This window comes from Anoplopoma fimbria, chromosome 14 (assembly GCF_027596085.1).
Source record: "Anoplopoma fimbria isolate UVic2021 breed Golden Eagle Sablefish chromosome 14, Afim_UVic_2022, whole genome shotgun sequence".
In the NCBI taxonomy this organism is placed as follows: domain Eukaryota; kingdom Metazoa; phylum Chordata; class Actinopteri; order Perciformes; family Anoplopomatidae; genus Anoplopoma; species Anoplopoma fimbria.
The window spans coordinates 20,145,102-20,217,190 of NC_072462.1; the positions used below are offsets into that span (position 1 = coordinate 20,145,102).

A 72,089-nucleotide genomic window follows, 5' to 3' on the forward strand; every position below is an offset into this window, starting at 1 on the left:
TTTGGACACACCTTCTCATTCAACTACTTTGAAGAATCTAAACTATAAAACATATTCTGGTTTGTTGAGCATTTGTTTGTTTACCACATAATTCCATATGTGTTCCTTCATAGTTTGGATGTCTTCAATATTAATCTCCAATGTAGAAAAAAAGAAAGAAAGAAAGAAAGAAAGAAAAACCATTGAATGAGAAGGTGTGTCCAAACTTTTGACTGGTACTGTACATTACAAAATAATAACAACATGGCAATTAAATGTTTGCTTTCAATACAAAACGTCGACGCCTCTTTTTTTTTTATATAAGCATTCAAAATAAATAAAAACTTCCTTAAGAGGGTTTTCATCCAAATAAATTATTGATAGAATAAAGAAAAAACATTTAATGAGAAGGTGTGTCCAAACTTTTGACTGGTACTGTATATGTGTCTAAGAAAAAGAAAGAACACTGATTACTATAATGTAAGAAAAAACAAATTATATTACTAAGATCAATGTATTGTACTTTTCCAGCAATTCACAAAGCTTTTCCAAGCCATATGATATTCAATACAGATCCTTATCATTAATGGATACACAAAATAAATGGGATCATTTTACTCACAAATATTGCAATCAGTTGAAAATTGACATATCAGCCTCATTAAAGGGTGAAATGTTGTTCCCTCTGAAATGGTGTAGTAAGATTTCTATCAAGTGAATCCGTACTGAATATGTCCACTAGAGAGCAGGGAAGAGCTTCGCTGTGAGTAAAATAAAGCTACATATTAATGAGGGCCCAGTTTCCTTTATTTGATATTTCATTCTAAAAGGACACTTTCTGTAATAATGCAAGCCTAATTGCAAGATAATGTGTGTTTGTTTACATGCAACGACTGGCTTTCTGCTTGTGTGACTGAATCTTTTATTATTTGTATCCATTCTTTGTAATATTTTCTACTCGCATCCCTCACTCTTTGCGTTTGTGTGTTTGTTCACCACTAAAGGACATCTATTTGCACAACCCGAATGTGCGGCGGGAGGAAATTGGCCTGGAAAACACCAAGCGATTAGTCAAAGGGGCCGTCATCCATCCCATTAAGGTGCAACCGCTGCCTGGGCACGCTGGTATTTCAACACCGGTCGCCCAGCTTCGATTCTGAATACATCTCCTTTAAAAGGGCTTAAAGAGAAGGAGGGCAGAGGGGTCAGGCCAGTCTGTTAGGCTGACATTAAATCTATATCTGGGATAATATGGTAACACACACATACACAGATGAATAGAAAGACAGAGGAAGGGATGATATATATCATAACACACAGGCTACTAGCAGTATGCAGGTGTGCTATGACATGTGGAACAAGCATGCACATTCACACACGCTCACACACAAAAGCAGACACAGGCAAACATACGCCCCCATGAAATGCACACCCTTCTATCATCATCACCACCTAGACCTCTCTCATGGATATGACGACAACAAATCAGGTTGTCTGCATCCTCTTGACATTTACAGCCGGAGATGAGGACTGATGTGTCTATCCTTTATTCTGCTGGCCTTTTTTATTGAATACCACCATCTGTTTACGCAGCATCCCTCTACCTACCCACACTCCCCAACCTCATCTCTATTTCTTATCAAATCTCTGGAGTATATAAGGTCAGTGTTGTGGTTTCACTCAGCTTGTGTTTACCACCCAAAATTACCTGATTTTTATTGGTTTTGAAGGACAAAGGCACCCGTGATGGATAATTAAGGACAGCTGAGTTCTTCGAGGTTGATCTTGATTTAATATGCATGTATTAATAAGTAAGAAAACAGGCTTGTATAATATTCTTTCAAAAACATTTATTTTCTCTGTCAGTTTTTATCATTAAAGTAAATTGCACATCCGCTCATCAACATTTGTGGTACAGCAATAATTCTTTTTTGTTTCACCATCCCTCCATGAGACCACATTGCCACTGCTGTAATTAAATCAAAAAACTTGAGAGTTTGGGTAGTTATGCAATAAAATGAAGACTCCCGCTGAACCCTATATGACCCTTGATGGATTCAGGCATCAGTCTGAAAATAAGACTTTCATCTGAAAAGGTACAAACGGGGAGATAGTGGACTCAGCAGCAGTGATTTGCTTGTAGAGTTAAATTTCCAAATGAAGTAAATAAATATTATTTCCAATAGGCTTTGATTTTCAGCCATTTCTTCTCTTAGCATTATATAACAATGTGGATTGTAGAGGATGAGGCCTATGGATACTCTTATGTTTTCCCTATTGGGTTAGTGCAAAGATTCAGAAAATGAACTGAGGCTGAGGGCACTAAAGCCAAGAATCCTTACTTGGTCAGAGCGCAATATTATTCAAGTTTACCTCTACAGTTACATTTTCAAAATGATTGTGCCAAGTCTATGTAAGCTCATAGAACATTGACATATTTCATGTATCTCTTGGTGTTTAACAGCACCATTGTGTACAATATGTGGTGTCAATTTTCCACTTTACAGTTTTAAAAAAACTGTCACTGGACATTATAGATAACCCTCAAAGGAGAAATGTGAAAATTACAATCTGTGACTGCATAGTAGCTCAGATGTAGTTAAGAACACACCATTACAGTGTCTATAATCATTCAAAAACTGGGAGCTTTCATGAACCTGACTATGACTCCTACTGATTGATCCATAACACGGGACATTGCAAACACATCATCCAGGCAGTTTTCTCCACCATATCCCATCAGGATTTCATTTTTTCTTTTTAAACTATATAGTATAAAGAGATCATGGACTGTGAATGAGGAACTGGGAGACAAAGTTCAAGAGTGTTTTGGACTTTGGAGCAAACATGCTTCTTGACATTGTTTTTTGTGACTGGCTTGATGTACTGAGAATCCAATGCATAAATATGTGAAATGGTTATTTACTAAGAAAATAACGTGCTTTGGCTTTGCATTATATATTTTTACAAGCTAAATCAAGAATTGCATATTTGTTTTAAAAGTGATTTCTTGGTCCCCAAATTTGTTTTTTAATCACTGCTTGAGCATTTTATAATCCGTACTTATTAGTGATGGGTTGCTCAAAAGCATGCTTACAAATACGGTCTCATTATTCCCAGAAGAAAAATCTTAGATTTGGCAAACTACCTGTGAAAAAGGTTTTTGGGGGTCTATTCTTTAAGCCAGATCTTTAAAAAACAATTTAAGACCTTACCAACAACAGAGGCAGTTTAAGCTATCAGAGGAATGCTTACTGTGGAGACTAAAGTGTTGAGAAAATATTGCACTGTTGTTGATGCTGTCTGATTTCATAGGTTGAAGGGAAAGGGACTTAATCATTTTATTTTGGATATCCTTAATGAGGGGCAAGAACTTCAATGTATTACTGTACTGATGCTATTTTGGCTTGTCTACAATTCCAGGAAAAAATATTTGATCTTGATTGTTCAAGCCCAGATTTTTTCCCCATGCTAGATGCAAGTGTTCAGGGACAAAACTGTGTGATGACAAGGCGAACCTCTGATGTAATTGTCCTTGTGCGGGCGTCCAAGCCTCGATGGTGCCTCAGAAAACTCCGGCCTCTGTAAGTAGTGTACCAGCCTCAAGCAGCAGACCCTTGACATAGACACGCATGGTATAGAACATTGTGAGGAAGTCCTGGGTGCTGAACAAGGTGTCAGCCAGAGCAAATCCCAGTGTGGAGGGGATGAAACCTCTGCCGTACTCCACCATCCACGTCCCGGTGCTCCACTGGACCGACGTGGCCTCGCCTACACTGTGTACGATGGTGTCACCTGTGGAGAAAGAGATTTGGAAGTATGGGAAGAGAAACAAACAAAGAAACAAAAAAACACTACCTATTTCCCCATTCAGATGTAATATGTTTACACCATTAATTTAGGATAGACAGAAAACCATTCATATTAAAATGTAAAGTTGTAGATTAAAATGTGTTATAGTATTACCAGGGTAGTATATTTCACTCTTTGTTGTCCCCTCCTTCCACTGTCTGAAGGTGCCGGATATGATGGTGTCAGAAATCTCAGCCCAGTAACGACCTGACCAATACGAGAGAAGACATGAGTCAAACTTCCATTGTTTCCTATACTGATCGAAAACACAGTCCTGAAAAACGAATACAAAGATCAGTGTAACTGACAAGTACCAAAAAGATTTTGAAACTGTACTGAATATTAAGTTATTATTTTTGAACAGCTCACCTCAGTTTGCACCTTACAAAAGGCAAGAGTGCAGGGATTACTTTATGAATTAGTATAAAGACGGCAAAAGTGAAGTCTGTGTTTGTTGACCTCCTCTAGATTATTTATTTTAGAAACACTTTATAATTTATAAATTCAGTATTACCATGGCAAAGTTCAACAACTCAGTTATTATCACTGTTGAGACAAACTTTCAGTCTACTTCTTTCCTCACCTGAGTGTCCTCCTGTGTCTACTGCAGTCCCGAACAGCAGCAGGTACTCTGTGAGCGAGGCGTGCAGAAGACACATTGAGCCCATCCAACCACCGGCGTTGACAAACACCCACTGCAGGTCCTCATCTGGCAGGATGTGGCCAGGATACCTAGTTTGGTCAAACTTTATTATTATTATTTTTTTTTTTTTTAAAACATGCAACACAATTTAAAACCCTTGTTTAGTGAATTTAATAACATGTATTCACACCATGAAGGTTACTGAAAACTGCCTAAGGAAGAGTGATGGATGATTATTCAACTCATGCTTCCTCGTAGCACTTATTGCACTCGTATTAGTTGTTGCACTTACTGTATTCGTATCAGTTCGCTGCACTTATTGAATTTGTATTTGTTTACTGCACTTATCCTATTCGTAGTAGTTTGTAGCACTTACTATATTCGGATTAGTCTGTTGCAATTATTGTTTTCGTAGTAATTTGCCTCTGCACTATACCTTTGCTCTGGTTTATGCTTTAAGATGCTTGTTTAAGAAAGGAGATGCACTTATGACTTCTGGTGACTAGTAGTTCTCTTGAATACCTATGTTGAATACACTTCCTGTAAGTCGCTTTGGATAAAAGCGTCTGCTAAATGACTGTAATGTAATGTAATGTAATGTAATCATCATTCCAATATGCATTAGAGGCAGTCCTACATGCAAGGCAGCAAGTTTTTTTTATGTTTTATTTTTTTAAATACAAGGGTCAATCGTGATTTTGATCACTGCTTCAACACTTGAAATGTGCATTACATAGCAGCTAATAGTGTGTGTCTGGGTGTTTACCTCTTCCTGAGCTCCACCACCACTTTCGAGAAGGCCTGTTCATGGTCCTGTCCTGAATAACGACATGTACATTATGGAAGGTACTTACAGTCCTTTCAAGTCAGTGAACTGAATATTGGTATTGATTTGAGTTAGTTATAAAAGTCTTCATGACTACACTGACTCACCTGCGTACTGTTTGGCCAGTCTGGCGACGTCTTCCTTATTGAAAACGTACTGCTTGGTGGCCATCCAGTGTCGCAGCAGCAGCACGGCCAGGACGGTGACAGCACCGAACAGGAACAGTTTTAAACTAGTTTTGATTACAGACATGGTTGAAACGAAACGGACAGAGCTACAGCAGCAGGTCTGCCTACACGTGTACACAGAGGTAGACAGGTTGCTCCAAACACGCCATTGAAGATAGAGGAGTGTAACTGGAGTCCAAGCTGCTACTTCCTGGTCAGGTGGGAGGGGGAGTCGCTCCTCAGCCAATCAGAGGACGAGTCAGTCGTGTGGGCGGAGCGACTTCTGGGTTGCCAGCAATGTTGCAAAACCCTCTTAAGGAAGTTTTTATTTATTTTGAATGCTTATATAAAAACAAATTTACATTTTAAGAGTTTTGTATTGAATGCAAACATTTAATTGCCATGTTGTTATTATTTTGTAATGTAAAGTACCAGTCAAAAGTTTGGACACACCTTCTCATTCACTGTTTTTTCTTTCTTTCTTTTTATTTTTTTCTACATTGTAGATTAATATTGAAGACATCCAAACTATGAAGGAACACATATGGAATTATGTGGTAAACAAACAAATGCTCAACAAACCAGAATATGTTTTATAGTTTAGATTCTTCAAAGTAGTTGAATATGTATGTATATATATATATATATATATATATATATATATATATATATATATATATATATATATATATATATATATATATATACAACATACATATACACAGTACCAGTCAAAAGTTTGGACACACCTTCTCATTCACTGTTTTTTTCTTTCTTTATTTTTGGACATTTTTTTTTTTCTACATTGTAGATTAATATTGAAGACATCCAAACTATGAAGGAACACATATGGAATTATGTGGTAAACAAACAAATGCTCAACAAACCAGAATATGTTTTATAGTTTAGATTCTTCAAAGTAGTTGAATGAGAAGGTGTGTCCTAAGTTTTGACTGGTACTGTATGTTTAGAAGATGAGGTAAGAAAGGCACAAGTTAATAAGGAAACTGTGGCAAGGACTTTTTGATAAAAATGCATGGGCATCAAGGGAAAACTGTTTAATTGGATAGTGGACTTTTTTAATAAGAGAACTATCGAGGTAAAGGTAGGAGCTGAAATGTCAAGGGAATATGAGGTAGAAAATGGGACTCCACAAGGGAGTGTGGTCAGTCCTATACCATTCTCTATTGCAATAAATGACCTCTTTGGAATGGTGTCACCAGATCTGGGAAGGTCATAATTTGCGGATGATGGGGCCTTATGGAAAAAAGGAACATGTAGTTCAAAAACTACAAGAATGGATTAAACAATTTGAAATGTGGGGGAAGAAATGGGGATTTAAATTCTCATCTGACAAAACAAAAGTAATGTTCTTTACGAGAAAGAGAACCAGAGGAAACTTTCAGCTGTATGGTAACAAGTTGGAAATAGTAGAGACATTTCGATTTTTAGGAGTGCACTTTGACAGCAAATTAACATAGAACCACGTTAAAAATGTTATTGATAAGTGTAAAAAAGTTATACATTTGATGTGATGTCTGGTAGGGTTAGACTGGGGAGCAGACATAGCATCCTTAATACACATTTACGTAGTTCTAATTTAATCCAGATTAGATTATGGTAGTATAGCATATGGTTCAGCATCAGAAACCACACTTATGCAACTAGATGTTATCCAGACCAGGGCCCTAAGAGTTTGTATAGGTGCAGTAAGAACATCACCTGTGTGCGCCCTCCAAGTAGAGACAGGAGAAATGCCATTGTGTCTCCGCAGAAAACAACTGTTGGTTAATTATTGGATACATTTGAGAGGTCATGAAGATAATAACCCAACCAAAAAAGTATTACAGAAATGCTGGGAAAGACATAGAGCACCAAAGACAAGTTTTGGCTGGATAGGAGAAGCAACAGCAAGAAGCCTTGGACATGGAATTGCTGCAAATAAAGGCAAGACATAAAAATGCAGTTTTAGTAAGTGAGTTCTACGGGTATACAGAACAAAAATACTCAGATCACGTGCATGTTTTCACCGATGGATCAAAAGACCCAACTACAGACTCTGCTGTTTCCGTTCCTAGTCACAAAATTGAAATATCTAAACGCACTTCGAATTTTTTAAGCAGTGTATACGGTTGAATTGTATGCAATTTGTGTGGCACTAGAGTCGGTTGAACAACACAGACCAGGCAAAATCCTTATTTACAGTGATTCCATGTCTGCACTCCCCAGTTTGAAGTCAGGTGTGTCCAATACTCGACAATAACTGTTGTTCCAAATATTATCAATTCACTCAAGCACAATAGAGCAGGGCACTGAGGTTAAATTGATATGGATTCCGGCTCATATCGGTATCAGAGGAAATGAAAAAGTGGACAAACTAACCAAACAAACGCTAAAGAAAAACAAGGTAGACATCTGTATCAAGTTATCCAAACCAGAGGGAAAGGGCATCATAAAGAAAAATATCATCACTTGCAAAATATATATTTCAGAAAGAAGGTCCATGCTGGAGGAAATGGAAAGACTAGGGATGAGAGGAAGAGAGCTAAACAATATACTGGAGTGGGGCTCAAGTAATTTATAGTTAGTAGTATAGTAGTTTACAGTGGTGTACAGTAACGAAGTAGAAATACTTCGTTACTGTACTTAAGTCGTTTTTTTGGATATCTGTACTTTACTTTACTATTTATATTTCTGTTGACTTTCACTTTTACTTCACTACATTTTGCAAAGAAAACTGATACTTTGACTCCGATACATTTCCCCTGAAACCTTCATTATTCGCTACAAAATCAAAGAGAGACAGGTGTCTGATCTTCTAGTTTAACTATACATGGTGTATGTTAGGCTGCTGTCTCTGTTTGTACCTCCTTGTCCTTGGTCATGGTGGCCACAGCACTTAAAATAATAAACTTCATAATTCTCAAAATTCTAACCCTTTGCTTTTTTATTAACAGCATTTACTTGCACTTTTACTTTCAATACTTAAGTACCATTAATATCAGAAAATTACTTTTGATACTTAAGTACAGCAAATATCAGATACTTTAAGACTTTTACTCAAGTAGTATTCTAATAGGTGACTTTCACTTTTACTGGAGTCATTTTCCAGTAAGGTATCTTTACTTTTACTCAAGTATGGCTTTTGGGTACTTTATACACCACTGGTAGTTTATGGCCAGTAACTGGACTGATGGGGAAAGTTTAGTGGCAGAGACACTACAGGAGCTGACTGAAACCAGCAGATGGCAGTAATGCAACTACTAGGATGCAAGTTAAACACCACAGAAGAAGATGAGTTTCTTGGTAGCTAACCTGAAGTTCAGAAGGAGTTGATGGTTCAGTGACAGCTCTCAAAACACCACCGACCGACATGAGCGGAGGAAAAGGAGTCAGTTTTGATCCTAAAGGTAACAACCATTCATCCAGGACATTGGTAACTGAATACGTCTGTGCAGAGACATCATTTAAAGCTCCATTATAACAGTTTTTACACATCAGTAGGATAAACAATCTAACTTTGCATGGACTTCATTACACTAGTATCGATATTGTCACGCTTGCAATCTCAAAAGACGAATTATTAACACAAATATATTCAACCAAAGTGATATGTATATGAGAATAATCTATTATTATTAATAATATATATATATTCTACCCGGAAGCATGTTTTTTGGTTTTTTTTTTTGAGGATGCATCACATTAATGGCAACATTTTCATTGGAGTTAGGTCATATTAAATATGCATTTAAAATCAAATGCACAGGATTGCATATATATGTTGAACCCAACCCAGTTAGTTGGGCCGGTCTTCCTGCATTGAGAGAGTTTATTGCTTCACAGTACAAACAGCTGTGTAGTCTCATGACTTGAGTTCCTGCTGCAAATTGCATGCAACAGCAAAAAAAAAAAAAGTAATCCACATAATCTGCACAGCTATATTTGATGTGTTGTGTATGTGTAATATCTATATCACAATTTATTTCGACAAAATACAGAAGAAAGTATTTGTTATTTAAATAAAGGAGCAATTCGTTGATAATGAAAAATAATTATTAAGTGTTGCTATGCTTGACATTACATTACATTACATTACAGTCATTTAGCAGACGCTTTTATCCAAAGCGACTTACAGGAAGTGTATTCAACATAGGTATTCAAGAGAACTACTAGTCACCAGAAGTCATAAGTGCATCTCCTTTCTTAAACAAGCATCTTAAAGCATAAACCAGAGCAAAAGTATAGTGCAGAGGCAAGTTACTACGACAGCATTCAACAAGACACATCAGCAATTTCCTCTACTACGCACAGTGGAATGTAATCATGTGCATGTGAAATCAATCTGATCAACTAGTCACTCCATGAACATTGTATCCCCTTTAGCCTGTCATGTTTTGGCTCTCAAAAGAACCTGCTCTCTCTGTTATTTATTCCCTTTTTTTGTTTTTGGTCTTATGTCTCCCTCAGAGCACCAACACCTGCGTTACAACCCTCTACGTGACACCTGGGTCCTTGTGTCGGCCCACCGCATGAAGAGACCCTGGGCAGGCCAGGTAGAGAAACCTCCCGAGGAACACATACCCAGACATGACCCCCGTAACCCACTCTGTCCCGGGAACACTCGTGCAAATGGAGAGGTAAGAACAGGTTTAAACACTGATTCGATCTATGTATACAAAGGCCTCAAATAATGTACGAGCGCATCAGCAAGCAGCGTGCCCAAACTCCAGGCTTTAAATATCCCTTTAAAATCATGTAGTTAATGTCACAGATCATCCATGCTTCTCTGCAGTCAAGGGGTTGCAGTTAGTCACTATTTATTCTGTAATACACCATTTCATGGTATAATTCACCAATAATATTTAATTATTCATACATATCTGGACACCTTCAGCTACACCAAGTAAAGACAAATTATAAATTACATTTGCTCTGGACAACAAAACTTTTTTTTTTTTTTTTATTTCAATTTCTCTCCAGGTAAATCCCGACTATGAAAGCACTTTTCTTTTTGAAAATGACTTCCCCGCTCTTCAGCCAGATGCACCAGATCCTGGTAAGGGGCAATTCTGATGCTGTAAAAACAGTACAACAAGTAATTGCATTACATATTAGAAACTATTTAATCCGCTGGTTGAAATATCAGTGCTGAAACATTTCTTTGTAAGTTGTGTTTTTTTTTGTTCCATTTTTAATATACTTATTTAGTTGTCCTGTGAAATGCAAAGTATACTCAAATAGAATGCTGTTATTTTATCTACATCTTAGGCACAAAACATTAGATTTTCAAGATGAATTCATTTCTGCAGTTCAATCAATGTACTTGCAATTTTAAAGCAAATTAATTGTTAAAAGTATAATACAACATTACATGTTAAAACAACTTACATTTGCTGCTGTTCTCTTCAGGTTCAGATCAGAATCCATTGTTCCAGTCTAAAGCTGCCAGGGGTGTCTGGTAAGAACAAAGCATCATGTTACACATTGCAGGAAAAATCAATAGGTTAATGCTGTCTTCCTGTTTGAAGCTTTTTTGAATTGCGTTCAAAGGATGTGTAAATGATGGACTGTAAAACTAAAACTGTTACTGCAAACGACAACATTTATGTTTCATATTGTGCCTGGTCCTTTACCAATAAATTAAAGTGTTACACTGAGATGAATAATAAACAAATGCATACTCTAAGTCAGCATGTGGTTACAATTTAGTCAAGGATGCATCTTAATCAATGTTCCTTTTTGCAAATTATGATACATTCAAATTTATGACTGATTAAATCTGAACTGATGAGTGCAATCAGAGCAGTCATGCTGAGGCAACGTTCATACGTTGTTGTGATTATCATCAGCATAATTAGCTATTAGGAGAAGGTAATTTTGTTAATCAACACACTGCATGCCACTGGTTTTCAGGACATCTTGAACTATGAAAAATAAATTACAAATCTTCACTCTCAATACATTTATTAGGATGTGTGTAATCCTCTGTGGCACCACCTGATGGGGATGTTTTCTCACTCCATTTTGATGACCTAGATGCTTGAATGTTCTGATGACATGGATTTCAGTCCAGTGATATTTACCTCAGACCCTGTCAGTAAACATAAAGAATAAGAGCTCTTCTTGGAGTCTCAAGTCATCTTATTCCTGGGAGTATGTTGTATTCTGTCATGCAATAGTTTGAACCAGCTTTCTGATCTACCAGCATTGACTGTTGGCTTTATTCCCTGTCAAATTCTATATATGGTCTGGGAACCCTAACATGTGAGTTAATACTTAGTCAGTGATCACTCACATACACAATACACTGTAGTGTATAATTAGATCTACAGATAGCTAATACAACAAAACCGTTGTATCTCTTGAAACTTGTCCTCACATAGCTCGTACTGTACCATAGACCAGAAAGTGAAGCTTCAAACACATATAGAACCCTCTCACATTTCACATCATATCAAAGACATGTGGTTGTCAGTCTATCACAGTTTTGTAACTTTAAAATGATTCCCGAACAATCTCACATTTCGGGAATACTTTTGGTGATTCTGCCTGACAGCAGAGTTAGACGACAACTGAATAATAGATGAAATTAAAACACCGTACTGCATGCGCTGGTTAAAAAACAAACTTTCTGTTTAAATCCCATGTGTTGGCAGGTGTAGAGGCTGTCGGTTATTTCTTGCCACATGCACTCACAGAGTAATGAAGCAGAGAAACAGCACTGTTTGTCGTGTTGCTCTGTCTTCAAATTGATTGATTGTTATGTTTCAGGGTATTTCTCCTACCTCGCAGATTCAGTTTGTGTGGGTTTGTGTGCGCGTGTGTTTTTTTTAATATTTTTTTGGTCTTTTCCTAATGCAGTGGTTGTATAGTAGGTGTTAGTTTGGTAGAGATTTTTCTTGTTTGTGGTACGCTCAGTCCACACAGACTTGTGACCATGTCAAAGTAAGGGGAGCTTGGAAGCTGGACTAGTGTGTTCTGCCCTGCAGAAACATTCAGAGAGCCAATTAGAGGGAAAACAAAATCGGAAATGGGATTTTGGGGATGTGGGTCATGGGAGACAAAAGAGAGATGGTGTGAAGGAAGAGAACCTTCTAATGACTTATTGCATCACCCCTTCTAGGTCATACAGTCCCTGTCAGCAGAATGATCCTTAATCCTTTGTAAAACAATGTGATAATACTACTTTATTGATTCCTTAATTTTACAGGTCTAATAGTTTCCTTATAATTTCCTAGTAAGGAACTGTTATGTATCTTCATTTCTTAGGAAGTTTCCATTAATTACAATTGTTTTCTAGCATATACTTGTATTAGCCATTGAGACATTATTCCACCCACACTGACAAAACTAATACAACACGGCTCAAAAAGCCATAGAAAAAAAAAAGCATTCTAACTTCAGCATTAACCAGCAAACAATTTCCTTTTCTTGCTCAGAGATCTGCTAGCAAGTCCAATCACACACATAAACACAGACATATATACACACACACACACAGTAGTATATGCAGTACACAGTCATGTTCAATTATTGATAATGTACTAGCTGCTCTGGCCCTAAGAGGAGACTGTCTGCTAGAGAGAAATTCTTTTTTTCTGACTTTGACAGTCCACTGGGCAACAATGCTAAGGCTGAAAAAACATGATGATGTGGATTAAAATACACACACTTATAAACTCCGTACAAAGTGGTTAAAACATATAATCACAAAGTTGTGTTTTTAATTTTTTCAATCAGTCATGCTCTCTTTTTGTTTTTAACAGAATTCAGCACTGTCTTAGGAAAGCTCTGACCATATAAACCGGAGGCTCTGGCTTTAAATCTGACTCCAGACGAGTGTCACATGTTCTCAAATCGACAAGTCAGACCCGGTCATTTCTGTCTATTATCATAGTTCCAATCTATCTAAAAAAAAACTAAGTGTTAACAGTGGAGTTTGGTCATAATTGGTTATGATTGAATTTAAAAAAGTTCAACCATTTATTAATTGATCTGAAGAACACCACCAACAAGATCTTCAACAGAATATTTAAAGTAAAACATGTCAAAATAGAATTGTAGCTGTTTTTGTGGTCTCTGGGAAGTACAGAGCAGTAATTTCCTATTACTCAGCGCTGTACACCATAAACAATGACTCAGTCCCTATCACATTAGATCAAGACTCTTTTTAAAATTATGTTTTATGGCAAGACAGCAGCAGAAAATGTATCACTTAATAACCACATCCAGAACAACAACAAAGAACATCTTAATAAAGAAATCTCTCTTTTCTTCACTTTTGTCAGTAAGGTAATGTGTTTCCATCCCTGGTCAGACGTCACCCTACCTCTCATGAAAAAACAAGAGGTTGTCAAGGTGATTGACAAATGGGCGGAGCTTGTAGGAGAACTAGGCACCACTTATCCCTGGGTTCAGGTATGGAATGCACACACACACACACACACACACACACACACACACACACACACACACACACACACACACACACACACACACACACACACTCACTCACTCACACACACACACACTCACTCACTCACTCACTCACTGCTATCAACGTTCACAATTTATTGATCTAATTTCTCCACGGGCTGGATACCTGGAAAATGTAAATGCAGTCAAATCGTCCGTCACTGATAATTCTGGATCATTGGATGGAAATGTAATAATGCTCAGGGCAACTTGCAAATTTAAACAGCAGCAGCAGAGAGAGAATGATGTGGATAAGAGAAAATTACAAATATTATACAACTAGCCATTTCATTTTTCCTTTATAAAATGCTTTTTGTTATATTTAGAGGTCAGAAGCTGATGTAACACTGATTATGATAAATTATTAGATATACAGATTGATCCGTAACTGAATCCGTAAAAATCACATTATGTTATTATTTGGTTGTTCAGTGTGTTAAATGGACCCATATACAGTACAGTACACATGACTCCCATAAGCCTTTATTGTGGAAAATACATAAGCTTGAGCTGTAAAATGATAAGCAAAGCATGATGGACAGCTGAAGTGATCAAAAATCCCTAACTGAATTGATTCATATTACTCTAAATAGCTTTAGGTTAAGCTCCATAGCTCAGCATCTAACTTCTGAAGTGCAGCAAGTGATTGGTGATTCCCAAACAAAATGCTCTTTAGGACTTCAGTTCAATGTTTTATTTTTTTGTTCACACAATTTTTTTTTTGTAAGATAGCTATTATGTCAACACGCTCAAATGGCCAGTCATGTGTCATTAGCTTCCTCAGGAACACTGGCCTCCCAGTAAATGTTATTTCTCTGGTCTGCACAGAGACACAACTAGTGTGTACAATAAAACATATCAACACTCTTAGATTTTATTTACAGATCAACCCAGTTATGGGAAAAAGCCCTAGATTTAGCTAATAATCTGCATTTCTGAACCCTCCACATTCTGTTTACCTGCATCGTTTTCCTGTAGATGTTCGTAGCTTATGATATTGGCAAGTAACAATAACATATAATATTTTCAAGTGTCCAAGAGCAAGGCACTTTTATGATCCCTTAATATTCTCACTAAACAGACAAATGAATTGAAACAGTATTTACAACTAAATATCAGCACCAAGGACAGCATCATTTCCCCACCATTTGACTTTTGACACCTGAAGAAAAAATAATTTCCTTCAGGTGCTGACATCTGAGGTACCACCAAAGGGCTTTTATCTTCTTCCTCTGGACTATAGGCTACACATTGTAACTGTAAAAAAGGTAAACTAAACTCTGGATAAAATTTTCCTCTTTATTTTCTGTTTTTAGATTTTCGAGAACAAAGGAGCTATGATGGGCTGCTCGAATCCACATCCTCACTGTCAGGTAGGAAATGCACATATGCATAAACACACAAGGTAATCATTTAACTCAATTTCAACTACATGAACTACTTACCTGTCTTTGAAGTGAAAATATAAAGTTCTGGAACACATGCATGGATTCAAACACATACACCAGCCACTTCTTTCAATACGAGTACTTTCAAGATGCAGCAATAACATAAAATCAAATGCTTTTATCACATGATCACAATACAAATTCGTGTCAATTGTCCAATTTGCACATCTATGATGCTATGATGATCAGATGCACAATGACAAATTACGTTTGCATGTGTTAAGAAATCCTCACTGGTTTTGAGCCGGACGAGTTTCAACATAGAGGCTGTTAATTGACTCTTTATTCACAAACCACCAATGACTGTGATCTGTTGTCACATTTTGTGTTTGTCTGGAATTTCTGTCTTCTCTGTTTTTGTTTTTTTAAATGCACAATAACATCTATATTACTGTTGGGGCTGTTTTCTTGTCTTTTCATGTTTGCCTATTCAGTAAGGTGATTTAGACAAAATCAACAACTCAGAGAGACAGCGGCATCGCCTGTCAAACTGTCACTTCACAGTGTTATGTTGAGAACGAGCACAATCAGGATATGTTGAATTCTAAACAGCAATACTGTTGTCAAAATGGTCAATTTAATATGTCAGCTTTCCAGACGGGCCCATCAGAGACAAAAATCCCAGTTATCAGCCTGAGAATAATACATGCTGGAAGATGTATTTTGCTGTAGCACTGAAAAATCTGTTTTATAGCTTCATTCACCCCCAATGAGGAACTTTGTCTTCACCCTGCCCAATATATATGAGATTACCTTCTCAATTGGTCAGGGAAGCTGCTCTCTGAGTGAACCATTATGTCAAGTAATCACAATCAAGTAAACAGGGAAAATATAACATGGAAACAGATCAAACATTTCAGGTTTAAGACGCAGGGAGCGTCTCATTTATTCTAAATGCAGCACATTGACAAATATGATAGTTTTTAGGGCTGCATCAAATGTCTTTTTTTCCCCAATATCTAAGGATTAAAGCAGAATATTTTGTTAGATTAAAACATGTGATATTTTAAAGAGAGAAGGAAGTTAAGAGGAGGTGGACTATAGGCTACACATTGTAACTGTAAATGATTAATTATGATAATAAATATTTAAATGTTAACTTTATGAATGAAGCCTTGAAGCTTCATACTGTTCGTATTGGAAAAGAAAGAAAGCGAAAAGAAAACAAAAACTGCCTCCCAACACCTCTAAAGTTCACAAATTAACATGTTATACCTCATTCCCAAAATGTTGCCGTATTGCTTTCAGAATAGTCTTAATCATTCACTCCTGTCCACAAATAAAGCAGCATTTTTGCATAAAAGAGACTAAGCTATTGTTAGTAACAAAACAGAAAAAAATTAAAAAGAGGGTTGTAAAAGTTATCTGAGGTCGGGGGCTCTTAATATTGTGATTGTAACTTAAAAGTCCTGCAGATATTTTTAATTGATGAGTTCCTGCTCCCCGGTTGATCAATGACATTTCAAATCATCATGTTTTTGGAGTAAAAGGAATATTTAACTGCCTTCTTTACTTGAATCTTTGCTGTAATATACATATTAACAGCAGAGGGCAGTATGTGACCTCAGAATAACATTAACACAATGAATCATTAGGTACCTTAGAAAGTTGCTTTAAAAAAGTAAAGGAAGATACTTTACCACTGTAATGGGAGAACGTTTCTGATTAAGTTGGTATTGAAAACCTTATAATATATTCTTAAAGCGGCGTCAAAGTCTTGTTTGCATTTTTATTAATATTACAAGATCAAAAAATATGTGTTTTTTCAAAAAGTGGTCCACTCTGGAAGAGTTTAAGAGACAAAATCAAACCTGGATCCAGTCTTTGATGAATCTTTTTAGAAGTTGTATCAGTTTTGTTACTTTTCTGTTTCTTTTTCCTGCAGTCCAGATTTTCCTTTCCTAAGACATCAAAGTCCAAGAAAAGAGAGTAAATGTGTGAGTGTACAGCCAGGCAACCCCTCCAGGCCACAACTCAAGAAGCGTAGATCTAAAACTTTGAAGAATAACGAACAGAAAATGCTAATCATTTTCTGCAGGCATCGTTGCTTCTGATAACTTTGGTCTCACAGGGACAGAGCTGTACTGTATGTATTTTTATGTGAGTGGTGGGAGGAAAAACTTATACCCCTGGAATAGTAATTGGACTTTTACACGTGACTAATTCCAATGTAAGGTGATCATAGTTTGTTTGAAAACTTTTATGACTCAGAAGGAGACAGTTATTGAGTTACTATTTACTCCCTTTTCACTTGTGGTATTATCTTTACTTTTTTTTTACCTTTTCTCTGAGATTCAACAGTCTGCTTGATAGATGAGGGATCAGTGTATACAAAAAACACAGGTGTATAAAATAGAGCCACACAAGCACAGATGTTGGCAGGCGTGCAAATATATATATCCACACAGACATGATTACACATGCCTGGAGGCATGCAGATGTACAGTATTTATACATATAGTTCACACATTTACCATGTCTGTCCCTTTCTATCCTTCTCTGATCATGATCATAAACACGGTGCAGCCTTTAGCTAATATTAAAAAGTCATTAATAAAAACATCATGCTAGGATGATTTCTGCTGCCATTGCAGTAATTGTGTTCTTACCAAGGGCAAAAATGCCAAGAAACTTGAATAATACCCAGTTTTCTGCAGAATATTTTTATTGCATTTGCTTTACTAAGTATGAGTCATGAATCTAAACTCCAAACAATACAGATATATAGAGGCAAGGCCAGCAGGACACTCATAAATAACTAAAAAATTAAAAAGAAATAACAAAGCTCCTTGATCATCAAAAGGACCCTTTTTACCGTTCTCCCCATGAAGTTGATACACTATTTTTTGATCTGTTGTGATTTCTACACTGCATTCTGGGTGAAACGTGTTTAATCAGAAAACAATTTGCCATGCAGCCTGAAGCAGTGCTCCTAAAAGTGGCACAGAATGCCTCTGATCATTACCCTGTTCATGCACTGGAATATTATAATTGGAAAACCTACTCCTGGTGACACAAATATGTTACTTTCAGTAAAAATCTACTTTAAAAGGCCTCAAAGCTCCAAAATAATAAAGAGTAACCAAAACTAGAGGCCAAAAGAAAGACCACTGTCCATTAGAAACACACACACACACTGCTTTGCTCCTCAGTGCAGCAATAACTAATCAATATTCAGCTGAAGGTCTCACTGATCAGAGAAAGAATATGTATATTTAGATTTGCATTCCTGCATATACTTGTGTCCATTAGTTTGGATGTTAATTACAACAAACATACCATATGTTGAATACCTCCTTTTCAAAACCCCAGCCACTGTCATCTCAGGTACGGATTTATCACGCAGCAGTGAGTCAGTTTGTTACACGCTAGAGTCATTTGGCTCTCCTTAAAATACCATTAAGTGCAAACATAAATAACCCCAATGTCTGTCGTGATGTTCACTGTTATCCATAAAGAGCTTTCTGGAATGCAGTAGAAGTACATTACAAAGCTAAATCGGCAGCCTCGAAGCGTTTCCTCCAAAGCGTGATTGAAAATGAACATATATAGTGCTGTAACGTAGATGAATGTTTTCCTCGAATGAAATGACCTGCAGCATCTCATCTGTTTTAGAGCGTCAAACTGTCTGTTTTCTCTAGGGATGTTTACTGTTTCAATCAAAGTGAATAGCAGCATCTCATTGAGGGAGAATACCGTCTCACAGAGAATGCCAGTTGGTGGCTGATGAGAGGAAAGTCTCAACATCAAAATAGCTGCTTTGAACTTGTAACCCTTTTTATTTTTTATTTTTTTAAAAAGGTGTTGTTAATCACAGACAGGAAGCTTATTTGGTCAGTGAGTGTGTTTCTGTCTCTATGGACACATTGAAGGGTGTTGTGTTGGTTAGTTAAAATGTTTGACACCGCTGTAATTAAGTGTGACCTTAGCATTATGCATGGCAGTATTTATATTTGTAGTGTATTGTATGTGTTTATCTGCAAGTGAAGAAAAGAGTTCCAATGTACAGTAAATCCCCCCCAAATCTGCCGATACATGTATCTATGTATAGGGCAATACAAGATCATAACAGTGTTTTTTCCTATTTCAACCCGTTAACTAAAAATTACATATTCTTAATATGACTTCTCACAATTTCCAAATCTATTTTTTATTTTTTTTAATTCCATCGTATCAACACTGTCAACTACATTACTATGCAACAGTGCCATGACACCGTAGAAGCAGACAATTCAGGTATTGGGCAACAGGGATGAGGCCCAAAAAGGGCACGTTTGGTTGACTCAATGGCACAACACCCACTTCGACAATGGGTGTGCAGGCGTCAGTGTAGGCCAATACGTCCAAAAGAGCTGGTATAAATGCTGGGAATTTTTGAGGGACAGCTGTATAGGGAGGAACAGGATCAGGTTCTTGCAATGGGTGGGAAACTCTGAGGGCATTTGGTGAGTTGTGACAAATTCCAGAACAATGCAGGGAGGCTACGGAGGAACGGAAAAGTTGTGAGGATGTAGAGGAAGAGATGGAGGACTGGGCAGGTGTCACTGTGGAATACATTGGTCATAAAACAACATTATTACCCATCAATGTGCATCTAAGTCCCTGAAATCATTATCTTCTCTTTATTGTTTAATACCCTTAAATATTATTAGTTTAACTTTCAAAAACTCAGCTAATCTGCTTCATCAGGACTTTGTGGGTGTGGTTTAGTCCGATTTGATTGACAGTGACCAGGCATCATAGCAAACAACTCGACAACTGTCATCACATTTTGATTCAAATATTGCTAAAACATGATTGATGCACAGAAATGCCTGACATCACCTTTTTACCAACTGAGAGCCCCGCCCACTCCAGACTAGTGACACAAGCACGGACAAAGAAGAATACGGAAAACGTGTCCTAAAATAACCACAGCTGTTCCAACTGATGAACATTTTGTGTTCATGTACTTTAAGACCCTTACGCTCTCAGTGAGAAGCTGATTGAGAAAATATGATTTCAGGGCCTGTGCATGGAACCACGCTGTTCACTGTGATGAAGGACCTATCTCAATTACGTTTTAGTGTCTGCAAGTTGATTTTCACACTGTATTGAAATAAATGAAAGCCAGTGGCTGCAGGGGAGCACACATTTATCAATCTAAAAAGCGTGACTTTTGAAACCAAAAAAATATGTACCTGTGAAACATTAATTTACTGAATGGTATTGATGAATTACCCTTTTTAAAATGAATGAGGTGATTTGGAATTAGAGCAGCAGGGGAAAAAAGTGGGCATATTGCTTATTACTCCTTTAATTTTCTAAACAGAGGGTAGAACACACACACACACATAGTTACCTCTAAGGTTTTACATTTCTGTTATGTGTCATCCTCATCATCTTCCTCCATCTTCTTCCCTCCTGTTATATTATAGGTGTGGGCCAGCAACTTCCTTCCTAATGAGCCGGCTCTGTCAGACCGCTGTCAGAGAGCCTACCATCAGAAACACGGAGAACCAATGCTGCTGCAGTACGCCAAACAAGAGGCTGAGAAAAAGGTACACCTATACACATACATACACCAATGCAAATAATGTCTATTAAGAATATTGAAAGCTACATTTGACCTCAAAGGCTTGTAATGCACTGTCCCTTGGTCTCAAGCTTGTTATACTTTAATTTTGGTTGTGTACATTTTTGAGAATAACTTTCAACAGTCATACAGAGTAGGCAGTTATTAGTTTTTTTTCATTTACATGGAAATTTGACTAACAGAAAACACACAATGAGAGGCGTGAGGTCTGCAGTTTATAATTAGTTTTAGGGATTTTAAGTGTTGAAAATTGAAAGTGGCTACATGGTTGCATTTTCTTAAATAAACAGTGTGTAGCTTTCATTAATAGTTAATACAACTTAATACAAAAGCAGCTTTAAACATTTAGTCTTAAAATTAATGTTAAATAGTCCAGGTAATATCTTCTCTAAGAAATGTTTCATGGGAAGACATGCATCGAATCTGGCATCCCAGGCTATAGAGGTCGATCACATTAAATCAAGCAATAATACATGACTTAAAAGGCATGTTTGATTAAATTAAGTGCTTATTTTGAACGGCCTAATTGATTATTCACTAATATTTGGATTTGATGACCATGACAAATATCATTAAATGATGATGGAGCAGGCATTTTAGCTGACTGTGTGATAATGGTAAATAATAAACATCAGAGGAATGCTTTAAAAAAGTCTTTAAACATGAGATTAATGAAAAATGTTGACATCATATTTTGCTCACCATGACAATCCTCAATGCCTCTCCCTTAATCCTTCCACTGCCACCCTTTCCCGACATGCTTCTCTCTCTTTCACTTACTTCATCTCTCTCTTTTTTTCTCCATTCGGAATACTCGTCCTGTCTTTCAGTCAGTGAAGCGCGTCATTGGACAGCAGAGATGCTCATTAGCATAATGCTGCGGCATCAATCTCTAACCTGTGTGAAGATTAAGGAAACTGTATGTGTGTATTTGAGTGATTTTCCAGTCATGTGTGTGGAGCATCAGCAGCAGTAACCATCGATGAAATGGTCTAACGCAGCCTTGAGTGCATTTAACGTGTTTTTATGATTTTATGATTAGTAAGCAGAGATTTGGTTTGATCCGTGAAGGAACTCTCTACAGCAGATTAAACTTGACAGAGCCATGACTTCTTAACTTCGCTACCTGGAGCTGTAGAAGGAGATCTTGCTTATGCTACTTTGTTATTCACTGCAGTTAATCTTGGGTTACATTCAAAGCTAAAAGCCTTCTTGTAACTGCGTTCCCTTGTGTCTATCCAGTGATAAGCCAATCTAATGTGCTGCAGGTTTATCTTGTCCTAATGCGATTACCTTGCAGCACTTTATCACTTTACCTTTTAGACTTCCAACCCTAAATCGTCCTTCGAGTTTAAGTAGTAATGAACAGATTGCACGTTTTTGTTATTCAGGTTTAGGAGGATTATTTGATGTCAATGTATCACCTTTCTTCCCATGTTGATTGTGCTGTGTGTTCAGTGTTATCCAAGGGTTTCCTTGTGTGTCTGTATGGTACATCTGTTTCAGACTGAATGGAAAGCCTCCATGCCATTACTTTTCCACATTTCACTGGAATTATGTTTACAGAGGGTTATTGTTATTTAACAGAGGGTTATTGTTATTTAAAAACATTCATTAAAACAGAAACTGAAAACAATGATATGAAGTCATTAGGAACACATTGATGGACAAAGTCATGAACAATTTAAATGAAAGAATAAAGCACCTGTGAGATATAAAAACAAAAACAGTTGGAAGGATGAGGGTTCAAGGAATAGTTCAATATTTTGGGGAAATATGGTTATTAGCCTTCTTAGTGAGGATTAGGTGAGATAATCAATATCACTCTCATGTCCATACCATAAATACTTACCTGGAGCCAGCAGCCGTTACCTTAAATTGGCTTGTGTGCTGGACTTTTTATTGGCCAGATTCCAGGAAGTTACTTGTCAGATATTGGCTTTAGGCTAATCAATATATGAAACATAATTTCAACTTCACTTCACACCATATATGCAGCTATTGAGTTTTGCGTTCACACTAGACAATATAACCACGACAGAATGATTTTCTTAACAGTGAATCAATTTTCATGGTTTTTTTTTTTCTGAATTTTTCACTTTCCTACAACAAATCACAGCCATTCTTTTTTTTTTTTTTGCTGATTAGCCACTCTCCACACAAGACTGAAATCCACTTGGGGTCTGTCTCAAGAGTAGGGTCTTTCTTTTCCTGTTCTTCACTTGAATTAAAGCTGGTTCTTTTGAGTAACTAAAAAGAAAAGCATTACATTCCTCTTCAAGAATAGTTGCAGAGGGAGAATGGGCTTGATGATGAGGAGACAAAAGAGTGGAAGGAGACGAGTAAGGACAGAAACCGAGACACAAAGTCGCACAGAGAGATGTGGCGGGAAGACGGGAAAGAGAAATCAGACAGCCACTGATTCATTCAGGGAATGAGCTGATACCTGCATGGTCTACTGGGAGTGTGTGTGTGTGTGTGTGTGTGTGTGTGTGTGTGTGTGTGTGTGTGTGTGTGTGTGTGTGTGTGTGTGTGTGTGTGTGTGTGTGTGTGTGTGTGTGTGTGTGTGTGTGTGTGTGTGTGTGTGTGTGTGTGTGTGTGTGTGTGTGTGAGGGGGGATAGCATTAAAGTTTCGAGAAGGGTAGAGTAGATGCTTGAATCTCCTAGACAGCTGCTCATGGGGACTGACCTTTATAAAATCAGAGTGGAAGCATGTGTGTGTGTGTGTGTGTGTGTGTGTGTGTGTGTGTGTGTGTGTGTGTGTGTGTGTGTATGTGTCTCCTTTTGCTCCTGTCTCTCTGACCCGAGGTTAGGACCGTAAATTGGCACACTGCAGTGTTTGGAGGAGTTTGAATTGGGGTTCGGCTCCCTGGTGACACTCTTGACTTTGAAACCAAAACTTTCTAAGCTAATTGAATAAAACTCTTTTGGATTTGCAGTCTGTGAGGTGTCTGTTTTAGGACATCCTCCACTTCCTCCCTCTCTCTTTATCTTCTCTCAGCCCCTCCTCCTCCTCCTCCTCCTCCTCAATCTTCCCTCTCCATCGTGGTTCTCTCTTGTTTTTCTATCGCCATTCTGCTCCCTTATAATCCTGTTAAAGGCAGCAGAGGTCGGTTATGCTGGAAAAAGAGTGTGAGGAAGATTAAGAATGAAGTGGAGAAAGCTGTATAAAATTTTAGGAAGGAATTATAATATGGTGAGTCAATGTTTTGAATAACAACATAAAATACTGTTTATAATGGTGTCACTTATAACTTTAGAGACAGATATACCATTAATACCATTAATCCTTCTTTTCATCCCCTCCTCATTTTCTTACTTTGAAAATATTCATTGAAACGGGAGCTATAGTCAAAGTGTTATTGCACCAGGCACTAAGTAGAATCCTATACTGCAAGGAAAGTTCATTAGGATTCAGTTAGATTACTCTCAGTTTTAAACAACACAGCATTCCCAGTAGATGCCTTAATTATGCACTAATGCCTGGACAAGTTTGTTCAAACCTCTGGGAGATTTATGGCCAGGGATGCCCAAACACTCTCTCTTTCCTTTGGTGTCTGGTTACTGCTAACTATGTTTTTTCTTTCGTTTTAATTTGTTTTGATACTATTCACACAGAATGGCATTAATATTTTTCCCTGACATACTATATAAATGCAATATAAGGAAAAATAACTAAAAATCATGACACGGAAAGAAAAAATCAACAAAAAAAACAATCGGCCCAAATCCATATTTCTGAAATGAGTTTGTGAAAAAAGGAAGCCCACTGTTTAATTTATATATATATATATATATATAAAAAAAAATATGTGCAGGTTTCATCGAATGAGACAACGTTTCTTAGCTACAACCAAGCCAGAAAAAAGCAATGTGTGCCTTCTGTGTGCCACAAGGTTGAGTTGTGATCCCCGGACTCAAGTACTGTGGGACGAAAATGGTAAATACTGAGTCACCTTTCTGCCCAAAACATGTTCAGGCCATAAACCTCTGGCCCTGCACTCATTCCGGCCGATTATGCCTCTGCTCAGGTTGAGTCGGGGAGAGTAGTGAGGCTCCTGGACATCCTGTACCAGATGGTAGAATCATACAGGTTTGATTTTACTTGTTTTACACAGTTAAAATGATACAGTTTGTATCATGAACATTTTTACCTATATAGGAACAAAATCCTAGCTAGCTAGCTTGATGGTTTGATGAGTGCTCTACAACTCTAATGTGTTATGGGACATATTGATATGAATTTGCTACATGAATGTGAAGGGCTAAGCTAAACATCCTATCTCGGGCATGTCTCTTATAAACTGCCGATGTTACACACTGGCAATTATCATTGCTTTGGTTTCATGGCCCGTTTACTGTACAGTTCAGTCTCACCACTCTCTGTTTTCACTAGCAGCAGGCAGCTCTTTTCAGCAAATTAATAAATGAATCCACTGTCCAACAATAAACTGTCCAACAATAAACCTCAAACAAACAAAGTTATCAACTAGCCAGTGAACATGACTAAGCATGTAGCAGCTAAAGAACCACTTTATTCTCTCAGGAGTTGGTGAAGACCAAAAGGAATGTGAAAATTTGACTTGCAATCATCTGGTAGTCAAAAGCACATGAATGCCAAGGTTGCTTTCCATTTGCTGTCTGTGTAAACAGGCAGTTGTTTGCTTAACAACTTTATAAAGGTGATTTATCTGTCAGGATGTCATGTTTTTCAGCTTGTTTTGAAGTTCTTCTGCCCCCAAGTGGCCCAAAACAAATCAATCAATACAGCTTTAAGAACGGCACCCTTCGGTCGATCAACCCTGCTGCAAATTGTTGTTTATGCTCCAAGGCCCCTGCACACCAACCTTTCCATTTCAGTTCGTTATCAGACTGAGGCATATAGGGAATTGTTTTGGGAAATATATGTTAACATGCGGTTACTGGAAATCCAATGCAAAGTAAAACAACAGAGGAGAGATAGATTTTGGGATTATGAAGCTGACTTTCACAAGATTCTTACTTCTGCTGTTTAGCATGCATGCAAGTACACAGACACACACACACACACACACACACACACACACACACACACACACACACACACACACACACACACACACACATACACTGAGCTAATCTATTTCTGATGAATTGTAATACCAAGGTCAGGTCGTGTTTGTGCCCACTCATCAGCTTGTTAAATCTCAGCTTCTGACACATTCTGCATTTAAACAGTTTATGGTAATAAGGCTGCATGCTGCGAACAGCCACTGACCTGTTTTATAACCATTTTGAACTCCGTTTGTTGTAAAGTAAGAGCGTGCCCATTCAACCTTTACACCGTTTTTTTTATACTTAATAGACCGTTTTTATTCATGTCCTTCTGGTCTGAATACATGTTGTGAGGATACTTATTAAGCCAAAGCGGTCTGAACAAGTCTGTGTGTGTACTGTCTCTGTATATGTATGTGTGTTCATTATAACTAATGACAGTAAATGTTCGTAAAGTATTGTCGTTTCAGCTTTGAAATCATTTAAGGTAATTACCCAAAAGACTGTCAGAAAAAGAGCAGACATGAAAAGAGAAGGTTACAAGAAAAAAACAGGAGAAGCAAAATCATGAAACGAGGAAAGGTTGTTCAACAAGTCAAGTAGTAGCAGATGGTTCTGAGACTAGCAGTCCTCTCGTATGTGGAATATAAGGTTTGATAAATTGACTGCTAAGATGACTAACTGTTTTTGAAGAACTTTGATTCACTGAAGAGGAGGGTTCAAGGAGCTTAGCCAGCTGAATGATGTTTATTATAGATGCTCAGATTGTATACACTGATTTCTGATTTTCAGGTCAGATTCACTGGTTCCAATAGGTTTTAACAATTCCGAAATAAGTTTAGAAACAGCGTTTAACTCAACAATATTTTAGCGCATTGCATTGCGTTGTAGATCTTCTGAGTGATAATGTGCTAAAAACCACAAATATCAACTGCATGGTGGCACTATAAAGGAAAGACAATAGATCACAGAAGTCACTTGGATTCATCCTCCGGGAACCATGAATGTCTTTAAAAAAAAAATTGGCAAACCATCCAATAGTTGTTGGGATATTTCAGTCTGCACCAATAGAACGGCATTTCCATTCCTAGAACCATGGTACTAGCGTGGCTAAAAACTGTTGTTTGGTCCTTCCTGTACATTCTCAACTTTGTCAACCTGTTGACCATTAACCAGCTATGACTTTGGTCTTACATTGAAATTTTAGAACTTTTTATTTTTTTAAATGTACCATCCTTGTTGAGGAAATATAGCAAACCACACAATGTACTGTTGTTTCAGGTTAAGGTACAATGATGGATTTTGAGTAGTTTGCATCATTAAACATTTTGAGTTATGTTCGCCTTTAATTCTGGAACAGAACCAAGCTTTCTATTAGTGTTTTTGACTTTGCTAGAATAAAAAAATCAGTTTAGCATCAAATCTAAAAAGAAAAAAAAATTGTGTCTCTTTTCTAGGAGCGTGTGGTGGTGGAGACTTCTGATTGGCTGGCTGTGGTTCCATATTGGGCAACGTGGCCCTACCAAACGCTGTTGTTACCGCGACGACATGTCCTCAGGATCAATGACCTGACCACAGAGGAGAGGGAGGGTAAGTGTGAAGATATTGACAGTGAGTGACTGAGAGAGAGCTGAGGTAATTAAGATTAGTTTAAAGGGGACGCAGCAACTCCATGGGGAACCTGCAGGTTTGGTTCCTGGCTAAGGGGCCTAATGTGTGTATGTATATGTCTGTGTGTGTGTGTGTGTGTGTGTGTGTGTGTGTGTGTGTGTGTGTGTGTGTGTGTGTGTGTGTGTTGTGTTATCATCTTCCATTCACAGCACATTCAAGCAACTTTAAGATCATGGAGTTCAAATCAGCTCAATGAGATAAGAAACTTAATCCAAACCTTCTTGCAGTTTGGGCCAATGTTAAATTATTGGATGCTAATTATGAATGGATGAAGCATGTCTCGACAGCTAACATTATGCTTATTAAATGTGGTACATTGTAGATTATGGTGGTCGCATGTATTTGTTGCATGTCAGCCCTCCCACTATTACATAGTTTATAAGGCAACGAAATGCTTTGCTAATGGTTAAATAAATTCGTTTTTTCGTGTTGTTCACTTCCCTCTCTCCCTATCATTATGGTGTTTAGATGACTCAAGCAGATGTTGTTGTTGTTGTTGCCTGAGAACTAATTCTCTTCAGGCTGAGGAGATCTTTTGAGATTACATACCGTTCCCTCTCAAGGACGCACACCAATGCATCTGTGAATCAGCTACTGGCTCATTTTGAAGACTTCTTGTTGACAGCTGAGAGTCTGTTTGGCTGATTGACTTTTTGTGTCGTGAAGGTGTGAAGACGAAGGTACCAAGATAAAAACGGTCTTCTGAGACACAGTGCATTACAGCTGTTTCACACTGAACATGGGGAAGAATCGACACAGACTGACAGTCAGAAGTGCCTACAGCCATTTTAAACAACAGGTGGATCTGTTGAGGCGAGTGACTGGTGTAGGGATGTTAATGGTTATTTAATCAACTAATCACCAATAAGAATTCGATTAATCAAGCGTGTATCAACCAAATATGGTCAAAGTTGTCTCAACAATGTTCTTTTACCACAAGAGTTTGGGACATAAGTATTTTCATCTGTTTTTAACGTGACAGAAATAGCACTGTGAAAGGTGTCATGTTGGAAGTTTAAATATAGCTTTACATCTAACTTGACTGCTTTTGTTTTTTTTCCATTCATCCCTGGAAAAGGATATATCCATTAAAAAAGCACAAACGAAGCTGCATGTCATTCTCCTATTCTCTTTCCCTGCATTCCCAGCTTCTCACCACTGTTGCTATCAAATAAAGGCATATAATGCCCAGAACATTTTAATAAGAAAGAAGAAGCCTATATGTAGACAATTTGTACATAGATGTTCTTATTGTCTTAAATATAATTCAGATCAGAGTTTCTCAAGAATGGGTTGAATTTTGTTCTAAGTGCTCTGCATATATGGTCTGCAATAAACCTTTGAAATAGTACAGAATCATTATGTTAAATCAAGTGTATTCTGAATTAGTTTGGCCCATTTGTTGAAAAATCAGAATGTTGACATTTTTTTTGTAACAATTGTGATCATGTTATTGATATTTCAAATACTCAGTACTGTAAATACCAAATTGAATTTGGTTGAGCTTTTAATGGCATGTGTCAGTTCAATCAGGTGAGACAAGTCCGATGAGGAAAAGATAATTGTTTGTTATTAACAGATGATATGTGATGATACAGTCTTGAGTCTTTGGCGCTTGGACTCTACAGGGAGATTTGTACTCGAGGGGTGTCTGCCCTGAGCAGCAGCAAGATAAATCCCCGTGGAGTCCAGACACTGGTGGTGGCTGATGAGGCTGATAGAATGATGAGTTGATGAAGCTGATGAATCTGCGAAGATTGGGCAGAGACAGGGAATTGGAAGGGCGCCTAGCAGCAACATGAACGTACTGAAGGTAGAGAGACAATCATATTTAAAAGGAGACAGCAGCAGGTTGATAGGCTAACGATGTAATTGTGTCGCTGTGCTATTGGATTGAGGAGACCCGCTGATCTAAACAACTGATATCATGATTGACAGCCCCGAACAATGACAGCGAGGAAATCATGAGTGAGCATACGTGAGGAGAGAATGGCAGATGTATGAGAAATAAACTACAAGACTCATTTGTTAATAAAGATTTTGTGTAATAAAACATGCTTTTTATAATGTATAAGCTTGTTACAGGTGATCAATTAAGTAGCATGCTTCAAATTACAAACCCTAATTTGATCACTACCCTACTCACTAACAAATGTCATCTTTCTCTTCCCTCTGTGCTCCTGTTTTCTATTCTGTTTATCAGGTCTGGCTGACATTATGAAGCGACTGCTGACCAAGTATGACAATATGTTTGAAATCTCGTTCCCCTACTCCATGGGCTGGCACGGTAAGTCAAAAGAGTGGGAGGGTTAAAAAGAAAAAGTTTCAATATCCTATTTAAAGTTTCTTTTGTAGAGTGACAGAAGGAGAGAGGGACAGCTGGTGGCAAAGATTAAAAGATAATTTTAATCTAAATACATGAAATCTGTGGATGGATTGATGGATTGGAACACAAATACTGCTACAAACTGGAGGCTGTTCACATATCAGACCAGCCGTTAACAAATTAACTTTGTCAGTTTGCCATGTTTATGAGCTTCATTCACATTATCTGCAAAAGTCATAAAATATGTGAAGTTGAGTCAGTCAGGATTTCAAAAGACTTAGTGTAGTGTTGAATATTGATTAGCTTGTCCAATGCCATTGGAAAAATGTATGTTAATTAAGATGCAGCGTGTTTTCCCGACAGATAAGATAACTCTTGTTGCGTTTCAATCATCTCTGCTGTAATACATTGACAAATGAGAATTCTTCGGTTTTGATGTCACCTACTTATTAACACTTTAATACTCAGACACATCACCATATTTCATGTTTTGTCTCGTACATCACCATGAATAAAAGCGCACATTCTCACAGGTTAAGATAATTAATGGTGTTATTCCAGGTTTTATCCATCAGTTAAAGTAGCATCGGGAAACAGAAAAACTGTTGTCTTGTGTGCATATAATGGCTTATTTAACATTAGCATTCATTTGGAGTCGTGTGTCTTTCAAGCTGATGAATATTAAATCAATATTCACTTTTTGGTCTCCTCCTGCTTAAATCACATAAATCACAGTCATTCATCTATTGCTGATATAGAAATATTAATCAGAGCACCTTTAATTTGTATTAATTCAAGCCAGTGTTTTTTAATCTCTTTATATTTGCTGGATATTTTAGCCTTGTATGTGAGTAATTTGAGTTAGATTTATTTGTCGTTATCTGCTGGGCTTTCAGGTGTTCTTTGGATTTTCCTTTCAGGAGATGACTCACAAGTTCCTATCCCTGAAGGAAATGTATTATAATAATTTTAAACCAAATGGGAGAATGTTTTGCTTTTGTTATTTGAGCTTGAGAATTAACTGACACATCTGATGTGTGCATTTGATATATCTATGGCTTGAAGTTTAGGTTTCTCTTTTCAATGTTTGTGACAGTTTCTCATCTTGAACGTGCTCAGTTTAGCAGATTATTTTCCCTTGTGAGTCTGAATCCTTCCCCCATTCTCCTGCGGTTACCATTACTTTTGCATCACAGCGAAACAGCAGTCAGAGGAAATGAAAGAAGCAGAAAGGATACAGAGAAGGTGAATAAGCAAGCAAATTACCTTTTCATTTTAACAGAACATTCAAAGTGACAAAACACATTTGCAAAGATCTCAGATGATGAAACCCAAAATAAATGTGTTTTGACATACCTTACCCCACAACAGTCAAGATGCGAGTATTAATCTTCGTTTAACTATGGCCAGGCAAGTGTTTAATTGGCCTGCTGTGAAGAAGCAGCTTGCACAAACAGTTGAAGACTGCACGCTTGAAGGTGGTTGCCATCGAGACAGCTGTTCCTCCTCATTGGATGATATTTACCTGTACTGAGACAGTAAGGGAAAGGAGAGAATTCTATTGTGAGCATTGTCAGACAAACTCCTCGCAGCGGGTTCTGAGTGGAACAAAGGTTAGCAGTGTGCAGTGATGCGATGAGTGATGTGTGACAGAAAGGAGAGCAGTGCCATCATGGCTGAGTGGTCAGGGTGATCCTTGTATATGCAAAAGGGTGCGGGTTCAACCCCTGCAACAGGAAACCTCACTGCTCCCTGACTAAGGCATTCTTATTCAGAATGATGTCCATTCTGGGAACATAAACACTGCAGCATGGATCTAGATGCACTACCAAGACAACTTGTACACATACTGCAGAGGGTGTCTCTGACAGGCATTCGACAGGCTGCATACCCGTTTCTCACCAAGCTCTCATCACTTCAAGATCTTTGAGGTGAACAAGCTCTTTTCTTCTCTTGTTTGTCTATATTTCACTCTTCCAATCCCAAATGATGGGCTTTTTGTGATCTTTTTCATCTTTCATGAACAGCCTCAAGCCAATGAGGTGTGCACGTAATGACTAACAACAAGGTTTGAATTATTCTTGTTTTGATTCAGTCAAAAGCTCCATAGTTAGGAAGAGACTAATCCAAATTTAAGTTGATTTAAGAGTGGCAATTTGTATTGATTATTTTGTCTCAGATCCATTTTGGAGAATGAAGCGCTATAGCTTTGTGAACATTTCTGGTCACCTGGGTCACTGACATGCTGCTGCCAGTCGTTTTTAGTTTTTTTTTTGCAAGGCAGCCCACATTCATTTTTTCAAAAAGAGGGTTGATACACTCAAACTGTGGTGTGGCGAAAAGGGCAGAGGGCATGAGAGGTAATCGACTAACTTTCTTCATTTTATTTTATCAGACATCAAATCTCGGTCTACAGTTGCCTGTGGTGAAGGCTCCTACAGATCTTGTCTTAAGTTTTTGCTTTTATCTTGTGTGTGTTTTATTTCTTAGATGGACACAAAATGAAAGGCTGTGTAACATCAATGTGTTGAAGGTTATACGCAGGTAGTTGGTGGATTCACCTTGTTTTTTGTGGCAAAGAGAATGATTATTTTTACAAGGCTGAGGGAGAAATGGGGGAAAACATCTGCCAAAGAGGTACTTAAAAGTGATGTACACACTTTTTTAAATCAATAACAATACAACCAAATTAGGCCTTTATATTATCTCCATCATTACCAATGTATACAATTATTTTATTACAGCACTGTGCCATAGATGTTCCCCAGTCCTTGATAAAATGTAAATTGTGTTGCTTGTTGATGCTGTGTCCCTGCTGTTTGTCCTAATGTCCTGTTTTTAAGGCATTGTGGTATAGCCAAAGGCAGCTTTCCCCAGTGTTGCCGTTAAAGTTAACTAACTGACATACTGCAGATGTGTCTTTGCTGAAATTTAGGATAGCACCCAGGAGTCCGGGGCAAAGCCAGGAAGATTGCTTCAACTCATATGAGTTTAACTTAGCTACCGTAGCGTTACCTTGTCTGACGTAAGATAACTTTAGCTCTGTCTGGCCTACTGGAAACAATTCCTCTCTATGTTAAATGCCCACGATTACTAATTTATCTGTCTAAAATATAACTAATTAGGGGCATATAGAGGCATGTTGACTATAGTTTAACACATTTTACATATAGTATCATGTGGTGTATGGATATTTTAGTTTAATCTGCCAACTGTAATGTTAGAGCTTAAAGATGTACCGTATTTTCCGCACTATAAGGCGCACTTAAAAGCCTTTAATTTTCTCAAAAAACGACAGTGCGCCTTATAATCCGGAGCGCCTTATATATGGATTAATTCTGGTTGTGCTTACTGACCTCGAAGCGGTTTTGTGTGGTACACGGCGCTCTGTCAACATGTTTTAGTACGACTTTGGTAAACTACCGTAGTCAGGAGCGTCGCGGAGTAATACATACTGTGCTTCACCATCACATTACAGTGTGTGTGTATAAGGACCCAACATGGCTCCTGTCAAGAGACACGCTTATGACGCGGACTTCAAACTCAAGGCTGTCAGTCACGCAGTAGAACATGGGAATAGAGCAGCTGCGAGAGAATTCAACATTAATGAATCAATGGTACGGAAGTGGAGGAAGTTTGACTGACTGACTGTTTTGTTTCGCTTAATGCGCCTTATATATGATGCGCCTTATATATGAAAAAAGATCGAAAATAGACCATTCATTGACAGTGCGCCTTATAATCCAGTGCGCCCTATAGTGCGGAAAATACGGTACTTAATTAATTTATTACTAACAGCTGTTGCATCAAATAGGCCTCAATATTCACTGCCAAAAGCAGTTTCATAATCCTCTGGCAATGTGCAATTTAACATGTTATCCTTTCTAATGAACTGCTACTGCGTCCTGGTGTTTTCTATTCTATTCTTGCAGTTGACAGAATATTTCCATGGTCAGTTTTTATTTTATTTTATTTTATTGGCAAAAGAACCTTAAACTCCCCAAACAATAGTTTTATTTTAACCTCATTAAGGGGAAAGAGACTGCTGGGATTATAATTGATGTGCTGGGGCGAGTTTACACGCAGTGATTCTGTCACACATGCACACATAGAAATGCTGCACGCCGACCATCGAATTTGGAAATACACGCTCTCATATTCAATCACCTACACACAGACCTGGCTCTCATAATGAGTTGCCTTATCTCCCCATCTGTGTTTGTGCTTTATTCAAGCTCATTTCGGAGCAGCCAGCTTTTATTTGGGGCTGGGCTTATTAGTGGCAGTGTGGAGATAGAAGTGGTTGGATGGTGTTGGAGTCAACTGGGAAATCATGGATTAGATAAAGCTACCTGATTACTCCTTCAGGGGGAAAACACACACCACATTACTTGCTAGATGAAGGTCTGGGACACAGAGAGAGACAGACAGACATACTGTATATAGGGACACAGACTTACGTAACATTGCAACAATCTGGATATAAGTAGAAGAAAATGTACAGTGTTGTGATTTGTCGCTCAATGTGACACCAGTAACTGTTAAAATGTGTGGTCCTGTATCCAGTAATATTTGTAAGTTTTAATTCATTCTAAAAAAATGCTCTCTATTATATGTTTGCACGCATGCAGCAGAACAAACAGACCCAAAAATATTTAAAAGTGGTTATTTGTCTACTAAAAGGAGCATCTGTCGCTCTTCATTTCTTATCTGGCCTCTTCAGCCTCATTTTTGTTCTTCCTGCTTTTACTATCCATTAGTTTCGTCCTTGCATAGTCTTTATTCTTGTCTGGTCAGCCCCCATTGTAAGGAAACTGTCTCTTATTATGAATACAATGTCCCTGTGATTCTGTGATTTTTGAATGGCTTTTGTGGTTTTTTTTTTAAAGAGAGATATTTTTCTACTTGTACTCCTAATCCCCTCCCACTAAGATCAGAAAGCATCACAGGCAACAAAGAAGGTACTTAAATGTTAAATACAGTTGCAAATCACTGAAAATGTGTCTTTGGTAATGCCCCTCTTAAAGACTATTTATTGAGTTGTGTGATAATGCAATTCTTCTGGCACTAATCTGCACGTATTAGTTAGACTAAGAGATGGTGACAAATGTGAGGCAAAATGCTTCCACATCAGGAAACGAGAGATATCTGGATGTTAAGTATGAAAATGATGTGAAAATATGCTGTGGCTTTCATCAGATCTCAACCCAGTGTAATACTTCACATTTCAACTCACTTTTGCCCTTCTATCCTTAGAATCCTTGATTTAGACAAATACAATCTCTTAAAAAGCCTTTTACTTGAGAAAAAGAGGGAACATTTCTCACTTAGCGATTTATCTAACTTGCATTGGTCAGACAAACTAAACTTCACAAACTCAAAGCCCTTTTGGCCAAACCACTGAAGCCTAAACTGTTGCTCTCATTACCTACAGTGTAATACTGCTGCATTCATTAAGAAAACAAACACCTGCGTCAGTGGTGCCTGGCAATACTGTCCAGTTACCAGGATTGAGTAGACCCCTGCCAGAGCGGAGAATTCTCAGTGGTCGTGATATAAAACAATCTCTGAAAGAATGGATCACCGGTTCCTCCTCACAAAAAGTTCTTCATCACTTTAAAATCCTTAGTTTTTTTTTTTTATTGCACTTGTGAGATTATTGCTCTGTTGCCCACAGAGTCAACACTGGCTGCTTCTCTGATTTACCTTGTTAGCTACCTGATAGGGGGTGTCTGGTCTGCAGCTTAAAGGCGTTAATGAGCAGAGGGGCTTGTTCATGTGGTGTGGACGACAGGGAGATAAATGAGCTTGTTGTGTCCTGGCTATGCATATCCTTAATTAGCCTTTAATGTTTGATTGTGCTGTTGTTCTGTTTGTGTCTGTGTGTTTACCTGGCCTCCAGTTTTGCAGAAACATTGAGAACATTTAAATATCGTGTACACATTTGCACATTTTACTTCCATCAGGGAGAGGTTTTGTCGCTACGGTAATCCACACTTGAATATAACTTGCACATAGATTTAAAACAATTTATTTTAGACAATCACAAATATGGAATAATATTTAGGACTGTAAAACCCTCAACCCATCTGCTGGATAATCTTTACAGACCAGTCCTCAGAGTGAACACGTTTGAACACACAATACCAGAGCTTAGGAAACTAAACCTGAATCTTTTTAGATTTAAAATCATGTTGGGAAATGCTTCTTTGATCTCTGCTGGTTTTTGGGAGTTGAATAAACTGCCTCTTGCAATTAATGAGGTGCAAAACCCACTAGCGTTTAAAAAAAAAGGTCAAATAGAGGCTGCTAGGTAACTTGTTCAAATAAGAAAATGTGCACGTTGATAAATTGAATTTAAAGGAAGACAAATACAATATGGCATATTTGTCTGTCAGTGGATTGACAGCTGTCCCCATCTTGGATGAACCGATGGAACAACACAGACCACGATGGTAAAAGTCCTGGACTTTGTTGTGTTATCCCTGACAGTGTCTCACATGCTTTTACAGCTGTAAACTTGGAATTTGTTCTAATACACTAAACTTAAAACAGCCTCTGATTGACTGAGTAATAATGGCTCCTGTGTCTCAAGTCTAATGTTTCCCTCTCTTCATTCAGGAGCCCCGACCGGCCCCCATTTGACAGAAGACAACTCTCATTGGCAGCTTCATGCTCACTACTACCCTCCTCTGCTCCGCTCAGCTACAGTTAAGAAGTTTATGGTGGGCTATGAGATGCTGGCTCAGGAGCAAAGGGACCTCACCCCTGAACAGGTGAATATTGTCAAATGCACCCAGCTTTGTGCCGTACAGGGTTACTCATTGTTTCTACCCATTTAAAGTATTGAAAATTAAAGTAATACGATTTGAGATGTGATGCCAGGGGCTTTGTTTTCTTCCCCAGGCCATCAAAAGCTGACCCCTTCCAGCACACTAATTATAATGCAAAACCAGGATTGTAGTAGTCGCTCTCTGTCCCTATTTTTATCTTGAAAACTGTTTAAAAGCTTGGCACTGCTGTGTTCTTGTATTTTTAGGCCGCTGAGAAGCTAAGGAACCTTCCAGAAGAACACTACAAAACCAGACAGAACCTGGAACAAGGAGGAGGAAAAGAGAAAGAAGACGGAGGAAATTGAAGTGAAAGTAAAACCAACTGTGTGATGGTTAGAAAAAAGTACATATTTATTTAAACCACAGTATCATTTTGGGGAAATATAGAATTAATGCATTGCTACAATTAATGCATTTTAGAAAAACTGTTAAAATTACATTTAAACTTAATGACATGTAACACGTCTGAAGTGGTGCAACGCGTTAAAGTGCCTTTGCGAACACAGGGATTTTAAGATATTCTTACTTGTAAAATACACAGTTTATGTTTATATTTTTAATACATTTCTGTGTACACAAAGTTGGTACTGGGCTCCTTACTATAATCGTGCTATGGAACTCCCAATCCATGTTTTAAGGAGATAATGAGAGAACCTGCTGTCCCTTCTGTCTTAATTAAACAAACTTTGTGTGTTGCTTCGTTATGATGGAAGCCTTTTGACCACAGCTTTTTCTTTCCAACAACTCAAGGAGTTATTTGTGATTCCAATTGATGCCTTTGTTTCTTTTCTTTTATATAGAAAATTGATTTCACAGATACAATGTAGTCTGTTTATGATAACATAATTAAGATCCAGAGCATTGTTATTATACAGCTCCAACAGTGGTATTGAAGATGCAAACATCATTATCAGAGTTTGAAATTGTAAAAAAATTGATATTACAGATGGAACATATGTAGAATTAATGAATAACGTTTGGTATACTTTGTTGTTACATCACACTACTGCACTGAAAGATGTGATAAATTCACTTATTTGACACTTCACCTGCCAAAGGATGATGCAAACAAACCGTGAATCATAAGTTTTCCAGATCAGGGGGGAAACAAAGGGGTAAGGTATATCTAATTCATGAATTAGGGAGGGATTTTCTTGGAAAAGATCATGAGCTAGAATATCTCAGCACCCTGGAGAGAGACACAGCCTTTGTTTCTGTGTTTCAGGACCAAGGACAGAGATAGTGACTGTACGGAGACCTTGACAAAAGGATAACTTCACATTTATTTCAAGTTTTAGGGTTAAAATAAATATGGGTAATATTGTTTAAAGACAGCCTTTAAAAAATGTGAATTTATCCTTCAAGTTTGTCTACTGCATATCACACTAGCGATGAGTATGGTCCAAACTAAGGAGTGTGGATAGGCAACAGTACTATTTTTAAACCAGATGCGGAGTTACAGTTGTTTCCACTGGTGGGAAGATGTGACTCTGACCATAAAGCAGAGGCTCAAGAGTAATGATAGAATCTGGTCTCCACACACTCACTCAGAATGGATCTGTCCAACACCCAGTCGATTAATTCAGTGTGACACCTGAGACCATCCTGTGGAGAATAGATAAACGGGAGCAATATGAACTTCACATGTCGTCTTAAACTCCTTTGATTGATTTATTATAATTAACTACTTCTAAAATTAAATTAGGAATATCAGCTGTTTCTAGAAATATGTATTCAGGAAAATCAATGGTTCCTTAACTAATAGCAGACCTAAAGAGATTACTGAGAGCGCTTGAGAGGGGGTGGGCAAAGACCCAGTGAGCTAGAGCATTCATGTGGTTTAAGATACTTGCATCATCCAATCTTCTTGCATGAAGCTCTAAAAGTAGATGGGTAAAAACGGGTTGAATTGTGTTTATCAGATGATTTGTAAACCATGCAAATAAAGATGCCAAGTTTTTTCTTGACGTTAAACAAGGTGTGCTCTCACTATGACAACAGCAGATGGCGGTGTTGCTTAAATAGACAGGCAGATGAGATGGATTTAGGCTGAGAATCTGACTCTGCTTTAGTTTATAACAATACAATACTTGCAATCTTCTTTTTATCAGTTGAACTAAAAGCATAAAACACATGTTAACCTTTTCTCTTTCAGCACGGAGGCCAGGGTCAGCTACACAACCGTATCCCTTGAACATATAGGTGTTCAGTAATTACTCAAGAACGCTTCAGCAGGTTGTGTGTCTGTGTGTGTGTGTGTCTGTCTGTGTGTGTGTCTGTCTGTCTCTGTCCAGAGGCTGGGTCCAGCCATTGGCTAATCATATAAATTGTTCCATCAAATCTTCATTTCATGTCCTGATGGACAATAATACTCCACCTGTCTTTTTGTGCAGATTTGTATGATGCATGTTCATGTTCTGACGCTCTGAAACATCAGGGTAAAGCTTTCCTTAGCTGCCATTTAACATGAAGTCCATTTCACAACCCCGGCTGTAGCTGAAAGAATAAGGCTAAAATGTAGTCATTCAAGCCATAAGAATACGTCTGAAACACATTAATTTAATGGAACCCACACATGTAATTATAGTCAGATCTATCATGCTCTAGAAGGGGCACTGTGAATTTACACATTCACACAGTGGCTGATTTATTGCCAACTGTCCTATCTGCATTTAGCAGTTTAAACTAAGTTGCTTTTTGTCTGGATTATGAATTTAACTTAACATATTTGTGTTATATCATCTAATGATCCACGTCAATCGTCAATCAAGCTTGATTGGGCAGTAGCCAATCTCAAACATCTCAAACATAACTTGCAATTTAGGTGTTCTGCATAAGTAACCATCTACCCTGGTAAAGAGTGAACTACCGTCATGTGACTGAAAACCCAGGGTTAACCCTGATGTTACCTCGCTAACCCCAAATCCTGCTTCATACAGGCCCCAGGTGCACAGTGCACCTTTGTTTCATAATATTTTGTGAAGTCACACTCATGATATAAAAATGTCTTATTGTTTGTCTTTCCAGTTTTATTATGCATTTGTGATCAAACAGACACAAAAAGTTTCATTTATCTATCTGTGTTATATTTTATTTTAGGTTTAGGCCTACTTAAAACAGCTGGCTTGTAATGTCCACTGGTACAGGCAGACTTGAACCCAAAAGTACGACATTGAGACAGTCTGAGTTGCAAGCTAAGTTCAATTTATTTATTAGTGTAGGCAAGGTCAAAACAAGGAGATCCGTCACTCAGGGTTAACAAAAATCAATAAAAGGGGCAGAAAAAAATTCCAAGGTCTAAGAAACAGACGAGAAGGGTCAGAAAAGGGTAGCTCAGATAACATGGGCAACAAAACGCTGGATAGCTTGGCAGAAAAACAGGGACCAAATGAGAGAGGACAAGTATAAATACTGAGGGACTAATGAGAGAATGAGCTGCAGGGAAGACCCGGTGAGGGGAATGAGCTGATTGCATGGACTGAGAAAGTGGCAGGACCTAAAACAACAGGAGAGCTGATGTAAAAGCAAGAAAGACATCAAAACAAACTAAAGGGAGGTGTAATTCATGACATGGTTACTTTGGTCTTCTCTTAAAAACAGTCAAACTTAGATATTGCCCTGTTTTTCAAATGTTTAGCATCAAGGAATCGAATAATCACCAATATCTGGCACATGAGAGCAAGTATTAAATGTGGACTGGATGTTGCATGAATGTTAGTTAGAGTCTGAGGCACCTTGCATGGTAGCCTGTCATCAGTGTGTGAATGGGTGAATGATATGTAATATACTACTGACTGTAAGTCGCTTTGGATAAAAGCGTCTGCTAAATGACTGTAATGTAATGTAAGCAGCTAGCAGGCAATCAAATAGCAGGTAAAGGAAGCAGCGATGGACCCTCTGGAAGAAATGTACATTTTTGACTTGAAGCTGAAATTTTTGTACCCCTCCAAACCCCAAAAAAATCAGCATCATGTTTTAAATTAAGACCTTTAAAGGTAAGCAAACCACACACAATAGCACAGTATCAATTTATTGTTTAATCTTTAAATGTAATTTTTAAATCCCAAGAAAGGGAACTTTATTACCAGTGCAAAAATAATGCATCCATTGCAATGGTAGTTTTGGACTTGGAAGCGAACAACATCCTTCTGCAGTTTCAGGCCAGTGCTATCGGGGCTCACTGTGGAATAGACAAGACTATGCATGCATCCTTCAATGATATAACTGGCCTGGTATGAAAGCAGACTGAGTGGCTCAATCAGACCCCTTGTCCTCCAGTCTCCAGTCAGGCAACACAACTACCTTTAAACCCACAATTTTAGTCACCCAAGATAAATGTAAACTTCGACATATTCAACATTAGCCCCCAGAGGGGAGTTAGAGGATGAAGTAAATGCATGTGTCAAGTCTTCTTAGTTATTTTGATGGCACACTTGTAACTCCACACAATTGTTACTTAAGGTTTTGATTGCATCCATTAATGCTATCATTGTTAGATCACAAGAAGATACTGAGAGAAAGTTGTATCTAGTTGATTCCTTTCAAATGACATGTGGCAAGGACCATTCAGGGAATTAAACAAGGTGACTATTTTCAAAATAATGTGTGTATGTTTCAGCTTGACCCAATGGCCTACCATGTCCTCTTAGGATCAGTGTGGGAAAAACTGCACTGGACAATTTATATTTATATATACTACCATAGAGCAAATTATATAACCATGTGTAGGAGTATCAAGACTTTTGTGCGGGTATTGTGCAGGTCCTTTATCCAATACATTGACCCCTTGGTTAAAGCATGTGACTGCATAAAACGTTTCAAGGTAAAGACAGGGCAAGTCTTACATCAGTCATGAAATGTGCTTGGTTACAAATAGAACAATATTTTCTTTGCTACAGAGCTTTAATGAGACGCAAACACATCCACATCTCACAGCAGACTTACAAAAAGCCATTCGTGTCAGCAAGACTCAATGTCCAGTTGGACATTTTTCTGCAAGGTATGACTGCATCTGACCCTTTGTTGAGTACAGCTGTTGAATGTTCCTGATTGTACTGTGTCTTGTGTAGTTTGCAGAGCTTCTCCTAACTGGTGGGGTTCTCGATTGCAGTACTGATGAGGCTGCTCTCACTCAGTTGAGGAGGGAAATAGCTCGCAGACTGATCACGGATTCAGTTTTGTTCTCTGTCGAGAGGGAAATAGAGATGTTCATGATGACGGTGTAAGAATAAAGTGACAGTGGTGTATGCTTACACATGTAATGTATTACTAATCTACCGCCATAGTTCCCCTTCCAGTATACAAATTGCAGTCTATGGTTCCACTGGATTTGTGTTGGGGGCCACCATTGGTGCAGTACTTCTATTTTCCTGCATGTAGACCGTAACAGGATCTGATGCTTTGATCTGATGACAACCGAGGAGGAGGAGGATGTTAAGGGTGTATCTACCTTAAGCTCTCCGGCCCTAGCTGCTACCTGTGTGCTAAAGTGACTGCTAGTTTCCCCTCAGCACCTATAACTACCCATCCCGAAGGCTGGATCCTCTGCTCTTTGGTGCCTTTCCAAGATTTCTTCCACTTTCTCCCCAGTTTTTAGGTCTTTTAGGAGTTTTTCATTTACCACGTAGAGGTTAAAGTATAATATGTTACATTTGCCTTTTGCCGTTTCGGCATTCAAAGTTGGTCACCGCTCCTCAGCTCAACGAACGAGCAGCAATGTTGGCTCCCTTTGCGGCTCAGAGCTGCTCTTGGTCAAACGGACAAACCGATGGCAGCACTCTGCACAGAGGAGAGAGAGAGGAGCAGTAGAAACACTGGAGCACATACAGACACATTTGACTGCCTCAACGGTCTGCACACCCAGCCCACTGTTATTGGGTGGGGGGCTCAAATGCTATTTGTTGACACCAAGAAATCCTGAAACAGCAAAATAAGTGGAAAAGAAAAAATTCAAGCAGAGGGCAGAGTCTCTGCAGATAAAGACACCACCACACACCTCTGGTGGGTCATACGTGATGATCTAGAGGAATTGTTTCTGCATGAGTCTATATATTGCTTTTTAGAAAATTCCTGCACCTTTAAGGCTAGGGGTTGCTGTTCTGTGCCTGCTGTCAAGTGAACTGCTGTAAGGCAATAAGGGCCTACACATACACATTTTTATGCTAAAAAAGTGCATTTCTTGCCTAACCCTAACCCTGTATATGGAGTCTCTACCATGGCGTCAATTGGTCACTTATGTTCACTGCTTGCCAAAAACAAAAAAAACCCTGTTATATACCGGCAGGTCTCTAGAATGTGGTCGAAAAGTCAAAAAATGACGTCCTATTGTCTTTTTTTTTCCACTTTTCCTTGAGCTCAATGGAAAAACATCATGATGTTGATGATGTTGAAGGCCGAATGTTGTGTCGCTTTAAATGTTGCTGCCACATTGAATTGTGGGACATCACAACGTTATCTAATTCCCTTTCATAAAGGATGGTCCAGCGTAAAAGAGATCAGAAAGGAAGCATGAGATCACTTCCCGTAGCATTTAGAGAATTTGAGCAGCTTTTATCATGGTTGTCGTTAAGATACTTCAGGGTCATCAGTTAGAAATCTTCCTAAGCTAAAAAGAAGATTTGATCGCAGCCCTTTCCTGCCGTCCCTGTCCCTATTTCATTTCAATTCAATTTAATGTATTTGTATTGCCCACGTATCACAAATGGCTTTACAATCTCAGCATACAACATCCTCTGTCCCAGGACCCCCCATCAGAACCGGAACCCCCCCCAGAAAAACTTTAACAGGGGAAAAAAAGTATGAAACCTAATGGAGAGCAAAATCATCTCCTGAGACGACCAGAAGTGCAATAGATGTCATCTCTATAGAATGAACATCAGTATATAATTACAACACAGTCAATGCATATTATATAAAAGATTCATATAATGAGAGTAGTAAGCAGAATAATGATAGAAAACCTACGACTACAACTAACAACAGCAGTGGATATCAAATAACAACAATAAAGGTATAAATGGTATCAGTAATAGTAATAAAAATTGTGACTAATAATAATACAAATAAAAGTAGCAGTGGTTGTCACGGCAGAAGGCACGAACACGATCAGGTATAAGCACAATCCATGGAAACCTGCAACGCGAGAAAGCACTAAGACTCTAGGGAAGAAGCAAAGTTAGAAATGTTCATTAATGGGACATTAATTCATACAGATGGAGATAGAGAAGAGGAGAAAGGAGCTCAGTGTATCCTGGGAAGTCCCCCGGCAGTCTAGGTCTATAGCAGCATATCTAGGGGCCAGTCCGAGACAAGCCTGAGCCAGCCCTAACTATAAGCGTTATCAAATAGAATGGACTTAAGCCTACTTTTAAATGTGGTTAGTGTGTTTGGTACGTACGTAGGTAAAAAAAGGCAGTCCTTGAAGTTTGTTTTATGATGGAGTAAAAGGACTCATCCTGATCAAAGATAACTCTGAGAAGACTTATTGTGGTGCTGGATGCCAGGGCATTGCCACCTAGAGTAACTTCATCATAAGTCAGCACATATTTAATGAAGGTGAATTTCATCAGACATTAATATCATGTCCGATCTAGCTCCTCTGCTGATTTTAATTCCTTGTTGAAGATCCCATCCCCAAAACACATAGGTCTAAACATTTTGCGTGCAGTGCTTGACCTGAGGTATACTTTGATTCACAGTTGTAGCCTGCATGCTGTGTTTGTAAATAATATGCTACCTTGCCATCAATGAAATGTGAGCAAATGTTATGTAGTTTCTGGAAACATCTACTCTTACTTGAATAATCTGAAAAGGGTGTAACACGATTACATAATGACAAGAGCACCATGACGCCTTTTTTTAACTCCATTAACAAAAACATAGCAAATATGACACACACCTTTTAGTGTTTTTGTCAGCTGCCCTTTTACTACTTGGCTTTCCAGTGGATTACAGAGTTACTAAAGGTTTACGGCAATATACCACTGTTATATTGACAGAAGAAAAAACAGAGGCAGATCTGCCAATATCATTGTTATTTGAAAAAATGTAATGCCATCAGCCTTTAAAACATCTTTTTTATTGATACATTAGCTAATCCCCCTCAGCCAAGCATTTGTTTTTGCAGTATTTCAGTTTTATTTTTTCATTTCTTCGTACTTAGAAAAAGATGGATCGAGGTGCACTTGCAATGGCACATGGGCAAGGACACAAATCACACACTCACCAGTTTCATTATTCATACTTCTTCCAGTGAAGCAATCTCCGTTTTCTCCATAAATATTAAAATTGATTCCAGGTTGTGTTAAAATATACGGTTGAACAGCGAAGATGTGCAGGTATAGTTTACAGGCCGAGAGGTTCTTCGAGGGGATGGATGATGGTGAGTCAGTGTATGTGTGAGTGTATAGCCCTTTTTATGTACTGTGACAGACCTCATTCATTCAGGTCAATATTTATTCAGTCCTCCAGGCTCACCGTGGATCCTCTTCTCATCTATTTCATCACTCCTTTGAGACTCTCTGTGTAAGCGTGTGTGTCTCGTGTGTGTGTATTCAGGATATATATTTATATTTCCCCACAGTTAGCAAGGAATGTGTCTTTTTGTGTCTGTGCATGTGTGTAGCCCCTGTGTTTCTCCTCGCTGGCAGAGGAAGGAGGATAGTTTGGCTCCTTTGCCAATTCCTTGTTGCTCATCTTTTCCAGCACTGTTCTGTTTGAGAATTGCTTTCCCAATGCTGCTAATGATGCCAAATGTGGTTTATGAAATCAGATAAGTAAAATTTGCATGACCTCGCTGTAGCATTATGTTGTGAATTTAAAAAGGTTACAGAAGGCAAGTCATTTCAACATTCAAAGTATGAATATGAATTTTTCCTGGTACAATACGAGAAAACCACGGAGCTTGTCATGTTCCATATTTTGTTGATAGTATATCAGCAGAGGCATTATTTCAATGGTAAATGCTGAAGCAGTAGTTTGTGGTAATGCTGCATTGTATTGTACTTATTATTTAGTGTTCATGGTGCTTTTTTCTGGTAAAAGACTTAAAAATCTTGTGGAATATTTTATTGTGCTTACTGTTTGAACGAAAACCAAAGACATAAGATAAGTACGGGTTAGGTTTTTCAAGAATTTGAATAGGTTTTATGAAAATTAGGTTTGTTTACCTTCTGTTTAGAGCTTAGAAAACAAAAGAGATGGGTGCGTCGTTCAAAGTGGTCAAAATGGTCAAAATGGTCAAAAGTTACAAATGACCCACCCCCCACACACACACACACACAAAATCCAACCAATTTATGGTAATCCAATAAGTAGTTGTGGTTGTTGAGACATTTGACTAAAACCACAAGGCTGTATTGTAAAATCTGAAGCAGAATTTTAATTCTCTCCTCTCTTTTCCTCTCTGACCACAGAGAGTGAGATAAATGCAGACAGGGCTAACAGCACAGTAGACTCCAATTAGCGGGAGGCGTGAGTGAGCCGCTCACCTACTAATCTGTCACCTCACTGGGTGCTATTCATCCTTGGATGATAAAGGGGGAAGAGAGAGCTAAAAAGCAAGACAGCAGGAGATAAGGGAAGACAGAAGACAGTGGGCGGCTGTGAGCACAACAAAGAGAGTCTTAATTTGAGAGAAAAGAATTTGAAAAACCCATCATTTCACAAGCATAAGCCTCAAAAATTATCAAGGTTGTATTGTAGCCTCTATGGCATGATCTAAGTAGCAATTTAGGCTACAACCACACTACTACATTTCCGTTTTGAAACTCATATCTTTTGCTACATTAAGGCCTAGTGTCCCCACTAGTGGGGAGTTTTAGACCACCTAAAAAGAAGGTGTTTGAAAGCCCTACCGATGCCTTGTAAACTTTAATCTTAGTGTAGACACAGAAAACTATGATGTAGACGACCCCGTTCGCTACTTGATTGGGTCTTCGCAGTCATAACGTGTCCTTCCCTGATGTAAAATGATGAAAAAAACAACAACAGCCTGGATTATTGTAGAATTCTAGTGGTTATTTCAACATGGATAATGGATTACAGGCGTTGCTGACCTTTCTGTTTATACTAGAATCTGTTGTGCAGTTAAAGTCTGCATTTTATAATTCTACTACTGCCTACATGCAGAGAAAGCAAGCAGTTATTGGCGCGATTTGGGAGCGGCATGTCGAGCGGCATTTTCAGCCCTATGTAGTGGACATTTGAAGACCCGGTTTGCCACCTGACAGAGCTACGAGTGAGACAACAATGAACAGACAACAACGAAACCAAGAGGAAATGGATGAGAGCCGTGTGTTGTTCATTTTAAAGTAAATTTGTCTATTTGAGTCTATAGAAGTAGATCTTTAGTATCAAGTCCAGTAAATAAGGAGTTTCTCTCCACCAACTCCCGAAAAGCCTTGTTTGTCTGTTGTACTGTGCATTTTCTCAGAGCTTTTTCTTTTTCTGCCAACAGGCCCTTGATTCTGCTTGAAATTAAGATACCAATACCAAATAGTTTGGGCTAAAATAAAAGGCAAAAAAATCTCTGTAGCTGCAGAGTTGGGTGATAATTCTCACAATAAGTGACACATTTCAAATTACAGGCATGTGTTCCATTATACCTTTTATTATTACTATAATAATAAAGAAAAGTAGGAAAGTGATCTGTCCGTCTGACAAATGCACAGTCTGTTCAAAACCAAGAAGTAATGCATATTCTGTAATTTTGTTCTTTGATGTATTGAAAATCAAGAATAAAATGTATTGAAGTGTTATGTTCCCTGAAATATCCAGGAGATGAGGGGAGTAACAATCAAAATAACCTCAGGGAAAAAAGAATCAGGGCAAACTGCAGTGTATAAACATAAAGAATATAGAAACAATTAAACAAAATGCTTAAAGCATGAGTCACCACTTTAGGTTCGCAACCAAGGTACACCACAGCGCAAGCACAGACAACCCACACACAGCCAGAAAAGCTGTTAACTGCCCCAATGGCCCTGTCTGTTCATCTCTCCTGGTCTTTTAACCGCCAGGTCCTAATCAGTGATTGACAACAGCTACGTACATCCACTCACTGCAGCTGCAAGGTTGCACCTGGAGAGACACGGGAAAGAGAGCAGAAAGAAAATACACAACACCACGGCATGTGAAAAGTAGGCAAACTGTCTCACTTTGCAACATCTGACAAAAAATTGTATCGTCAAAAGCAACACAATATATAAAGCAGACAACATTAATCACACATTAAAAGCAAGGTGAGTTTGTATTTGTAATTTGAATGTAGACATGTTGGTGCAGTCCCGGATGTGTTTAGGGAGTGAGTTCCATAGGGAGGGTGCAGCTAGGGAGAATGCTCTGTCCCCCCAGGTCCATTGCTTGGTTCTGAGTGGTGGAGACAAGAGGCTGGCATCAGAGGAGCGGAGGCTGTGGGAAGGAGCGTGGTGGTTTAGCACTTCAGTAAAACAGGAGGGGGCCTGGTAATTGAGGGCTTGGTGAGGGTGGAGAATGACTTGATTTGGATCCATTGTTTGACAGGCAGCCAGTGGTGATCAAAGGAGCGGAAATGGCTGAGCAGAACAGCAGCAGAGTTTTGAATGTACTGGAGTTTACTTAGGATGAAGAATGCTGTTGCAGTAGTCAATTCTGGATGTGATGAAGGCATGGATCAGAGTTGCAATGGCACAGAGGGAGAATGATGGATGGAGACAAGCTTTGTTCTTTAGGTGGAAAATGGATGGAAGGAGAGGTTGCAGTCCAAAACGACTCAGAGAATGCAGGTGTGTGAGAAGGGGGAGACAGAGTGGACTTGTCAATGTCAAGGCAGAATTTGTAAGTGGCTTTGGCTAGGGATTTGGGACTAATGAAGATTCTGTCTAATTTATCACAGTTTAGTTTGAGGAAGTTGTATTGCGTCCATGATTTAATTTCAGCAAGGCAGATGGTCATAGTGGGGTAAATTGCGTCAGTGATGGATTTTGTAGAAATGTAGAGCCGGATGTCATCGGCGTAGCAGTGGAAGTGGAGGCCATGGTGACATATGATGTTACTAAGGGGGCGCTGGTAGGGGAATATTGTCTGAGAATCCTACTCATAGTGAAAACAAGGGATTCAGAGACTTTGTTTCCACCAATGATTGGAATATGTCATAAGGTTGGTAGAACTGGACATTTTGTTTGGTTTTATTTTGAATTCTTCCTCATTTTGGCGACCTAAAATAATGTAGCAATGTTGTAGGTAGGTAGTCTACTTCCACTAATATCCCTGCGACATGCGTAGGACTTTGCAGTGAAGTCTTTAAAGTGGCCCTATTATGCTTTTCCACTTTTTCCCTCTTCTTTAGTGTGTTATATATATTTTTGTACATGTAAAAGGTTCGTAGAGTGTAAAACCTGAAGTACACGCTTAAAAGGAGTTACCCTCCCCCTCAGAATCACTGCTCCTGAGCTGCCTGAAACAGCTCTATTGAATTATATCCTTCACTTCCGTAACTTTATGAGGTCACAATGTTACGGAAGTGATGTAAAACTCCTTCCTGCTAGTTTGGCCCGCCCTCAAACAACAAAAGAGAGAGACGGTTGTGACCAATCACAACAGAGCGGGCTAGCAGACCAATCAGGGCAGATTTTGCTTTCTGGAGGGAGGAGCAAGCGCTACAACAGCATTTCAGAGAAAGGGTGAGAAGAGGGGCTGCAGGACAGCCAGCATGAGAAAAACAAGGCGGATTATGAGCATTAATGCATGTAAACATGTTGTAACTGTAACTTGAGATAAAAATATGCACCCGGAAAATAGCATAATAGGGCCTGTTTAAGACAAATAAGACATAGTAAGGTTTAGCTCAGCAGTTTGCAGGTCTGTCCATCATATATCCATATGGACCCACTCACTATAGTGCTGAGAAAAAAATTGATTTATCTGAGGAGTCAACTTAACATCTGTGAATTTGAAATAAAATGTTCCTTTGTGTGCATCGCAATCTCAGACCAACCACGAGTTATCTCTGCTTTGGAGCACCATTTCGAATCAGATCAGCAGCAAAGTTCAAATGAACTGAAAACTTTCACAGGTGGCCCCTGCAACCATGCAGTGCTAGTATAATGGAGATAAACAGATAATTGTTTTCTCTTTACATGATGGAGGCTCTGTAGTCAGCAAAAAATGATTAAAATGCAACCAAAACATGATTCAAACACCACCACAGCTCTGCCACTATCATGTTTACTTTAAAAAAAAGTCAGCGAGAACCCAGCCAGCGCTATCTATCTATGTATCTATCTAAAATGACTTTGTAAAATAAAGATGTCTTGCATTCATCTTTCTCTTCTATCAATGTTTCTCAAGCCAACCATTACTTCAAAAGAGGCTGAAAACTTTCACAGTTGGGTTCCAGAGTCTTGCATGGCTCGTGTTAAAAAAATTAACAAAGAACAATGGTTTTCATGGCATCGTGGGGCTCTCTAGAAAAACAAAATAAACACTTACCCTTAAGGCAGGGATTTTACTTAAACTGTGAAAAGGCCATTGTGTGGGCCTATTTCATGCTATATACTGATGTCTGCTCAGCGTATTTTAAATTAACAGCAGAGGGCAGTAAGAGACCTTTGAATTGCAACAGTGACACAGAAGATAGATTACAGGTTACTCAAATAACAATGAATCCTTATTATACATAAATTAATTCCTCCATTAAAAATGAATTTGTGTAATTTTGAATGCAGGACTTTCTGTATAAACCTTTTCCGGCTAAATAGACCTAGAACTGGGGCTGAGCTTGGCAAGACATTCTTTAAAAAAAACATACGCCCACTGGCTTTGGTGGACATGGGTGACACAGCTTTAGCTGTCACGTCCTGCTGCAGTGGTCATCACTAGCAGGAAGTCCCCGATGTTGACGCTGGACTCCAGCCTTGTTTTTTACAGATGAGATATTGTTCTGGTCATCATCTGCAGACGAAGCCAGTGTCTCAGCAAGGATTCCCAGAGGTGGTGGAGTGTTGGCGGCTTGGATTGATACCTCAACGGCGTCAATGTCAGGCTTCATCTCTGCTGAAGATCACTTTCTGCATGGTACGCACCGAGGCACCGAAGCAGGCTGGGAAATGACAGGCACTGAAGAAGTTCTTGAAGCTGCGACTCCATCTGTGTAGATGAACAGTTGGTGGGAAAATGGCCTTTCGCGGAAGAGAAAAATGATGGCAGACAGCAGTTTCATCTGCGTTGAATACTGCTGGGTACGCACGTTTTTGGGAAGGCACTTCACTTCACTTTTTAGACTGGATACTATAAATGTCCTATCTTCTATAGAATACTATTCACAGTGTATTAGTTTCTTTATATTTTCTACAATAACTCCACGTTGGGTTGTTACAAAATCAAACAACAAAGTACATATCCACCTCCTCCTGCACCTTTGTACCTCTTCTCCCTCGATCTTCATTTGGCCCTTCTGTCTCCATCTTGATCCCTCTATATATCATCCTCTTTAACAGTTTCTTTTATCTTCATCCCTTTATCGTCATCTTTCGTCAACCCCCCCACCGTGTTTATTTCCCACCATCTCCGTCTTTTATCTCCTCTCTCTTATCCTCTCCTCTTCCTCAAGCCCCAGGGTAATTTATCAGTATAAGAGCTTACTAAGCAGCTGTTGGTGTTATCGTGTTTTTTTTAATACATTGACAAGAGAAACAATACAATCAATAGCCCCACAGGGCCATGTAGGAGTTTCATAGCTACCAAGAGAATCAGCAAGCAGATGGATTTCAGAGGCTGAGTATTAGCTGCTGTAGCTCAGTACCGACCCAGCCTCCCTGAACTCCAATTCATAAACCCGTAGAGATGGCGGTTGAATTATAATATGCATTAGTGTCTGCAAGATAAACAGGATAAAGCAGCTACTGTATATCCCAAATATCTACACATGCTCACTAGAGAGGGAAATAAATGGTTAAATCCTAAAAGGAAGCAATAAAGTCGTCTTTCCCCATCAGATATTGAAAAAAGAAAAAATCACACAAATGCTACTTTAGAAGATGAATGAAACACACAGTGAGAAGCTGCTAGTGATAACCTCAGTGCTGGTCAAATCGAGATAAGAAAGATTGAGCGCCGTAGGACTTCTTGAATCAGCCTGTAGGTCTCAAAGCTACAAGGAAAAAACAGCAATAAGCAGTCTTTTATCCTGTTTCCCATAGTGCCGTTAAACAAACACTTGTTAACCTGTGCTGGCCACTGCTGTTACGTGGATGTTATCTAGCCGGCCACTCGGTGTTGTTTATCGTGCCATTTGTGTACTTGTAGTATTTGTTTTATCTTATCTGTTCTCTAAAGCCAGCATATGAAACCCAATTTTACCCCAAGGGGACAATCTGATTATATTTTAATTCCCAAATGTAAGTCTTTCTGGTGTGGAAAGTTTGAGAAAGGCTTTGAGCTTTTTCTCTCATATAAATGATGGATATCCAGTTGCTGTGAGCTGCTTCCGGATTTATTTATCACAGATGTGTTTCAACCCACCATGTGGTATTCACTGTGTGTGATAAATACAATCAAAAAAGCAAACATTCTCCTAATCTGATATTTTTTGTCTGTCTTGTGTTTAACACCCTCTTTTTGCTCTTACACCCTGATGGGACAGGAAAAACAAACAAACAAAGGCAACAAAATTGAATAAACACTGTTGGTGGATTATTCCATTCATGTAAATTTTAAATCTTTTTTCATTTCACTTATTATGCAGTGAGATACATGTGCAACGGATCATGTTAATGCAGACAAATTGTGTCAATCAACACATGAATTAGAGGTTGAAAAGAGATTCAGGTAATTTCACAGAGAGGGCGTTCCAATTGGCTGTTCTACAAATGCTGAGGCCCACGCACGTGCCTTCAGTGAAAGTCTGATTCAAGGGCAAAATATCCTTTAGGAAAAGTTGCTATTTCAGCACTGGCAACAACTATCTATACCCAAAAAAAGGAAGACAGACTTATCAAAAAGAGAGTATGACAAAATCGGCGAGGTGTTTCAGAGATTGCGGAAAAAAATTGCGAATAGCCAAGCCTTCTGCTCACAGCTGCGGCTAGCGCCATAAGCAAGCCTCATGGCTACGGAAGCTACTTCTAGCCCGAGATAAGCGTATTTTTCTCTCCATCCCTCAAATAGATTAGCCCTCTGCGTGATCTCATGGCTGTAGTTTAGCCGTGACGTCTATGGCTAAACTATTGGCAACATTTTCTCTTTTGTAGCTTGCTACCCTCTAATTATAGTATATCATGTCAAAGAGCTTTATAGGCCCACAAGTTTGCAAAAAAATCAGGACGCTCATTCTCATGGAAATGCACTATATATTAATGGAAAACAATCACAGGAAAACAATCACGAGCAGGATGATATTTGAATTGAATGACCGTTCTCGCAAAGGTTTCTGTATGAAGGACGATGTGTGAAATGAATGACTAGTACAGTGGTTGTCCCACTGGGACTGCTACACATAAGAAAAAATCATGAGGTGGTTTGGCCGCCTCCGCCTCCACTTCGGCACAAAAGGCCTATGCTGGCCAACCCCTTCTCACTGCAATCAGACCAGGCATACTAGAAAAGAAAGAAAAAAGGAACCAGTGTTCCATTCCCCAGAGATTCCCCTCAGGAGATATATGAGTGTACACCGACGCATCCCTCTCTGGATGGTATGGGATATGCCAGTCTCAAGTTGTGATGAAAATGGGAAATCCTCTATCCCTCATAAATTATCTGGAGCTGTCCACGGTACTAAAGTACTGTAACACCTTGCTACAAGGGCTTCGTACACAGAGTACTCGCGTTTCTCTTTTTTTTCTCCAGAAAACTGCCTACCCTGGAGTACCACTTTAATTATAATATGCTGAAAGATTATTATGCTCAATAATGTTTTTGGCCCAATATTGCTATGAAGAACCCTTCTCTGCTTGGCCAAGGCCAAGAAGTCTATGTCATCCATCCTGCCAAACACACCTGAGTTTTCTCTTTCTGCATCCTTCACACAGCCACAGCTTTATTATAACTGCAATTTAGATATCTTCTCTCCATAGAGTGAAAACATTTTAGTACAGTTGTTTATTTGTGGTATTTTCTTTTTATGCCAGTGGATAAAAAGCAAATGCAGACTGTATGACAGTATGTCTCCAATGCAGCAACGATTGATTTTAATAGCAGGGCATATTCCTTCTCCCCACAACAGCGGCTGTAAATGTCAGGTTGTGGTGTCAGTCCGTCACAATTAAATAAGAGTTCCGTCTTTCTAGACTGACCATTTTTCAGGATAAACTTGTCATAGATGAGACATTCATATTTTTATCGCAAATAATATTTGATGGCATTTTACTTGTTTTACATACATGACTGTACAGAGCAACAGGAAATATGGAGTGATAGGTGATAAAGCTTTGGCCCAGAACAAAAAAAATCTGCATTGTTTTACAAAGACCTGAGTATTTTATCACTGCTCATTACATCTACCATCTTCATTTTAGACTAAGTAAGTAATTAAACTCGATGGTAGATGAACCTTAAAAAGATACTTGCCTTTGTTGTTGCATCTTTTCAACAAGTGTGCAGACATGGCAAACAAGAAATTACAAAGTCAAAACCAAACATGCAACCACGAAACAATATCTAATAACATGTCTGATGTTAGGGTTGGGGATTATATTTGTATTTCGAAATATAAGAAATAAGCAATGTCAATTGATTTATATTTCACAAATGACAACAATAATTAGTCAAAGAAAGTTAATTTAAAAAAAAAAACATCAATTTCAAAGAAGGGTTACGCTAATATAAAGACGGTAATATCAATTTAAATGTGTGCTAACAAAAGATTTACAATTACTATGTTCCTATTAAGTGTGCTATAAGATGTTAATTTGAAATACAACGCTGTTGTTCCAGTCTTTCAACATTATAGAGACTAAAAGTGAGGACTCAAAGAGGAAGGGACTGACAGCAAGAGAATGACAGCCGCTTCGTATGTCAAGAAAACAAGAGCTTTATTTAAAATAAATGTTTCGGAGACTGGAGAGGAAAACAGACAGAGGAACAAAGGGATGAAAACAAATATGACAAAAAAAAACAACATAAAGAGAGGGCCAGAACAGAAGGAAGTCGACCAAGAAGAGACTGGCTGGATGAAACCAAATAAACACAATAGAGACAGACAAGTGAGGGGCAGAAGAGGGAGAGAAAAGGAACTGTAGTGTAACACAATGAACAAAAACAGTGACTGGACATGAGTGATTAGTACAGGGCAGAGAGCTGCGGGCCCAGGAGACTCTGTGTGAACAGTGTGTAGTGTGTAACGTTGGTGTGCAAGCTGCTGAACGAGATCCTGCATTCATTCCAGTGTGCTCCTATGAACACAACTGCAGTATCAGAAACATTGAACTCTCCTAAATTGTTGCAGCAACTTTAATAACAATTTGTTCACATTGGCCCCATTCTGTCTAACTTCATCCAGCTCCCAATTCAAAATAGCTCAAATTCAAAGTGCCTCTCCTAATATAGTGCCTACTGCAATCTAATACACAATTTCACAACATCATATTTCATCATCTGTTGTGCGCCCAATCATTGACAACACTGGTTGTGTCACCATCTCCAGAATAAAAAAAACTACTTTTGGAAACAACTCCTTATATTTGTGAGTGCCTCATGAAGACATATTCAAACTAGTTTAGTTTATTTGACACAAAGAGAGGACACAAAGCCATAATATTTGGCTTGAGGACTTATTTTCATTGTGGCCTTAAAAACAGCACTGATTCAGGAGAATAGTTTCCTATGCCGTCAAACTCATACAATTAATCTCTGTTGTATCATCGACAATATAATCACTCCAAATCAAAAAAACAAGAAAAAATATAAATAAATATTTATAAAAATGCAAATGAACTCAGATGATGAATTTACACTTCCAAGTTTATCATAATAATTAAATTACCATTTTTTTCTCGAACTGCTTTATTTTATTAACTTATTTTTTGTAAATATGCAGTGGTAATTATACCAATTTATTACACCATAGTATCTTTAAAAAAATACACATTATGGTATTGAACCTCGGCAAACACAACTCAGCAACGCTAGTCTGATAGGCATGAGTTCCCCTGGGCCTGCGAAAGGGCTCTTGGAGATAATCAGAGGCTCTGTTGTTATTATGTGGCTCTATCCTTCAAAGGCAGCCATCTGAGCTGTTACAATGACTGTTTGCCAATGTGTGTTGGTCGGTTCAACCCCAGTGTGTTGAACCGACCTTGAGACCGCAAACAGATCAATAGACGAGTAGTCAAAATAGCTCAAAAGTCTCAATCGAATAATTAGCTTAATCAGGTTCTGTTCAGGGCTGCACGGTGGTGTAGTGGTTAGCACTGTCGCCTCACAGCAAGAGGGGCCCGGGTTCAATTCCCGGGCCAGACAACCTTCTGTGTGGAGTTTGCATGTTCTCCCCGTGTCAGCGTGGGTTCTCTCCGGGTTCTCCGGCTTCCTCCCACAGTCCAAAGACATGCAGTTTAGGTGCATTGAAGACTCTAAATTGCCCGTAGGTGTGAATGTGAGTGTGAGTGGTTGTCTGTCTATATATGTCAGCCCTGCGACAGACTGGAGACCTGTCCAGGGTGTACCCTGCCTTCACCCATTGACAGCTGGGATCGGCTCCAGCACCCCCGCGACCCTTAACTGGATAAGCGGTTATGGAAGATGGATGGATGGAGGTTCTGTTCATTTTTCTGAGTGAGTCTTAATTGTCCCACAACTGTTTAACAAATATCTTAGGTAGCTAACAGAGGTCTCGGTATGTCCAATCTGACCATTTAGGACAGCAAGTGGTCACACATAGGTAGCTAAGTCTACATTTTGGTGCTAATAAAATAAATTATGTTTTGGTCTAACGGAGTGACAAGTTATAGTCTTCTAGCCATTTCCTAATTTACCTTATTTATTCTTGACTCAGGGTTAACCTTAATATGTTCTCATCTCCCCTTCTTGATGACTCATCCATTTTGGCAATTAAATCAAATTTGGAAACACTGCTAAACTACTGCAGATACTATATTAAGATGAATGAAACCAGTGTTCACTGGTTAATTTGTCAGTGATAGAAAAGAGCACTCATCCCTTTGACATTTGGGTTTTCAAAGAGGTACAATGCATCTATCAGACCTCTGAATCTAAATAATTCATTGGATAAACTGCTGTTGGGAACCCAGATGTTTCTTGCCCCGCATGCTTCACATCACTGACTGCTGGCTGTCTTGACGACTGTTGAGAGAGTTGAGCGTGCAGTTTGTCTTATAGTCACACAGTGATTTCACCTGGCAGAAAACGAGGTTAGTAGCCTGGCAGACTGACGACTCATCTTCCAGTGATTCAGCCAGGCATCGCTCTAGCTGCGGTGGATGCTGGCACTGGTTTAGCTGGCCCAAGTCCCATCTCTCTGCTTCATCACATTTCCCTGCCTTGGTTTGTTTTCTTCATTTCTTCAATGCCCCTGACATTGTTATTCATTGCACTGGCAACGCGGCTGGACCAGTTATCCCTCTAACCAAAAAACATTCTCACACCAATGGGTCAAATAACACAGTTTGGTCAGTGGCACTAAACATTACGAGTGAGAATGGATTGCTATAAACAGCCTATTTACTGTTCTTTGTCTTGAGGCATACTCTTGTGCATGACTTTGTTTTGGGATTGATTTTGGATTAGTTACAAATGTAGGCTTGTTTAACCTGCCAATACTGGTTGCATGCACAGACACTTTTGTTTTTTTACTGTACACACCCTCACAAGTCCGATAAAGGTAGTTTAGTTTAGCAGCTATAGTCTATACTGAATCAAAGTAAGCTATTTAGAGGACATAACCACACACGGCAGTATTGCTGTTGCAGTTAGTGATGGAAAGTGCTACTTTCTTGAAATAAATCTTTAAGAATTGTGGTTGATATGGCAACACCTGTATTAACTGGTGGTAATAGGAATTGCTTCTTAGTAATAGGCAACAGGTTGTGTGCAAAATGGCATTTGTATTGAATACTGAGGGCAGGAAACAAAGATTAAAAGGGTTACTGTTTCACAGAAGTGACAAAAATTTGTGTATGTGTCAAACCATGCAAAACTTACTGTGGGCTGGCAGGACTTATTGCATCATGTTATTATAATAAAGGAAAGATTTTACAATGTTGTCCCACACAAGTTTTCTTCCACATCTAGTCCACTACGTGTATAAAATGCTTCCGGTGATTCCCTTGTGCAACTCAAGTTGATTCTTATGCAAGGAAAAGAGACACAGTACCAATGGAACCCACCACATATTGGGGCAATTACAGAGTGTAAATACTTTGAATGGATATTGTTGAAAAACTGCAGAAGTACTTTCCTAAAGCTAACATTTCTAATAAAATGGGCTAATTTCTGTTTTTACTATCCCTTCAACTTTAAAGTAAGCCTTAGGATGGCTGTGCTGCTTGGACCTTTATTATGAAGACATTTAAGTACAGATTAATATGCATCAGGTTTGACATGTGTTTTTAAACTTAATGTCTCCTGCTTCAAAAGTGAAAGACATAACATGCATGCCGCCATGAAAATGTCTGGTTGTCGCTCAGCATCACAAGCTCTAATTTAATTTTACCAACCATTCAGTCCCTCAAGGTGAGAACAGGGCAATTAGTGGACCAGAAGCCAGTCTTCATCCCACAGCCTGGCAGCCGCAGGTAACCTGCCACACAGCCAGCAGCTGTTAACTATAGAGACCGCTAGCCAACAGCCAGTTAGCAGCCACCTGGCCAGCCGGCAGCTGGTGACCAGCCACTGAACCATACAGGCACCATCAGGCATCTACCAATCTGACAGCCAGGAAGCCAACAGGGAGCCAGCAATACCACAGAAGGTTCACGTGGACAACCTCATGAAGACTGGGCGAGGAAAAGTGAGTCACTACAGCAAGTCAAGTGCTTGGAGTCACAGCATGTCCAGGCTGAAAACACATGTATGGTCCCTCTTATTCGTCAAAGGAGCAGGATAACAAACACAAATAAATAAATATGTTGCCTTTTAAAGAAATACAGTCTAACTTACTTCATGTTTAGAAACAGAACAAATAATCAGCCGAAAAGGGGAAAATAGTCATTTTAAATATTCAAATACTAAAACAAACAAACAAACACTGACAGTCAGAATTATAGTGACGGAGACATGTAACAGCTGGTAGCCTTAATCCTTTGTCGTTTAAATATTTATTCATCAAATCATTCTGTTGGTTTCACAAAACGTTGCTTAATTTTACAAACAATGTTTTTTATGTTGATTTCACTGTGGCACCTCACACTGTTTACTTTCCTGTCTGGCTAATTTGATAAAGATCATTTTGTGCCATGAAGACTTTTTCTCAGTATGCAAAACCAACAAATGACAAAAAAAAACGAAAATTGTCTTAATGCATTCCCTCAGCAGGTTATGTTTTAGGAAATGATTATCATTACTATTAGTTTGTCGCAAAAATCATGCATATCACAAAAAAAAATTCTAAACATGGTAACTGAATCATCCCTCTAGTAGGCTGTGAGAATATATTCTATCAAGACTTCAAAGCACCTTTGTGAAATGAGCTTTGACATGTGCGTTTCATTGTATACGTTGGATGCAAGGATAGTTGCAAGTTTTAATTGTAAGGATAAAACTTTCTAAACATCAAATATGCATGTGTATTTACAAATACAGACAAAAAACAATGGAGAAGCATGATATTGTTTTTGTTGTTGATTAATTCTACGTATCCTTCTACAACGATTCTCATGATATCCTACAAGAGTTACTCTTCATTTTTTGTGCGTTTTTCAACAAAAGCCTTACACTCGGTACATTTATGCGTTGTTTTTCAAATAAACTTCTGCCTTGAGGAAATTCTCAGTTATATTAGGCAACACTACTACTTTGTTAGGTGTAGGAATAGATTGTGAAATACTTAGTTAGGTTTAGGCCACAAAACCACTTAGTTAGCTTTAGGAATAAATCGTTGTTTGGGTTGAAGTAACCACGGCAGCGGCATTACTGTAGTATGCAAGTTATGTGACAGAAACATTAATGTTGACTTGTTGTTTCAAATGGGGAACAACTGATGTCTCCTCGCTGAAAGATCACTGTTTGTTCGAAACCATCCACCTCCCCTACCGCACGCCCAGTCTGTGATTTAGCAGTCTTTATACGTCCTCACTCAAGATTTAAAAAAAAAAAAATGTGGGATATCTATGAATTACGGCTCATTATTTTAAGGTATTGTTAAGAATGCTGGATGGGACCAGCCTGATTCATTTGTATCTACATGTGATATTATTTGGTCTTGGTTTACATGATGTTTCATGTCTTATCTTTCCCCGCTACACTAGAAATGATATAAAAATCTTATGAGTGACTTTACATGATGTCATGTTCACGATATGATAAACCCAGGTATAGAATGCCAACCTCTCTGACACCACTCTCCAACCAATTATTACAATTTATTCACCAGGACAGCTCAAACAATACATTTATCTACCCATTAACCATTACAGTCTCACAGAGTTTCTAGGACAGATGAAGACTTTGTATTGTTTTACAAGTCTCTCCCCCAGCATTTGTCTCTTCACTTTAGACATTGTTTACTTTCAATTGTGGTGATCACTGTCCTTTAGCAACAGGAAACATACATACCATATGGATGTTTGTGGGAAACTAAAAACTGGAAAACAAAACAAAAACAAAGCCATTATTCACTGAAATGTCCTGGATAAATCTTAATTCACACTTCATCATTGTGACCCGTATAAAACACAGCCAGCCAGCATTCTTTGCTTGTTTCAAACAGCTGGGGGCAGCTTTATCTATCTCTTACCTCCTGTTCCCATATGCTGATGTTTTATTGGGCAGGTAAGAAAACAGGATAGCTCCACAGTGGACGATGTCCCACAGATCAGAGACACCCACTCCAATCTTGTTGGGAATATTCTCTCACAGGGTACTGATACATGACTAGCGAGAGCAGAGTAGGATGTGAAAATAAAGCCTGTCCACAGCACTGAAGTAGCTCTAAATCTCTCTTCCCGTACTGCATCCAAGGGTCTGACTTTTCTCTTTGGCAATAACACACACACCAGCCATCTGTCGCCATCTCTGATAAAGTGGGCACTTAACAAAGTTGAAATTATATCTCACCTCAGTAGTTAGAAATCCCCTCTGTGAAGTACTTGAGAAGTAACTGAATGCTATATATATATTAGTTTTATTATGTCTGGGTGTTTATTGTGGAACTTTCATATCAATTTGCCCTCATCTGGTACAAAGTTTGTTACGAGTGTGGATCCTTTGATTTGCTTTTTACTGAGGCACTAGTGTTTTAGACTTGTAGCATCCCAGGGATTGTCAAGTGATTACTGTTAAGCATGACTGCAAACCACCTACTCTACATACTATGGTTATGTTGTATTACAAAAACACCACAAGAGAAATGCCTTTTTTAAGCAGTTTGTTGGTTTTTCATCTGTCACTTCTTTTGCAAGCCTCTTAATCTCCACAGCAGCTGTCAGTGCTGTGAAGACACAAAATGCTACCACCTTGCTGTCCAGGTTAATTAACCAATAACTGCTGTTAACCACAACCACTGCCCAGATGTTGAAAGGGGGTATTGGGTACAGCTAATCAATGACACACAGAGGAAGCTACAAATGTAGACAGTCAATTTAACTGTTCCCCATTGATGTGTGAGTATTGTCATTAAAAACTGTCTGAACTTGTAACTTCAATTAATCATTCAAGCAACAGGCAGGTGTTTAAAAGTGATGAACTAAATTTGTGGAAGGTTTTCAGATTAGGTCTTTGCATTTATTAACTCTTGTCCGTTTAAATGTATTAACTAGGGTGGACCAAATCTTTGGAGATATATGAAATGAAAGCATGCTCTAAATGCATGTCCTTTGAATCGTAATACAGGAAGGACTTGTTTTTACGTATTGTTTGTAGATAATATGAAGCTTAGCGGAAGTTCAGTCAGGAAGACTCCAATTCATTCATTCACTCCCTTTCTCTCTCTCTCTGTCTCTCTCTCTCTCTCTCTCTCTCTCTCTCTCTCTCACTCTTATGCTTTCTACTCCATCAGCTGGCGGTAAGCATTCACCAATCAGACTTTGCCACAATCTCCCTGGGCCAATCCTATTGATGCTGACAAACTTCAAATCGGTTCCTTTCTCTGCTGCAAACTCAATGTGAATCTCCTCCGCACAATTCACCTCCAGTTTTCATTAAACCAAGTGCCCAGGGTTCCTTACACTGAGCTCTTCACAAGCCCTGTGCCACACAGCATTAATCCAGATCTTCACCTCTTCTGTGTCTGAACTTCACCGGGGGAGTACTCCTGTATAAATTATGGCATCTACATCCCTCTAAAATTATGATATCACGGTTGGGACTAATCACCAAAGACTTCACATTTCTATATATCTTATGTGCACCATTGATCACCCTTTTAAAATAAATTCTCTCTTGATTTAAATGTGTTCAAGAATCATCTTGATTTGTTTATTAGAGAACCACTTTCCTCTGGCTGTCAGTTTATTTTAAGTCTGGAGCTCTGAAACACAAAGATTTGAAAATCTTAGGGACTGTATGAAAAATATTTACTTAATGTTTAAAAATAGCAAGACCCCCACCTCCCCCCAGCATTGATAATATGTTTTTGGACCCTACACTTAACTGCAACACCCTTTTGCTAATTCCTCAAAATATAGTACTGTTTTGGAACAACCTTGTTCAGCCTTTAGTCATGAAAAAGGGCAAAGCATTAAGAATTTTAGATAGTGTACTCTAATTTCAACTTTTTAGATTTTTATTGAATCTTTGCTTTCCTCCAAAAAGGTCATACTTCCTCCCCTTAGCAAAATAACCTAAAATAAAAACAAATACATCCTCCCTCATAATGTATACAGTCCCTTAGGCACAAAGACTTAGAGTTTATATTTGATGCGATTAGATTCGATTTTGTACCTCAACACAATAAAACCCAAACATAAAGAAAGCACAACCCTTAAATTGCATCCATCGACAGGATCCCTAGAAAACAAGCACACAGTTGCTTTTAATAAGCAGACATTGGAAATATTATGATTGCAGAAAAAATAAAAGGAAGAGAAGGAACCAGTGTGAGAAGAAAGAAAAAAAATGATGGAGGGGAATGGAGGGGGGGAAGCAAGAGAGGAAAACTGACAGAGAGTGGAAGATTGGTGAGAAGAGAATTATAACTGCTGTATGTAATTACTGCAATAACAAGCTATTCACCCTGCGTGACCAATTTTTATTGGGCAATGTGACAAGGGGGAAGGACGGTAATTGCTGTCTTAAGAACAATGCTGATTAAAAAAATTGATGAGCCCATCAACTTAGATGACTGCAAAAGTGTGTGTGTTTACTATGTGCATGCGAGACAGAAACGAGTGTCAGCAGAAAGGCTGTGTGTGTGTGTGTGTGTGTGTGTGTGTGTGTGTGTGTGTGTGTGTGTGTGTGTGTGTGTGTGTGTGTGTGTGTGTGTGTGTGTGTGTGTGTGTGTGTGTGTCCATAACACGTTGTATGGTTGTGTATCGGAAAGTTAAATGTTGTGTGTGTTAAAGTAACAGTGCTTCTGAGTGTAACTTGTGTTTTTGAGTGCTTGTTTGCTAGTTGACTGTCAATGACAGCTGCTGGGCTATACAGGGTCTCAGAGCTTGTTAAAGACTGACTGGGGATAATGGAGTGGGTCTGCTGATTGTTCACTAAATCCACACAAACAAACACTAGTAGAAACAGTCAGTATGTCAATTCCGTTGTAAAGTTATAATGACTTCTACTCCAGTCAGGCATCCTTCCAAAGTTGTGTTATTGTGACTGATCTGCAGAGGTTGGAACCTTGTTTGTATAGGTGTGTGTGAAAGTGAATGTATGCCTTATTCTTGGTTTTCTGTCTTTGTGAGGACCATTGTTTTTTGGAAGTGAGTACATGTTGGCTGGTTCTCACTTCTCTAAAGGCTGTTTTATGGTTAAGTCTTGGTTTAAGTTAGAAGGTGAGAATTTAGGTTAAGTTTAGGGTTATTATTGGGGTTAGCCATATAGCTTCAATGATAAGGGGCTAGGGATCTCATTATTTCAATGAAAGTCCACACTTAAAGGTGCAAATGTGTGGGTGGGTTTGCGTGTGTGTATCCAAATTGTAATTTTAAAGGACCCTAAATTGTATAATTTCAATAAAATATAATTGGATATACATGCTGTAATATCAAACAAAATTGGAGCATACTCCCTAGAGTAAATATGAATATAAATATGCATGGTAAGGTACATACTGTATGTGTTGTGTGTATGTGTGAGTGCAAAAGAATGATGTTGAGTAAATTCAATGTTCTTATCTTAAACAGCTTAATATTTCAATGCTATACTGGACAGTGCTATATAGGTGTTTAGATGCACTTGTTCTGAGACGCAGAGTACATAAATTTAGGTTCACCAAGAAAACTAACCCAAATGAATGCAATTGTGTCATGTTTGGAACAAACAGCAGCTGCTAAACATCGACCAAAAGTCATGAAATGAGGCAAACCATAATTATTTGGCACTCTAACATTATTTATACATTTATTTGCCCTGTACTTCAATCTGTGAACCTGTGCTAACAGTGCTACAGAAATAAATAACTGGTGGATTGTTTGCTAGCAGGTTTAAGAGGTTACTAGAGGATGTTGGCAACCATACGCAGTGTGTCTTCATCATGGCAGTCTACACTAGTTGTATCAGGCTGCCATTTATGAATATAGGCTACAATTTATTTTTATTTTACAGCTGTCCCAAACCAGGGTGGCTTCTAGAAAGACCATTTGCTTTCCCAAATGTGTTTTCCGGTGATAGTAACTGTTAAAGACACATAACACTGTGAAACCCAAGCTAGCTAGCAGGAGAGACAGTAAACATCTTTCAGAAGATTTTCTATAAACACTCGGAACTTTCATAAGAACTGTAAAGGACAGTATAACAGGATCACTTGAATAAAACGTTATAATACGATAAGTTCTGAACAACAATCAATTAGAAAGCTGAAGTTATAGAGACACAGGTAACAGCTTAAACAGAATAAACTGTAACTCCAGGCTTAGTTTTTCCAAAGACCCAACTATATGCATAAATCAATTAACCAATTGAGAAAAAAGCACAATAAATCTAGTTCTGCTAGATAGATGCTAAAATAACTTTTGATGATCATCTATGTGATTTGAAATACTAGGGGACATACAAAAAATCATTCCACTTTTGAGTTAGTGAGTTATCGATTGATCCTGATCCTATTGTATAGTGTTTATTGCAAAGAAAGGTATTTTCTTTTTTCCAGGCTCACAATTGATGAATCATGAGCTATTACCAGCTGGTATAAACAAGAGTTATGCTCTAACACTGAAAAATAAAGAAAGACTAAAAAGATATACTATGCAGGAATTTCCTAAAAAACAATGTATAGACTCTAAAAATAATAATTCCTGTCAATCATCACTTATGACCCATTAATGTTGAGGTGTCCGTAACTGCACTATGAATATATTTTCTCTTTCTTTCTTACTTTTATTTCATGTTTGGGACCTTTCTGGACACCAGCCTTTTGGCAGTGGATGTGTAGCCCCCAGCCAATAAGAGCGTGCAGGTGAGGTTGGAAAAAGGTAGTGACTGGGTTATATCACTGTCTCTCTCCTCTGCTCTCTGTATGTGTCATGGCTGTTTAGTGTGCAGGGGTGACACAAGGGACAGTTAAGAGTAAGCAAGAATTACTGCATAGTATACCTTAAACACTAGTTGAATAACTTGATTTACTTTACCTAGTGTGATTGAAGTTCTTTGTTGCAATGGTTGGTGGAGTAGTGGACTCATGTCAGTGCTCAATGACATCACTGTTGATTGTGGTCGGAAATTTGACAGAACAATGTTCTTTTTCTTCATCTCTAATGTGACCCCTCACTTCATCATAATACCCGCAACTGCCAAATTTCACCTTGACTTTTCCTTTCTCTCTGGCTTGACTCTCTGCCTGTCTGCCCTCTAACTCTCTTCCTCTTGGCAGGGTGCCTCTCTGCTATCTGCCTAGGTTCTCCTCTGCCAATTTTCTGTCCTGGATTTGACAGATTGTCCCGTGGCAGATTATATCGCTCAACTAGACCCTGTCACGGAGGGATAAGAGCTTGAGGGTGTGTGTGTGTGTGTGCAAAGATGAAACAAGAATTAAAAAAAATATATATTCAACACAAAACAGGGACAGAAGAAACAAAAGCTATGAAAAGTAGTTTTTTGTGAGGCAGTACACAGTACACAGAAAAAAACATGTGAAACATGTCAAGCCTTAATTATTTCCAAGTCATTTTCTTGCAGAAAATATATCGCAGACATAATCCAGCTCCAAATCATTCTGGATAATAGCTCATTCATGCATACATTTATGGTGGTGCTATCCATGCTGCTCAAATACAAGCTACTCTGGAAGTGGGTATCCAGAGAGTTTTACAAAGGTTTTGTCCCAGCTAACTGTACAACCATTGTCAACAAAAAAATAAATACTAGCATCATCACAATATTGTATTGGATTACATACAATAGTGTAACTAATAAATAAATAAATATAACTAAGTTACAAGAGACAAAACAATGCAGATGAGCACACATGACGCTGACATAACATGACAATGCTGTGAATCATATGTTGTATTATACGCAATCAAAATGTCTCAACCTAGTTAAAAACCTACAAAAAGGCAATCCACTTTTAAAAAATTGTTTGTTCATCACAAACAAACACACATTTATCCACTTTTATTCTTCTCCCCCGCCAATTTTTATTCAGACATTTGTTCAGGACTGATATTAAGTGAGGAGAGATGTAAGACCACCACCTGCAAAGCACAGCAAGGGATTAATGGCTCACAACCAAATGAGTAAAGAAGTTGTTTGTTTCCATAGTTCTGAATAAATAGAAGCAATTTTGTCATAAGAAGTAAGGATTTTTCAACCCCAGCAGATATATTACAGTATATATTACAGATCAACAATGTAGCAAGTATATGATGAATTAAAGTGCTAGAGCTTGCATATAAACAATAAAAAAAAATAACTGTACTATGCTGCAACCCAAGAGCCAGGATATCCTAGCAACATACTGTCTTGTCAGCATCCAACCAATACACAGAAATGAAAAAAAAAACTATATCTATTTGATTAAAACATTATCATACCAGGCACAGTCCTGATAAAGTGATATCCAGTTAATTGATTCATTTTGGCAACAGCAATGTTCAGTTGCAGGGTATCAGAGGTGAATGTTAACAGCTTAACTCACATAAGACCTTCACTGGACGAGGACCAAGAGCCAAAATACTCCATGCATGCAAATGCAAAACTATTTTTTCTTTCCCAAATGGTGTAAACAAGTTCATCCCTTGAATTTTGATATACAGGGGGTGGACAAAATAACAAAAAAACTTGCCATACAATGCAAGTCAATGTTGTGTTCACCCCTTTTCCATCCCATATGCTTGAGAAAGAATATTAGTAACAACTCTCAATGGTAATGTTTGGTTTTATGCTGCCATAAAACAAAGCTCATCACCAAATATTTACCAAAAACAAAACTAACAAGCAACAAACAGCAACAACAACAAAACACTGATTCAACCTCACATTAAAGATGAGAGAGACAAGAAATGTAACAAAAATAAAATAAAATAAAGAGCATGTTAAACAGAGTGTTATGCATACAATTAAAAAGATAAACCACTTCATGTTGGAATAACCTATTTTATTGGTCGAAGCCCAATAAACACATCAATGACTTCCTATGCTACATTATAAAATCTCTCCTCTTTTTCTTTCACTCAAAGTTTGTACTATTATTCCAATGATCTCACTTTATTTGGTAATCTATTACAAATCTGACCCGTAACACTGAAAGGATTAGGGGTCAAAAAGGGTCTGTATTTGAGGACCTTGGAATGAAACCGGGCATGTTATACCTCTGTTGGTCTTTATAATGCTAAAACACCTGCAAATAGTCTGAAGCCAGGTCATTTGACCTGCTGCTACCTACTGAATCTGTTAGCCTAGCAATGTTAAACCATTTAAGTATTTTAAAATGTCATATAATTAACTGGGTTTTGTTTTTTATAATCAAAGATATAAAGCATCTTATTTTGTTGTTTTGCGGGTGTTGCCTAGAAAAAACATGCTTATGGAAAAGACATGCATCAATAAATCTGTATATGCAGAGTAATGTGTGGCAGACAAGGCATTATGTATTTGTTCAAACAGTGAAATGCTTTATGACTTAACCAGTCTACTATTACCTTCAACAGCAGCTGGATTCTTGCCATTTCACGTGAGAATCGCTGGATCCTTTTTGTCATGCTTCAAGTAATGCATTTGTGTCCAGTCCTATCAGCATCCTGTTAGGAGCTACTGGCAGCTACAGGCATGGTTTAGGGCTGTCTGACGAGACATAGGGAGGTGACTGTTTGTTCTGAGCAGTGGTGGCTCTCAAAGAGGTTAGTTTATATGCTGCAATAGCATCCGTCATATCACAAGGGTATTTATTCTTTAAAAGAGGAGCAAAGAAGGGCATTGAAGGTTTTCTTCACTGAAAATATTTTTTTATCGATCCTCTCCTGACTGGCGTGTCAAATTAAGTCTACTATACATATCAGACAAAACATGATTCAAACATGTTCATGATAAAAACAACTGATTCTCCATGAACCACCTAGTTTTAGTACACAAGTAGAAAATATTTTACACAAAAGCGGCTAAAATAACCTGCAAATGTGAAGAAATTGCAGAAATACACTCTGAAAGACTGCTTCTCTTCTTTTATTCCATACCTACCACTGTTACATTTTCATCATCACACACCAATCCCATTAGCCTTTTCAAATGTTTGATTAAAAAACATTTTCAAACAGGGATACACAAGTTATTGTTCTGTTTACTTGAATGACTATTTCATGGCAAAATAAGAAAACAGTAATCTACAAAATCATTTTTGGTGCCACCTGTGATGCAGCAACTCCTGAAATTTGTCATCGGCTGCTTCATTTCAGCCACCCAATGTGTCACAGATATTGAAAATCAATTACTAAGCAGCAGCCCAGAGGAATCAACACACAGAGACAAACACAGACAAGCACGCATGCCATGCATTGTCCTGCTGGCAGAGACAGAGAGGAGGCCGCTGGGAGAAGAGAAGTCTCCATCGACCAGCAGTCAAACTTTTAATAAACACATTAAATCCTTATGGATCCTCCCGCTGAGCTGCCACTAAATGGCACTCATGAGGAATTAGCACAAGGCAAGATTAATTGGCTGCCTAGAGAGAAAAGCTGAAGATGTGCTGGATGAGAGGAGGAATAAGGGACAGCAAATGACAAAGAAAAGGAAACTGGATGCAAAGGGGAAAATGACAAAACACAAGAAAAGAAAGAGTGCGAGGATTAAAAAGAGAAGATACAACAGGCATTGATTGAGACGTGAAAAAGAATAGATTGAGGATGAGAGCAGAGGAAGGTGGGGAGCGGGAATAAGAGAGGGAAACGAGCGTGAGGAAAGGAAGAATGGATAAAAGTTGTAAGTGGGAGGAAATGCGTGGAGAGAATTCAGATTCAGGGTCAGCCCAAGGAAACCTATCGGAAAATTAATAACAAAATGTCCAAATTATCATCAAAGATGGATTAGAACATCTTTATTTGCACAAGGGGTCATTCATCAGCCCACTATTGTTTCTTTCTGCTATAAGAAGCAGGAACTAAAAAAAGTCATTATAAGTAATTCAAGTTTCTTTAGAGACATGTCCTGTCAGACGTGACTATATAAATTGGTCCGACAAGAAACAGGTTGAAGGTCTTTTATTAATTGCACTCATATTTCTCAAAATTCCAGGAAAGTGCCACATGAATAAACTTGAATTTCCATCAAGGTAGAAGGTAGAGCGCTTTTTTCCGCAAGTGGGCTTGTAATTTCTTGGTACTTGTGTTGATGGGTGCTGCAGTGGCTGAGTTCTGTTAAAGGGGGCCTGTGGATGGTTATTACCATTAAAACAACTTTAGTATTGCAGAGCATCTGTGGCTCAATGAGTGGCTGGTTTGTTGCTTGGTGAGATGCAATTCTAGCTTCTGAAGTGCTGCCAAATTTTTCTGAAAGAAAAATTAACTGAGCGTCACAGATCCACTAGTCTTTACAGGTTCTGGCCATACAGATTGGAAGTGCTTCAGCATAGCAGAAGTGGATTATTGTGGAGTACCAACACACACATTTAAATTGAACAGAACATCAGCATGCTTACATTTGGAAATCAAAATTTAGGGAATGTAATTCTCTTTGCAGGTATTTGGTCCAAAGTATTCGATTAAAATTGTGACTTACTTTGTCATGCTAAACAAAATGTTTGGGCAATCCATCAATTATCATCAGTCATCACAAATAACAAATGTCAACTTCATGGAGGTGCCAGATGAAAAGTCATCGGATCACCAAAGTCATTGGAAATCATCTTCTGGAAACATTAATTTCTTTAACACCTTTTGTTCCAATCTATCTAATAGATGTTGATTTCTTGGGGTAAGTGAAAACTATTTCCTGCTGGTGGTTATTGGATTGCCTCTATTTCATTACAAATCCATCTAAAATCAAAATATGACCTGGACTATTGCACCAGAAATTTTCGAATTAGATTTATACTTTGTAATCCCAATAAACACTGATGTTTTTAAACCTGTTTGAGAATGGCAAATACATTGTACATTCAATACTTTTAAAAGTTTGGATAGTGTTTTATTTCATTGCATGGATTCCTTCAGATGAAAAGTGAGTCTTGGTCAGCAGCTGCAGCCTGGAAGTTTAAAAGGCATCGCTGTGGATTTTCTGGTTACACCTCTTCATCAATGGACTAACTGTTTTGGAAAATCTTGGCAGGCAAAGTGAATGACCTCTAACTTAAAGCTGCTTAGTATCAGTTTGCTTGTACTGGTCAGCACACAAGCCTGACTTGAATACTGACTATAAAAGTGAAACATTTTATAAGGGAGTATGACTGCTGCATTGACCTCCACTTACAAAATGATCACTTGATGGAAAGAACAACTTCAAAGTGGATACATTTAACAAATCACGGCTCAGATTTGAATTCTGTGCGGGTTCAAGTGTGACTCTCAATGCTTTATGCACCACGTACTCCACCTTGTGATCAATATGAAATGACTCTTAATATGTACTTATGTATAAAAGAAAAAAACATTTTACATCTACCGTTGAAATCGTTACATGCAGCTCACAGTGCGAATTCATCCTCTTACGCCTCCACCAGACTCTATTTTTTCTCCAGGCGTTTATAATGATTAATCAATTCCTATTAAGAAACATAGCAACACATGATTGCACAGGTGGGAGCACTTTAACCAGTATTTAACACTGACTACAGTCAGTGTTAAATACTGTAGTCAGATGGCTTGTTCACAGGTGAGTGAACTGCTCTGTTGATTCAAGATCATCTTTGTTAAAATGCACCGTGCCCTAAAGCTGGGAGAACAGATGGCATCACACACACATATACACACTGACACACGCTCAAAACTTGGTGGGTCAACAATGAAACACATGGTGAAGCTTCATTTGGAGGTGTAAATGTTCACACCCACACACACAATTTCAGCATAACATAAACCTTGCGTTCCAGTGACAGCTGCAAGTGTGTATCCTCTGATCTTTGTCAGTGTGTGTGTATGGATTACACCAGTCAGCATGTCTGAGGAGATCTGCTTCATAAACAGATGGCTAATTGCTTTATCAATTAACCATGAAAACGTTAATAGAGTCTCATTATCAATTCTTATTAATAATTTGATACATAACTTATGAATCAAACCGAGTGTGAACTACCACTGAGAAGAAGGCAAGTCGAGCTGGAAATGAAAGTGTTTAAGCAGTGTTAACTGCTAATCTAAGCGTTCAGTTTTATAAAATATAATCTCACCTTGTGTAAATAGCAGTAATTCAATTAAGCTATACTTGTTTGGTATACTAGTTTTTATTAAGACATCTATTATTATTCTTTTCTCCAAATTCCTGGAATGAACTTCAAAATATCCTAAAATGTATTGTTATACTGCTGTATTTTAAATACCTAATTACAAATGTCATTGTTTTTTTACTCTAAATGTGTCTACTTGTCAAGTCA

General features: G+C 38.4%; 2 protein-coding genes across 2 annotated transcripts; one reads left to right on the forward strand and one right to left on the reverse strand.

The window, feature by feature from the left end:
• Nucleotides 1-1,822: 1,822 nt before the first annotated feature.
• Nucleotides 1,823-5,663, reverse strand: sigmar1 (sigma non-opioid intracellular receptor 1). The gene is made up of 5 exons (XM_054612623.1): nucleotides 5,408-5,663; nucleotides 5,241-5,292; nucleotides 4,415-4,563; nucleotides 3,946-4,038; nucleotides 1,823-3,774 (listed from the first exon to the last, which is right to left on the reverse strand). The coding sequence occupies exons 1-5, from the start codon at nucleotides 5,550-5,552 to the stop codon at nucleotides 3,545-3,547; spliced, it is 669 nt and encodes a 222-aa protein (XP_054468598.1). The 5' UTR covers nucleotides 5,553-5,663; the 3' UTR covers nucleotides 1,823-3,544.
• A 3,113-nt stretch (nucleotides 5,664-8,776) lies between these two features.
• Nucleotides 8,777-38,799, forward strand: galt (galactose-1-phosphate uridylyltransferase). The gene is made up of 11 exons (XM_054612488.1): nucleotides 8,777-8,877; nucleotides 9,938-10,107; nucleotides 10,451-10,526; nucleotides 10,880-10,928; nucleotides 13,759-13,888; nucleotides 15,262-15,318; nucleotides 20,811-20,933; nucleotides 27,460-27,592; nucleotides 29,877-29,960; nucleotides 36,621-36,775; nucleotides 37,039-38,799. The coding sequence occupies exons 1-11, from the start codon at nucleotides 8,841-8,843 to the stop codon at nucleotides 37,135-37,137; spliced, it is 1,113 nt and encodes a 370-aa protein (XP_054468463.1). The 5' UTR covers nucleotides 8,777-8,840; the 3' UTR covers nucleotides 37,138-38,799.
• The last annotated feature ends 33,290 nt before the right edge of the window (nucleotides 38,800-72,089 follow it).

Coding starts and splice junctions, on each gene's coding strand:
- sigmar1 (XM_054612623.1), bottom strand. CDS start 5,552: ATGTCTGTAATCAAAACTAGTTTAAAACTGTTCCTGTTCGGTGCTGTC. Junction 5,293..5,407: donor ACTGGCCAAACAGTACGCAG/GTGAGTCAGTGT, acceptor GTCGTTATTCAG/GACAGGACCATGAACAGGCC. Junction 3,775..3,945: donor GAGTGAAATATACTACCCTG/GTAATACTATAA, acceptor CTTTCTCCACAG/GTGACACCATCGTACACAGT.
- galt (XM_054612488.1), top strand. CDS start 8,841: ATGAGCGGAGGAAAAGGAGTCAGTTTTGATCCTAAAG. Junction 15,319..20,810: donor ATCCACATCCTCACTGTCAG/GTAGGAAATGCA, acceptor GTTATATTATAG/GTGTGGGCCAGCAACTTCCT. Junction 36,776..37,038: donor GGGACCTCACCCCTGAACAG/GTGAATATTGTC, acceptor TTGTATTTTTAG/GCCGCTGAGAAGCTAAGGAA.